General features: G+C 36.5%; 1 protein-coding gene across 1 annotated transcript; it reads left to right on the top strand.

Moving 5' to 3' along the window:
* The first annotated feature begins 27,619 nt into the window (after positions 1-27,619).
* On the top strand, positions 27,620-65,317 carry APOB (apolipoprotein B). The gene is made up of 29 exons (XM_013194833.3): positions 27,620-27,771; positions 29,401-29,439; positions 32,140-32,255; positions 33,083-33,228; positions 34,330-34,483; positions 34,669-34,824; positions 35,834-35,958; positions 36,146-36,231; positions 36,971-37,190; positions 38,159-38,386; positions 38,497-38,614; positions 38,713-38,859; positions 39,953-40,161; positions 40,522-40,759; positions 41,317-41,493; positions 41,797-41,988; positions 42,593-42,760; positions 43,929-44,140; positions 44,394-44,576; positions 44,801-44,922; positions 45,569-45,779; positions 47,062-47,237; positions 47,371-47,558; positions 47,837-47,982; positions 50,430-50,806; positions 51,757-59,337; positions 60,159-60,273; positions 61,178-61,361; positions 62,420-65,317. The coding sequence occupies exons 1-29, from the start codon at positions 27,714-27,716 to the stop codon at positions 64,238-64,240; spliced, it is 13,893 nt and encodes a 4,630-aa protein (XP_013050287.3). The 5' UTR covers positions 27,620-27,713; the 3' UTR covers positions 64,241-65,317.
* The last annotated feature ends 6,772 nt before the right edge of the window (positions 65,318-72,089 follow it).

Raw genomic sequence — 72,089 nt, 5'->3', positions numbered from 1 at the left:
GGGCAGAAACATAATAGAAGTTAGGCCATATCATAGTCCTATACCTCAGTACATTCTTAAGCCATGAAACCACTGTGGTTGTCATAAGAAGTTAAAGGAAAACTATTATTTGGAAGAAGGAGGACTTCGTTACCACTTACCTATAGAGTATAGTGGTCCTGGGATCAATTAGCTAGCATCACAGTGACAGCTCTGAAAACTGAAAATGGACACAATAATTATGAGATTTTGAATAAATCACTACTGTTTCCTGGTAACACTCAGACTATTATCTGGGAGTGGAACAAAAGTCAGTTGTTTGCTTTACAGTCTTAGTCAGAAGCATGAGTATTAAAATAGCTGTCGATGAGTTCACTTGTTCACTTACTGTCTCACTTTCCTGACTAAATGTATAATTCCTCCTCTGTATTTTTCCTTTTCATAGTCTAATCAACCAGTGGAGAATGAAGTAATAGGAATACTTATGGTCTCTAGTTAATGGTAGAACAATGAATCTGTCCTAGATATGATGTTCCAGATTCATTTTCATTGAAGAGGCTACAACTCTATCTCCTTGTATTTCCTGTATACTTTATGGACTTGGAGAAGCTAAGATAGGACAGGCTCTGTAGATGAAGTACACTATAGTTGGTTCTTAGCCAAAAACAACTTCTGACAAGCACTCTTGTGAATTTTTTCAACTGCAAAACCTGTGCAGTATTTGTACAGGGAGTAAGTAGTCTTATCAATAGTGCTGACTCTACCAGTGTTTATCAGTATTGTGCATGTAGGTTAAAACTAGTGTCAGTAAGTGAATGAACTCAAGCCTGAAACCAGCGTCTGCCCGTACCTCCTGTTTATCCCAGTCCTTATCAGAGAAGTTATAAAGAAGCTGTTTTTTCTGAGCCCATTTGGATTATAAAGAAGCAGCAAGAAATACCATGCTTTTATTACTAGGATCCTAGATACCTGGACTTTGTACATAACAAATCTCTGTTGGCTGCAACCTTTGCACAGCATAATAAATGCATTTGCTGCGTGGCAATGAGCTCATAGAATTAGTAGCAGAAAAACAAAGAAATGTTTTGAAGTTAGTCATGTAAAACTACTCTTAAACACAGAAGGAACTGCTGCTTTATAGCAAGTGTATGCTCCAATTGATTTGAATAACAAAATTATCTTAATAGAGGAAAAAAATCTTTGTCTTTCAGTACTGTTAATTAATCGTAGTTTTATAGGACTGTTTCAATTTCAAACTCGAACACGAAAGTTGTATATAAGCAAAAAAAAGTACCTTTTAACTAGAAAAACAACTTAATACATGGCAACTGTAATGTCAGATGTACTTTGAAACACTTTTTGGAAAACCAAGATCAATCAGATAAAATAATTCAAATTTTATTATTTGTTTTTACCTAAACTTTTTTTTTTCCCCTGAGAAAAACAGAGAAAATATGCACAAGATTTTCATAAATTTCCCCTTGGAAATTGTTGGTCAAATAAACATTTCCTGTAACTATGGTATTAGCAGTCAGAATTTTTAAGGGAACGGGCCTGGAAGAGAATTTCTTAAATCATCCAGGCAGCTAAGTACAAGTGGCATACATGTAATCACATAAACGAGTGACATAAATGGAAGACATTGGGTGCATTTTTGCATCACAAGAAAATTAAATGCTTTTGGAAAGCTGTCTCTAGGCTTTAATCTATTTTCATAGAATCATAGAATAAGAGAACAGCTTGGGTTGGAAGAGACCTTAAAGATCATCCTGTACCAACTCGCCCTGCCATGGGCAGGGATGCCACTCACTGGATCAGATTTCCCAGGGCCTCATCCAACCTGGCCTTGAACACCTCCAGGGATGGGGCATCCAAAGCTTCTCTGGGCAACCTGTGCCAGTGCCTCACCACCCTCTGTGTGAAGAATTTCCTCCTAATATCTACTCTAAATCACCTCTCTTCTAGTTTAAAACCATTCCTCCTCATCCTGTCAATATCTGATTAAGCAAAGAGTTGCTCTCCATCTGTTATATAAGTCATTTTTAAGTACTGAAAAGCTGCAATGAGGTCACCCCGGAGTCTTCTCTTCTTTAAGCTGAACGTCCCCAGCTCTCTCAGCCTTTCTTTGCAGGAGAGGTGCTCCAGCCCTCTGATCGTGGCCCTCCCCTGGACCCTTTCTAACAGACCCACATCCTTGTTGTGCTGGGGGCCCCAGACCTGGACGCAGTGCTCCAAGTGGGGCCTCACAAGGGCAGAGCAGAGGGGGACAGTCACCTCCCTCCACCTGCTGGCCACCCCTCTGCTGATGCAGCCCAGGATGCAGTTGGCCTACTGGGCTGCAAGCACCTACTACTGGCTCATGTCAAGCTTTCATCCACCAGAACCCCCAAGTCCTTCTCCCCGGGAATGCTCTCAATGAGTTCTTCACCTAGTCTGTACTCAAGTCTGGGATTGCCCTGACCCAGGTGTAGCACCTTGTACTGCGTCTTGTTGGACCTCATTAAGTTTCCGTGGGCCCTCTTCTCAAGCTTGTCCAGGTCCCTTTGGACGGCATCCCTTCCTTCTGTTGTGTCAACTGCACCACTCAGCTTGGTGTCATCTGCAAACTTGCTGAGGGTGCACTCGATCCCATTGTCTATGGGGTCTATGCTTCACTTTCCCATTTCTCTCCCCCATTCCAGAGAAGGAGGGGGGAGGGTGAGCGAACGGCTGTGTGGTGTTTAGCTGCCAGCCGGGTTAAACCACAACAGTTGTTAATAAAGATATAAAACAGCACCGGTCCCAGGACAGGCCCCTGAGGGACACCGCTCATCACCAGCTTCCACCTGGACATAGAGCCATTGACCACCACTCTCTAGGTGTGACCTTCAAGGCAACTCCTTATCCATCGAATGGTCTGCCCATCAAATCCATATCTCTCCAATTTAGAGATCTGGATATTAGGTGGGTCTTACAGAAGTCCAGGTAGATGACATTGGTTGGTCTTCCGTTGTCAGCTGATGCAGTCACTCCATCATAGAGTGCCACCAGATTGGTCAGGCATGACTTTTCATCTGTTTTGTAATAGAAAAAAATGCAAGATATTAGCAAATTACTCTTTTTTTTTTTTTTTATTATTACAAAAGCAGTCCAGGTGTGGATTTCAGAAATATTAATTGCCAGAATTCAAACTAGCCCAGTTATTTTTAATATATGTATTATATAGAGAGGTAGTGCAAAATACTGCGCATAGAAGTGGGCTGGACTAAAACAAAGCCTGAATTTCATCCATTTGCTCTCAAAGGGCAAGGTTAAAAAAAAAAAAAAAAAAAAAGACCTTCAGGCATATGAAACAGTGCAGTTGGGATTTTAGGTAACTAAGTTCAACAGAGTGTTTCATATAAATCTTATTTGGGCACCTGAGATTTTGTGGGTGCTTATTTTAGTGAAAACTTACTGTGGTGCTGAAAACGTTACATGTTCCCTGAAGCATCACCACCTTGGCTTTCCAGTGCCTGTCTCTCCTGTAAGACCATTTATGATTTACAAACAAGGCATGTCTATTTCAGCTCCTTTGGGAGGTCAATTCAATCAGTGCTCTCTCAGCACCTCTAATATACATGGACAGCATTTATTTCATCACACAGTACAGCAGTCACAGATAGTTTCATCTGAAAGTACATCTGGAGTAAGCATCAGACTTTTGTATAGCAGTCTAGAGAGTTAAACCAATTGTCCAGGAAATGGAAGTCAGAGTTTCCAGACTACTTTGTCCAGGCATGTTTCATGTGATTTGCTTAGCTTTCAGGTGACTGCTCTAACCATTAGCTGATAGATAAAAACGCAATAGGAACCAGTCACCACCCCTTGTACTAGATAATTTCCTACAGTCACCACCCCTTGTACTAGATAATTTCCTAAATTAATTTGAAGAACCTCCTATTTTTACTTCTATTCAGCTATTCTGTGGGCATAGCCCTGTATTTCATGCTCAGTTAAAATTCCTACCTAGATAAGAAGTCCTGAGCAAGCAAAGAATACCAGGCTAAGATCTGTTCCTTACAATGGTAACTAACAGGCTAACATTGTCTTTTAACAATAGTAATAGTGATAACATACTGATTCCTTCAATTAAAATCAGCTTTAAATGCATTTCAGAGAAATTAATCTTATGTGTTCTTTAATGGAAGACACATTGTAAATCTTGTGCTTTCCAAAATGTACAAAATAAAAGCAAAGAAAGAAATGGAGAAAAGCAGCAACCAAATCACTCAACAGAGTCAGGGAAGTAGAGAAGCAGCTAAACTTTCCTAGCAACAGCTGACAGTGTTGCAGGGGTAAGAAGAGATACAAGACACACCTTTAAGTTATTATTCTAGGTATCTTTATTATGAGGAAGAGACACAGGAATAAGAATACGGTAGAGATGCAGGTAGTTACTCATACTACCCAGCCTCAGGTGCCTTATCTAGCTATTTTGTCTCCATTTGCAGATGCTCAGCAGAGAAAGATAAGAACCTCAAAAACATTGCATCTTTTCAGATGATCTGAAGATGTAACTGCATTCATTTTTTAGTCTCAATCCAACATGTGCTTCTGAAGCAAACCTCATCCTACTCTGCTTTGATTCATATTTTCAAACTGTCTCAAAGTACACAAACTGGATTAATTTCAAATGAAATTAAAGCAGGGATGCACCTTAAGCTATTCAGTCCTAGTGTATATTCATTCTGTGGGAGCAAATTGAAGTTAATCCAAAGTCCACAAAAATGTGCGTGCTCTGGCTATTAGGTCCTCAACATAAATAGTTTTGTTCTGTGTGTCCACTCCTTTTAATCTGCAGTACTTGCTAATGAAAGAATATCTTGACTCACCCCCACCTTTCTACTGACTATAGGTGAAGCTAGAAATATTTGTCAGGTCTGAGAATAGGTGGCTGAATAATCCCAGTCTCATTATTTTTTCTTATTTACTCATTAGCCACCAAAGAAGTCTTCAGCTGCTTATTGTCAATGTGTGACAAAGTTTAGTTCACAAAAGTACTATATTTTAAAGTCAGACATATTTCTGCAATCAAAGTACCCTGTATCTTAGAAACAGAAAGCTAAAATAATCTCAAGTTACACAGAGTTTTGGACTATACTGGTGGTCAGAAAAGGTTAAAACATTGCAGCTTTGAGAAGCAGTAGATGTGAAGTGCAGACGGATCATAAGGGTTGTAACCAAATGTTGGTCCATTTTGGAATGACTAGTTGGGAACCCCAAATATTATACTTATTCAAATTAAATAGAAAGTAAATATTGGTGTTCAACCTTCAACTCAGATATACGCTCAATGTATTCTGGCTTAATTTATTTTGAAATAATTTAAGTCATTTCTTGTCAGATAAGCTGATCTAGCTGTCAACATACATATGCTTAACCCTAAGGAAATGTGGACTTAACCTGATGTTAGGTTTCATTTGCTACAAGCTAGGAGTGAGCACATGGAGAACTACTCTGGCAGTTATCTGTTGACTAAACTTGTCTGTTTGACTAAACCTTTAGTCTGTTCCTAGTGGATAAGCATTCAACCATGAGAAAAAAAAATAAAGCCACTTACCTTGCATGTTATTACTTCTTTTCTTTGGGGTAACGGGGATTGATATGTTTTATAATTCACTATAGAGTAGCGGGAATGGTTTGTGGCTTAAATTATACTGAGCTGCAAAACCCAAGATTTTGAACCATGAAAACTAGTTCTGCAATTTAACAACTTCTGTACACCTCCTTTTAGATTAATATTGTGACACGTGCTTGCATTCAGAGAAACAAAGGGTTAATGGTGAGGATAGCAAAATAATCATTGTAGAAACAGTGGTCACCAAATAAATGTTTAACTAAAATAAATTTGCCCTAGATTTCTTTGGCAGAATAACCAGGACACTGAAAAGTACACAGTAGTCTTCCCAGCACTTTTTAGTCCCTTTTTTTTTGAGAAATTGAAGGTTTAAAGAGCTCAATTTTCTAAATATTTCACTTTCTATTAGAATTTGATCATGAGAAATTCTTCTTAGATCTATGGAGGGCTTTCTAGTAAAATTTTTCTGCTTTTGTGAAAGGCTTTTAGAAACTCACAAAATGATGATCTCAGTCTGAAAGATCCAACTTCGGAGGTTTTTTTTTTGTCTTTTTTTATTTTTATGCTGCATCTTATCTATGAATCTTTGTGGCTTCCACATACTATTGGAGGGAGCAGAAATGCAAACACACCACTGGGAGGGTTCATGGCAACATGGTACATGACAGCTTTTAGCAAAAGAGTTCTGGCAGAACTGTGAACCCAATAGACCCTGACTGTAACTTTGGGCCAAAATCTTTATATTTCAGTAGCCTTTACATGCTGTCACGTATTCTGTGAGTAATTTGAGACTCTTAGTCCTAGCATGTTCTGTGCCAGAGCCAGTCCAACTTGGAGATCTATGAGTGTGTTGGCAATATAAAGCCAGACCCACCTTCTTTTTTTTTTTTTAGCTTAACCTCTTCCCCTAGATTATTTTTTTTTTTATTAAATGTATGAGTAATGAAGGCTTACAGGACTGAAAGATTTTTGAAGAACTTCTATGTCTCTTTGTGAACAAAAACTCAAAAGGGTGAAATCCTGATGCTCTTGTAGTTGATGGCAATTCTCCCATTGACTTCAATGGGGATAGGATTTCTTCCAAAGTGCACAGAGTTTTCTCAAGTCAAAATGTAAGCACACGGGCTTATTAACAAATGCACAATAATACAGCAAGCCAAAGGCAGTATAAATACTTAAACAGAGTGTGATTCTGTTTAAATGCCAGTAGCGGACTTACTTTTGGAATCTGTAAAGGATCCAGATGCCACAGCTATGATTTCTCACTTTCAGACATCTGGGTTCACCGATTGTTATTCAAAAGGAAATAATTAATAAAGAAAAAGTGGCAGAGTGGTGCTATATATGTTATGGCACAGGACTCTATAGTGATTATGAGCTATTTTTTAATGTTTTAAGTAAGCGAGAGATGAATTCTTTTTATATAATCCTTACTCCACCTTTTTCCAAGAGAAAGTGAAAAATAACAACTGGAGTTAACAGAACGCAGATGAAAGTATCAGGAATTTTTGAAACTGTAATTTCAAAACATGAGGAAAGATGAAGATTTTAATGAATTTGCTTTCCATTTTATAGGTGTCTCTACAAGTCAGTTGGAATTTGCATATATGTTTGTTAGATACGTGTCACATTACTGACTGTTTCCTTCATCGAAATAAGTAATATGTGTTTTGTAGGTTTGAGTTCGTATTTACACATATTTTCTGTAGGCACTGTAACTGGCTGAGTGCAGCAGTCTGTTCGTCTGTACTGCAAAGGAACACCTCCACTAATTAACTTGATGGAAATGACAAAATTCTCTTATATAATAATTGAGTTTGCACGTTACTTTTAAGTGTCTTTTACCAAAGAGGAGTCTGGAAATCATTCTTCATGCCTGTAAGGGAAACAGAAAAGAGTATTTATGTCTTAAAAGAGACAGATATGGAAAAGAGAGAAAGGTCTTTTATGTAAGTTGTTTCTTTCTGTGTTTTTTTTTGTTGTTGTTGTTTTTGTGTTTGTTTGTTTTAATCCTATCTTTGCAGGACTGGTGACCCTAACCAGGGGTTGCAGCAACAACCTTATAACAGAGGTCTGATAAGCCTTTGAAGTAATCACCTTTTGTCTAATCATTTCCAATGACGTGTCTTTTACTGAAATTATTTGCAAGTTGAGAAGGGAAGTACTCGGTAAAAACATTTATTTGAATTCATGAATACATGAGTTTTAGTTTAAGGAAACTGTTTTTTGCAGTTAGTACAATCCTAAGAAGACATATCATACATGTAAGACTACCTCTACAGAAGAGTGCAAATTGAAATTCACGTCTACTCATGACACTAAGCTTGGAGCAGTGCTCATTTCTATAGTGAATGTATAAAATACATGCAAGTGCTGACATCCTCTTTGTTATAACTTATGTTAAGAGCTGGAAACTTTACACATGAACAGAATAGTTGTTTACAGTGAGTTCCTTATTGTTGTTACAAGCAATGCAATTTCCTTCACATTGCTTTCCTTAAGGCACGGATAAAGGATCCTATTTCAGACTATAAAAGACAAGATATCTGTGGTTTGTTCAGGCTCCCAAGTAGTAAATGCTTTATTATTAGTTTAGAAAGAACTGTGAATTATGATATAAACACAGAAAGCATATACAAAAACAACTTAGATATCTACAGAACTGTAGTTTGATCTCATCTTCCATAGCTTTTCTCATAAAGAGGAGGAATAATAAAAGTTTAGAACATTCAAGAACACCCAGAGGGTGAAATTGAGCTGGGTTTTTGTAAACATAATCACATAATCGTTATGCATCATTTTTAAGTAACTCATCAAAGTTAGACTACTATAGATGCACAAAGGTAGGTGAAATGATTTGTAGGTAATTAAGGCATTTAAAGTCTTGTTTAATTTTAGCAAGATCTAAGTCTCCTAAAGGATATACTGTAAACATTCTTAGACACCAAAATGAGAAAATAAGCACCTTCTGATATTTTCTAAAATCTCTTTATTCTTTGGGATTCGGGAGAGCTCATCTAATATATATTTAGTGTTCAGCATTAAAATCTGAATGAGCTGTCTAAGCTACCTTTACATTCAGTGGAAAGAACTGGGCATGTTTAGCACAACTCACTTCCACTGGTTTGGATTTAACTTTAGGAGATGATTTGTGCCTGGAGGTACCTTTTTCTCCCATTAGCTGTGGGACAAACCTAGGTTCTAACTAAAATACAGGTATTTGTGTTAGATGTGTTTGGTCAGGTGAATCTGCGAGGCCAATTTAAGATTATAGATATTCAAAGTTAGGTGAAATTAATTCCACTTTGAATCCATAAGAGTAGGTGAATAAATATCATTAAAATGTTGCCTGAGGAGGTAAATCAAGAGAAGAAATTCTTCATTTACACATTTCGTTTGTACCTGTTCTATTTTGCATGTTCATCATGGGGAAGGGAGACATTTGAAAATGAGAGTCTTTGTTTTTGTCATATGAAGTTCTGAAAATTCAACATTTTCTCAGGCCATGAAGTGCATAATGGGACTCTTCTGTCAGTAACTAGCTGCCAGTGGATGAACTCTGAATGTATTTGGAGCTCCCGGGAGATGTATTTTTATGCTAACCAGAAGACTGCAAGGACATATGGCACTGAGGAAACTTAAAACATATACATTAAAATTGAGAGAATAATTTAAAAAAAAAAAAATAATTTTTAAAAATGGAATTTTGATAAAAAGTAGCTTTTAAGACTTATCCCAATAGAAGAGGCTTGGTAAGAAAATCTTCCATAGGATTTACTGAATTTAATAAATAAGACTTCTTTGTTTCCATGTCAGGTTATTTCACTGTATGTCTAGTGCAGTCCTTCTTCTCCTTTTAAAAAATAGTCTATAATCTTGACTGACTTCATTTTTTTTTCCTATCCTGTTTTTTAAAAATGCTGAATATCCTTTTCCTCAAACTACTGTTTGCTTATTTCTCAGCTCTGAAAGCAAGTCATCTGCTGTCTTCAGCTGGGCTACCATCAAAGAATCACCATGGAAGCAGTGGCCACATTTGTTGGCTTTGATTTGTTCACGTCCTCAAGTTATGCTTTTGTCAAATTACAGCCCTGTAGTTCAGAAAGACAGCGGTGTCCAGAGACTTCAATAATGCTTGCTTCAATAATCATTTGCACAGTGACAGAAATGTGTAGAGAAAGAACCGTAAGAAGACATTTAGTTATCCAGTGTTTCTAGGACACAAAACATCCTTGTCTGCTTCCATGGAACATGTTGCTCCTGCCATAAAATGCAGCAGGTGATTAAGACCATGGTACTTGTAATGGAGCCTGTTGTGATAACCCTTGAAGTTCTTTCCATCAGGTCTCTTTTCTTATCTAAGAAAATAGATTCTGTCAATCACCGCATCCCAGCAAACTCCCTCATATCAAAGTATCACTTATTTAGTTCCTTCTTTTTTAAAGCCTTCGTTATCTGTTAGGTTAACAGGTTTATGCTAAGTTTCTTTACTTTGATCTTTCTTCTTTTTTATCCCATGCACTTTGCTCCTTGACCCCTTCCTCAGTTGCCCTGAGCTCAGCTTGGCATGTATCTTTATAGAAAGGACTGCAGTGCAATCCTGAATTTGGTAACAGGCAGGCATTCTGCTCTCAAGCAGAAACAGAGCAGGGCAGAGCTTTGTGAAGCCTCACTGCTCAAGAATTCACCCAGCTTTTCAGGTGGGTTTTGCTGCTTTCTGTCAGCTTTGTTGTTTTCACAACTGCAGACATGAAAAGTTAGCCAGTTTCACTTTGTATTTATTGTAGTATATTCGGTCTATGTGTATAACTTTGAATGTGAATTGTCTGTCTCATAACAAAGCTAAAATTGCCTTTCCATTTATTTATCATTAAAAAACAAAATTGGTACTGCAATTGTAACAAGGCACTACAAAATTATTATTTTAGGAGCTTTACTGATGAAGAAATAATTGATGCTGTACATTTTCTTAATGTGTACAGAAATATGCATATTCGAAGACAAAGCATTTATGATGGCCCTGCGTACTTTCTTGGAGATATTCCAGTGAAGCAGCTACTATTCTGTCCCCGAAGCAATTGTTCTGAGCCTGTGCTCTGTCCAGGGTTTCACACGAATTCCCAGTCAAACACAGGTCATACTGAAGTCTGCAGTGTAATGATATGTCAATAATTATTACCTTTAAGCAATTTCAGATACTTGTGGAAGTGTCAGCATTGTGGCCAAGAACTCTGAGAATTAATTTACACTGCAGTTTTACAAATACAATAGTGAACACAAAGCACCTCTTTAATGCCTTTCAAAATCCACCACAAAAAAGAATGAAAGGTAGCACTGCGTTTGTAATTCCACAATAATTTGTCAATCTAACGAGGCCAAATGCTTTAAAAAAATTAAGCTCTCAAGTTTGTATTTAGTCTTTGAAACAAGAAGCTTGAGTTTATAGCAGCTAACTTTTTAATCAACTTTTTAACAATGGAGGCTACTAGATTCTGAAAAAATTACGCGGTGTTCATTTTAATTGGTTAAGTATGCAGTCATATTTAACATAGTTAGCAGCTTCATTTTAATTATTACCATATTTCTAAAGCTTGGCTCAGATCTTTTCCATCATTAACTTTTATTACTCTATCTGTATCAAACAACAATAAATATGTAACCAAGAACAGCCCTCTTTTAACTATGTTCATGACATCATGAGTTTTTCACTGTTGAATTTGTGACTGTAGTAATGAAACACAGTGTACATGGTGTACCCCCCACCATCACATGGAAATCATTCCTCGACTGGCATAAGTAGGTAACTGTAAGCCAATGAAAAGAAATCTTTAAATTATTTGTAAGAATTGTCATGGCTAATGACAGCATAAGTGCATTTTAATAGATTAACCCCACAGATAACGGTTGCTACGTTCTACTAATGAAGTGTCAATATTAATTTACAGCATTAACTGCTTTACGAAGTGCTTTATATGACCATCACATTGCCTGAATTACAACAGAAAGTAAATTAAAGTTTAGAGAATGTTTGATGAGTTCTGCTGTCAGTCAGCAGTTTATTGAAATGCCTCCTATTCCTAGTATTTGTTTTCTTGCCACAGAATGGTATATATTCTAATAAACTGTGATCTATTTTTTTTTTTTCAATAAATATCCCCATTGTAGGAAAAATTAAGCATTTGGGGAGAAAAGCCAATGAAGGGTGAAATGGTACCTTTCAGGAGGGTGTGACCATCAAAAGAAGTGGTTATCCTTTCTGCTAAAGAACGTTGAGATGATCCACAGTTGGCTTTGTAAGGTTTTGAAATCTACATCTGTGGAAACGGCTGTCCTTAAAGCCTGTCCATCTTACTCTAGAGCTTACTGCATAGTTTAGAGGAAATTATTTTAAACTTCGTTCCTCTATATCGATTAATACTATGTGTTTTTTAATAAAATCAGTGTTTTATGTAGACAGATTTCTTGGAAGCAGGCTAAGTAGCTTGGGTTTATCAGATAAGTTAGAAGAATAACTGTCACAGTAAGCTAGATGCCTCATTGAAAGCCAATGTCTCCTACCAGTTCCAGTTATTATGGAAAAATAGGTCTGATTTAATGTTTTTTGCATTATGTGGATTTTTTGCATATGAATTTTTATCTGAAGTGCAATGAGGCAAATTTCTTTAGTCAAGCCAAAATTTGACCTATTATAGATTATAAGGGACTATTTGACCTAATGAGATTATAAGGGAAAGAATCGCTCAGGGGAGGAGAGCATGAGTCAGCAATGTGCCCTTGCCACTAAGAAAGCTAACAGTATTCTTGGCTGCAGTAGGCAAAGCATTACCAGCAGGTTAAGAAAAGTGATCTTTCCCCTCTGCTCAGCATTGGTGAGACCACACCTGGAGTCCTGTGTCCAGTTCTGGGCTCCCCAGTACAAAAGAGACATGGACAGGGTCCAACACAGGGCTGTGAAGATGATGAAGGGACTGAAACATCTCTCCTATGAGGAAAGGCTGAGAGAGCTGGGACCTTTTAGCCTAGAGAAGAGAAGGGGGATCTCAGGTATATCAATACCTGAAAGAAGATGGAGCCATCTTTTCAGTGGTGCCCTGTGCCAGGACAAGAGGCAGTGGGCACAAACTGGAGCACAGGAGGTTCCCTCTGAACACCAAGCAGCACTTATTGTGCATGCACATTCACATACAGTGGTGGACTTTTGAACATTATTAATTGCAGAGATGATGGAATCTATATGCAGAGGCATAACACCCCTTAGGCACCTAATTTCCATTGTTAAACTGTCCTCGGTGCCTTTGAAAATCTTGCTTTTTGTCTTCCATTCTCTGACATAATCACATTTAGTAAGAAAACAAAATGTAGTGCTGGACCTGAGTATTCCAGTATCATAAATGTTTAATCTATGGTTTTCTGCATAGTTGTCAGCCTTTGACAATAGACACAATTCTTATTTAGATACAACATTCCTGAAATTTTAGGGTATGTTTTCAGAGGGATTTTTTGTCTTTGTGCTTTTTAGAAACCTGTCAGTGTTTGAGGAAAAATACTCTCTGATGTTGCAATGAGGGGCTTCACCTTTCAGGGTAATGTTTAACTTTAGGTGCAAATGTCCACAAACAGAAAGGTCTTTCTGTAAGAACACTGCAGATTTAAGCTACTGATCTCATCAAAGAAGTAACCACTGTATATTTCATCATTCTTTTAATTCATTTCTGCACAGCTGCCCACATTTCTGGAGCATAAAGCTGGAAAGAACTATCTAAATCCTTAGGATCACAGTCCTGTGTGCTATCACAAGCAACTGTGTTTTGTTATGCTAGTCATAAATGTATTAAGCTAGGCTCTAAATCTGTTTGGTTTTGTCCCCTAGGATATCACCATTCCTCTGCAAAGGCTTATATTCTGATGCATAATTTCCAGTCTTCAGCCTAGATGTACCTTTGACAGCTTTATTTTGGGCCCGTGACAACATCATCCTTAAGCTTATATGGCTTTTCTCTCTTCCAGTGGATTTACAGGGATCATTCATAGTCCTTTCAAATTTCCCTAGGATAGAAGTGTCAGGCTGCTTTGTACCCTCCTAAAAAAAAAAAAAAAAGTTTTGTTTCTGTATTGATTCAGAAAGTTCTCCTTGCCTGTCTAGTTTGAATTCATGTTTGCTGAATATGGGCAACAAATTCTTATAGTATTCTACATGAAATTCCAGCAGTACTAGGGAAAATAATTAGCAATTACTGTTATATTCTAGCAGGTAATAAGTAATATATCCCTATCAAGATGCAAATGCTTTCACTGATAGAGCCTAAGATTATAGCTGCTCTCCACTTATGCCACAGCTCACCATTCATGGTTATCCTGCACACGAATATATGTAAATCCTTCCCTTTCTCCTTTTTTTCCTGGTATACAAGTTTCTAGCTTAAAGCAGTAGTTCAACCTTTCTGTTCTTAAATGTTCTTACCTTTCATTTTGTTTAGTCCCTTCCTGTGTGATCTTCTAATCTCTTTGTTGACTATAGGCTATATCCACAGAAAGACATACTGAGATTTACTCCGATTTTTAACTGTGCTCTTTTTTCTCAGTAGCTCACTAACTTTGATGGCACAGTCACTGCTGAAGTACCTCCCTTCATCACTAGAAAGTTCAATCAACATCTTCAGTTCTGGTCCTGCATGTGTCCCAAGATATGTTACTGAGAATTGAGGTTGATGTCAATTTAGTTTTCAGACTGAGTTTAACAGTGTCTTTCTATCAGCTCCTTTCTTCCCATCTTTCCTTTGCTTGCTTTCTTTTACAGCAGTTGTACTTTCTGTCTGGAGTTTTAAGTTCTCCCTTAACACTTCCAAGATCTAACTTCTTTGTTGATCTTTTTCTTATTCATCTGTAATACTCTGCTTATTTTAATAGTACTTTATGACAAGGTTATTAATTCAGTTAGGTTTGCAGTTCTCCCTTACAAGTTTTTTTCCCGTTGTTTAATATGGAAATTCCAAACTGGCATTGCAGTAAAGAGATTACATTCTTCCTGCAAATACTTAACATCATGCTTTTCATTTGATTTTTCAGTGTTCCCTAGGAACAATTCTCTTTTCATAAATGCTTGTCAGTGGCTGAACATTCCTCATTTTCTTAGAAATACTAATCAACAGTCTACTTATTTTCCTTCCCTTGTCAATTTTATATCCTTCTCCCTTGGAAAAAAAAATCTCTGAAATTCCACTGGAAGAATCACTGGAAATAATACCACTGGGCTTGTTCAGCCTGGAGAAGAGGAGGCTCAGGGGTGACCTTATCGCTCTCTACAGTTACCTTAAAGGAGGCTGTAAAGAGGTGGGGGTTGGTCTGTTCTCCTACGTGCCTGGTGACAGGACGAGGGGGAATGGGCGAAAGTTGCGACAGGGGAGTTTTAGGTTGGATGTTAGGAAGTACTTCTTTACCGAAAGGGTTATTAAGCATTGGAACGGGCTGCCCAGGGAGGTGGTGGAGTCACCATCCCTGGAGGTCTTTAAAAGACGTTTAGATGTAGAGCTTAGCGATATGGTTTAGTGGAGTACTTAGTGTTAGGTCGGAGGTTGGACTCGATGATCTTGAGGTCTCTTCCAACCTAGAAATCTGTGATACTGTGATACACTTCCTTGAATGTTTCCCCCAAACTGACAATCTAGACCTGTTCCAGTACGAAACCAACAGAATCATTGTTTTACAGCATAGCTTACAGTGAATAGTTCTTCAGGCTTCCTCAGATTCATTCATTCACATCTCATATCCTTACTTTTGGCAAACATTACATCCTTCCGTTCTCTGGATACACTTTGATGACAAAATATAATGGCTTTGATGGCATATTAAATATTTCTTAGTAAGATGTTTCCCAGGTTTTTAGACCTGACCTCTCCTGAATTTGATAAGAATCCCAGGGTTTTTACTTCCTGCTTGTCTTCTGTCCTCAGGTCATGGCATTCCATTTAATCTTGCAGTTCTTCGTATATTATCTTCATGTCTCCTTGGACTCTACTCTCTGAGGCTACACCTACACTAGTAATCTAAAGAGAACCATGGTTAATTGGGACTTACTTTTTCTCACAGATAATAATCAGAGTCCATGACCCACTTTTATCCCAACCTAAGAAGCACTGTCCCAAATAATGCCTGGGCACCATTTGAAACTTACCTGAAGTCAGGATATTGCATGTGAGCACCTTGTTTGGTGATACGAGAGAATTTAACTTGATGGACATGGACTGTACCATGCCACTTGGCCTCAGAGTCAGAAAGTAATCCTTGGTCCATGTCATTTTTTAATATAAACAAATCTGGTTGTCCTCATCACCCTTTTCCCCTGGTGCTAGTTTCCTTTCTGTTCTTCTTTTCCAGGCATTTTCTGTCTTCATCTCATTCTTCACTACAGCAAATCTGTTTGTCAGATAAGTCTTTCTGTACTAACGGGTCTCTTTTGTTTTCTCTTCGTGATAATTACTGTCTACATTTTGGTGCATCTTGTGTGTAAATACTTGAGCAGCCCAATCACTTAGCCAACTTCTTGATTCCATTCTTCCATTTTTTTCCCTTATATTCTATTTTTTAATATTTATTCTTTCATTCAGGGCCCCATTCAAAGACAAAATGCATTCTAGTTGTCTGGACTTAACACTTTCCTTACCATTATTGTCTTCTCTTTCTGGACGCTAATTTTAAGCAGGAAAACTGCCATCCCAAATAACTTGTTTGTGGTCTATTTCACTGCTGACCATTTGGTCACTGATAATGGTCACTGCTGACCATTTGATCTAACTCTACTTCTGTGCTATGGGTGAATTAAATGTACATCAGTAGTGATTAAAGGCAGAAAGGTTCCAGCACAGGCTTAGCTAAGAGCTGAGATGGAAATGTTAAACCCATATGTAATTTCATTTCAGAGTAATTTTTTACCAAAATTTAAAGTCATGGGAAATTTTCACTTTCCCAACATAAATCTCAGATAACTGAAATTCAACATTAGGTTTGATATTAATCCCATGAAACTGCATAATAAAAATTCTTACATCTGACCTTCTAAGCACAACTGCCATTTCAAAGAATTGGAGAAGTTTTACATTCTCAGCTATAACCATTTCAAACTCTACCATCCATCAACAAGGAGCATGATTCCACATTCTATATTCTTTTTCACTCTACGTTCTACATTCTGACTTGGGTGCATCAGAAATTATTTCACTTAAGATACTGGGAGTATCAGTACAAGTTTAGTGAGAGTAAATTTTACTTTGAGAACATAATTTAATCATTTAAGTTTATTTTCTAACACCACTATAATCATGCCTTATCAACTAGTATTCAGACAAGAAGATAGATTTTTATAGAATATAAAGTAGGCACACAGAAACAGCTGTACTCTCCCAAGCAATGTAAAATGATTCACAGTGAAATGCTAGAAGCTATTTTCTGTGATGTAGGGGTCTGCAGATAATCTAAATGTCTGAGTTCCCATTACAGTCAGTGGAGATCTATGTGTTTAATCAGATGTTTAGTCACAGGCATTTAGTATATAGTTTTGAGATTTCTTTTGTTACTGAGGTAGTGGTATCTATGATACATGATCTATAAAAGGTTCTTGCCCTCTTGGAGAGGGAGGTGAAGACCAAACATAACACTCCAAGATATCAGATGAGTTAAGATGTCCAATTCATAAATTAAATCCTTTCTGTATCCTCATACTGTTTTATCTTCAAGTTTAAGTCTCTCTTGTCTGAAATTAGATCAGCAGACACAAGAAGTATTCTTGTTTGTATTTGTAGAACATGACTGTGATATGGTCCCAGTTCAGCTAGAAGAGAACGTCCAGGATATTTGCTAAACTAAGAGATACATAAATGAAGAGACTCAAACAGAAGTCCCCAAAGCTACCCGTGGATTTGTATTTATTTATTTTTTTAGTGAGATTAAATAGACTTGGGCATCTGGTATCATTTCTTATTCAATGGATTGTCTTTTCTGACCTTCAGTTGCTAACTGAAGCGTGAAAATCTCTTGTAAGATCTATGTCATATCTCTAACCTCCATGCAGATATTCTTGATATCCTAAACAGTTGAAAATAGAATTGGACGGCTGTATTTCAACAACTGATTCCACATACGTGTACTTACATGTCTTCTTGTACTACAGGAAAAGGAGACTCACAGTGTTTTTTCTCTTTCTTTATATTTGTAATTATTTTCTGTGCCTTTATCTTATCTCTTCTTATCTCCTCTTCAAAGCAAACAATGGCAGTCTCTTCAGTCTCTATCAGATTGGAATATTTTCCATGGCTCTGACCATTCTATCTGATCCTTCTCGGTTTCCACTATATGCTCTTTGAACTTTACCACAGGAACTGAATAATAGCTCTGTTTGCTTCTATTATTTTTGTTCCTGTTGAGAAGATACCATTGTTTGTATTATTATGATACATTTGGACACTGTTCTCCATTCTCTTCCTTCAATACATTGCTGCTTTGCTTTATTGCTCTCCTCTACACATTGACTACAATTCTGAAATGCTCACAACTATGTGCATATTCCTGTCTGCCCCCAAATTCTTACCATTACAATGAAGCACATCTCATTTAAACTTAACATCTGAACATTGTAGGCCTGAAGTCTACACTGCAACTCAAAATGGTTCTAGAATAGGTAACTGCGTATCTGGAGGATATAATGCCATTGTATAAGCATTGCATCATGAACTTAGGAAATGGAAAGCATGTTATTGCAGGAAGCTACACAATAAAGCACTCTGAGGTTATGCATGTTTTAATGCAACAGAAGAGGCCGTTTTAAGGAGCTGAAGTGTGTGTGATGAGAATCTGCTTGGTTGTTATTGCAGAGGAATTCTGGATAGGATAGAGGATTACGAGGGCTTAGTGAACAGGAAGATAAAGAGAATTTCAGCAATATAGCACCAAAGCAAGGCTTAGCAAAATGCTAACTAGGAGGAAGAAGAAATTAAGGTAACACTGGGATAGTGTGAAACAGATAAAAATAATAATAACAGATAAACAGATAAAAATAAAGACAAGAAGAGGTAAACACTGGAAAATTTCTTTAATTTAAGCACCATTGTAGTAACGAAAAATCAAAACAGATGCCACGTAGAGCAGGAAAGATGATGAAAGGTCAAGGAACAGAAAGGCAAATGGTGGGGCAGTCAGCAGAGAAGTGGCTGCTGAGACCATCAAACAAGAACAGCCAAAGAGGCAGCTTCAAAATGGAGCCAAATCCTCAGACAGAGTAACATAACTCCATCATTGTCAACCAATTAATTCCTACACTTAGTAGGTATTACTTACTAAGTGCAAACACTTAGTGTTGTATTTCTCTAAGAAACCTGTCCATTCTCATTAAATTATGTAGTAATTGGTATGTTGAGATGATGATTTTCTTAATACCAAAAAATATAATTCCAAAATTCATTCTTGCCAACTAAATAAATATTTAGATTTTTTGTTTAACTTGATTAAACTTGTTTTCAAGGAGCTTAAAAAGTTAACTTCTGGAAGTTTTCCTTCTGTTACTAAATAACATCTGAACTAAACAACATCAGAACAACAGGATGTTCTCTTTTCTGAGATCCAGCTTCTATTGAAAGATGAACTTTAACAGATTTTTGCAGTTTATATCTTATCTTAGTGTTAAATGAGGGTTGGTTTCATTTGAGTGATCAGCATAATGAATAATGACATTGTTGGTAGAGAATCAGATAACATTGTACACAAACATAAAACAAAATGCTGCATCTTCACTGAACCCTTAATGTAAATGAGTTTTAACTTACGTGACAATCAATTGCAACCACTTATTATCCGGAAAGAGGCATTTTTTTCAAAGATGTGGTGGACTGATTTTCAGACCATCAGCCCCCACAACAGAAGCTGGATAGAGAACATATTCTATGCCCAGTGTAAGAATCTGACCACATTATTTGATGCTTAAAAATGGAATTAAGATATGGTATCACCGTAGCCCCTGGGACATCATCAAATGTGTAAGCAAAGACAACAAGGAGTAACATGCTTATTTCCATTATCATGCTTTCTTGCTATATGGTGGAGATAATGAAAAAACAACATGATTTTACTAAATAAAATGTAATAATATTGGAAATAGATTTTAACCAAGAATTTTATTTATCAACAGTAGAATTGTGCGGTTTAATCAGCAAAATACTCAGGTGTACAGGTAATACTAAACCACCGCAATAATCTGCTGCACACATGCAAAGCCTCTTCAACCTTAAAAGGCATTTTTTTTCTGAAATCTGTGTGACCCTTGGCCTGTCCTAGAATTTAAAATCACAACTACTACAATGATGTTTCTAATTTTGAAAAAAAATTTACCCTATGAAGGAAACAGAGCCCACTGCTCATTAAGGCTATATTTATAAAGGTGATCAGAAAGTGAAAAGCCTTTGATGTCAGTACCAATAACCTGAGTGGCATGTCCCCTTCCTTTTTAACTTTTCAGAGCCTCAAGCCTAGCAGGTGCTGTTCATCATTCAGTAATGAAATTTATAACTTGGTCCGCATATAGATTAAAGTTCAGTCCTGACCTGACAGCCATATCTGCTATCACTTTCATGGCTTCATATATTTCATTATCATTTCTAGTCATGTCATACAAAAGGTACTGACTTTTTTTTTCTTCCTTGCAGCATCAGCACTTTCATAAAATGGAAAAAAAAAAAAACAACTCCTCCTCAGATGAGACATAGGTAAACCTGATTATCTCTTTAACTATCACATGCAAGCTTAATTCATGGAACCTCCCTTGTGGCCTTCAAGCAGCTAGTACCTCAAGGGGTGCATCTTCTGGAGTGTTGGTTATCTAATGTTAGAAGAAAGCTAGTAGTGAGTGCTTCTTATGCTATATAAGGCAAGTTAGTCAGTCCCTTTGTGCTTCTATTCCCTACAGATTATGTGAAGACAGATTTTTTTTCTCTTCCTGAGCAGAGCTGTGCCTTGAAAATGCTCTGGAATGATCTCATAGAAATGCATGTGATATTTTGTAGAAATTTGTGTTGTACAGTATCAATCAGTTAAAATTCTTCAACTGATGGATCAGCTCTGACACTGAGTGAAGGCAACCTGTCAGACTCCTTGACTTTGAGTGATTATTGAACAGCTCAAAGAGCAAAAAGAAAAAACAAATTGTTCAGAGTGGTGGAAAAATGAACTCCCAAAACAACTGGAAAAGATTTAAACATTGTTCCTTGGTGTATTTGTGAGCAGCAGAAGCCAGCAAAAAGAAAAACAAAAAAGAAAAACAGCAAAAAGAAAAACAAAAAGAAAAAAAAGAAAAAAATTGAGACAGTAGTTCTGTAACTGATAACTCTCATATCCAAAGCTTTATTTAATTGAAATGCAGAAGGCTGTGTTAAACCATAGTGTGCACATTTGAGGAACATACTATTCTGTAGAAAATTACCATATGTGACAGCTAAATATTTGAAAAGACAGAATAAAAATAAAATTAAATCTTAAAAAAAAAAAAAAAGGAAAGAAGTTGTTTCTATGTTAATGGACTCAGCGTGTAAATCTGGAAAACAAATTGAGTCTCTGAGAAGTGGCCAGATGTGGAGATGAGGAAAAGCTTCACAGAAAACACAGTGGTGGAGAGAATCATTTTGGGGAAAGCAGTTAGAATTTTGTAAGCAGAGGTGGCATCCTGTGTATGTGAATGTCTGTGGAGACAGCATGTGCTCTAACAGTATGAATATGTTGGAGGGTTGAAACAATGAGAGAGCTGAAGCAAAAAAGTTTACAGAACTTTGAGCTGGAGTTCTCAAAAAAACATGATTCACTGAACCACTCATGTCACGATGCTCTGGTACGACATGATATCTCAGAGGGGCTGGCCATAATGGAACATTAGAACCTGGACAAAAATGGTGAAGAAAAACTGCCACTGGTTCAAGAGCAGTTACTGGAACAACATTATAATTTTGCTGCAGGAAATCCCTGAATTGTCATTAAGAAAGTAAATGTGTCTTAACTTTTTTGCAGATGCACTGAACAAGTTGTACCAGTAACACTTTTGTTTGTACTAAAAGAGACAGTAGATGAGCAAGCTTCCAGTGGTGAGCTTAGAAGGAAATATTTGAATGGAAAGTATAGATAGTGGAAACTGGAAAAAAAAAAAAAAAGGGAGGGGGGAATGGAAAAACTGCTATTTTAGAAATACATTAAGCACTTCAACATGTCACCTTGTAGGAGAGAGAGAATAAAGTCAAGGTTTGCAAGATTCTTTTTAAGAATCTCTTGGCAGAATTCAAAACTGAATTTAGAGAGCCCAACCTACCACAATTCAAAAATACATTTCTTTGCCTAGGGACAACACAAAATGAAAGAACTGGGGAGGCTTAATACTTTGAAAGGAAAGTATGAATAAAAGCTTCAACAGAATTGCTACATTTTCTTGTTAGTGTAGAAAAAAGGCAGACCATTTGCCCAGGAATATACTCAAAAGAACTCAATAAATATGTAAAAAGGAAACATTTTCCACTACCTACAAGGAGAGAAATTCTGGAGGAGATGGCTTATGCCAAATATTTTTCTACTCTTGATGCCTCAGCAGGCTTCTGGCAGCTGTTCTTAGACAAACAGAGTGTATGTTTATGCACCTCCAACACCTCCTTTGGGAGACACAGTTTCCTCCAATTGCCATTGGGTTGTGGTTAGCACCATAGGTGTTTCGCCAGAAAATACAACCATTTTTCTCTGATGAGGGACATGCTAAGACCTAAACAGATGACACTGATCTGGGAAACACAGTAGAAGAGTAAGACCAATGTTTCCAAGGAGCTCCCAAAGAACCTGAAGTGCTGGCCTTGACCTCAACAAATAATAAAGAAATGTGAGCACCGTCTAGTATGTACATTTCTCAGAAAATTAAAAAAAAAAGTAAAAAAAAAAAAAAAGAAAAATGGGAAAAAACGCAAGAAAAGAAATGAGAAGGGAGAGGAAGGGAAAGGAAGATGCACAAGGATTCTTTGCAATATAGGAAACTTAGTATCTTGTGTGATTTCTTCCATCAACTGTTTGTATTGCTGCTTTGCTAAAGTCATTAAGTGAAAGGAGATGCAAAACTTAATAAAAAATCTGCATGAGTTAAGTGAAGAGGCCTTTGTCCTTTGAGTAAGCATAAGTTGAAATTGATGGTGGGTGTATCTAGACAACTCGGATGGTGGCTGTTAGACCACCTCTGTCAAAGGATTTGACTAATATCCAGTGACCGAAAAAGGAAATGTAAAAGAAAAGTATCATCAAGAAGAGTAAAAGGCCATGGTATTAATATATAATTAAAGAAAAATTGATGGATTTTGTATATGTATCAGTATTAGCAAAGCTATTGTTGGCATTACCAAAACAGAACTGAGAAAAACAGTTCCTCTCTGGAAAGGACATATATAAGAAGGAGGCAGTTCACTTTCAGGTGAGTGATTTAAGGTTACAGACTTCTTCTATACAGCTGTGGACAAAAGTATAAAGACAAATTTTGATAAATTGTTCTTTCTAGAAACAAATCCAGACTGTGAATGTCAGGAGAACTCTTTAAGACTAAGGCCTTACAAAAAACACAGTGTTAACACAGTATGGCTAAGAACCAAATTCCAAGCCAAAATTCTTTATCAGTTTTAAGAGGTTCAGTTAAGAGTATTAGCTCTGTCTTCTCTTTATTGGTACTCATATGACCATCCCTAAATACAATAGGAGGAATGTTACAACAATGCTCACACTTACTCTGAAAAGAAAGGATCAGTGAGTGTTCGTGCTGTGGAGGCTATCAGGACTTGCCATCTGTACCATAAATACAGGCCTCCACAGCCAGTGTTATGGAATAGGACATACTAAAAATGCTTTCTCCTGCTGACTCCCAGTTATATGCTGGCAGTAGATTATTGTGCTGAGCTTCCTTAGATATTTTTTCTAGATTCCACATGCGACTGTGACCATCAAGTCCATTTTCATTATAAGTGATATACTGATGTGTATGATGCGCCATAGCTTATGTGCTATGTGTGTTCAGGCAGTTTGAAAGTAGGCAATAAATGTACTTAGTCCTGAGCTACAAGTCCCTGCTCAGCAATATCCTGCTCAGCAATAAAGCTGGGGGAGTTGGCCAGGGGAGATGCCGCTGCTTGGGGATGGGATGGGCATCAGTCAGCGGGTCATAAGCAATTGCATTGTGCATCACTTGTTTTATGTATTTTTGTATCATTATTATTTTCCCTTCCTTTTCTGTCCTATTAAATTGCCTTTATCCCAACACAGGAGTTTTACCTTTTTTTCCAATTCTCTCCCTCATCCCACTGGAGGTGTGGAGAGAGCGAACAGCTGCGTGGTGCTGAGCTGCCTGCCCTGTAAAACCGCAACATTGTATTATGCTTTCATTTAATCCACATGTGCAGTGCATACATAGCTGAAGCTAGAACTTCTCACTCTCAGATATACGTCCTAACAACCGCATAGGAGTTGTTTCATTATTCACTTGCCTTATTTCTGGGCCTGGAAACTTAATATATTGGTAGCACAGTAGTCCCAGGTTGATCAGGAAGGCTGCTCCCCTCTCTGACCACGGCACAGCAACTTCTGTAGTTCCAAAGTAAGTGCGGCTGTTCCAGTCTTTTAAAGCAAAGGAATGGACTCAAACACATTTGTGTATACATTTGTTCATGTATAGGTGAGGAGGAATTAGAATTAGCCTGCTAATACCACAGCTGGATTGAAGTCCATGAAGGACAGAACATCAAATGATCCTGCCTTCAGCATGTGTTTGGACTCTATGGTACCATAAGGCCCTCTAAGGTACTGTAAGGCCCTGAGCATCCTGATCTAGTAAGATCTGTTTTGAATGTAGCAATGCATTAGATGACTTTTAGGGGGATACCCTACAAACTAAATTTATTCTCTGATTCCATTATTATGAAGTCTTCCACATCATGTCAGAGATCATCCATATCCATTATAACCATGCACATATTATGTCTGAATGAAATTATTTCAGCATATAATAAGCATTATCATACTTCCTACAATTCATATGGCCATTGATTAAGTATATATAGTGATTTGATTTTTTTTTCTTATTTCATAAGCATTAATAAATGCTGTACATTTTCCTAAACAAACCATAGAACTTCATTAAATTAATGGTTAATTAGCATACGTTGATGACTTTTTTACCTCATTTAAGGAATTTTTAGGAATTTTTAAGGAATACTAGGCTCTCCTAAGGCAAAAAACCTGAAATGTGCAAAAACAGTTCCTTTCTAAATATAATTTGTTATTTTTTAATAATTTTTAATATTAGTATTTAATCTTTTTGAAAGGAGAGGTGAACAGAGTTACTGGTCTCTGGTATTACATTGTGCTTCAGCAATGCCTGGAGTTTACCATGGTGAGCCCCAATGCTGAAACTCCCTCTTTCTATGTAACACAGCCAAAAAAAAAAATCCTTAAGAGAAAAGAACCAGTGAACACAGCACTCACTGCAGACAGCTTGGTCCAAAGACGGATGGAGAAATACAATTGAGGTAATTGGTTTTTAGATCAGGACCAAATCTGTATAGATTAGAGGTATACAACATAAACCAAAGTTTGGAGCTACTCCCAGTGTAGAACACTGGGGAGTAAAGTTCAATTTTCTGTCATCCTTTCAAATCCGCACTGATACCCTCTGCCTCTCTTTGTCAAATGGAATGCAAAAGATGCAAAGGCGTCAGAGCTGCAATACCATCACCAGACTTCAGAACGTTTCCATCTCCAAAGCCTTTGTTTCGTTTGCAAGAGTGAAATTCAGTGGAGAGAGTGTGACTTGGCTAAAAGTAATTGAGAAACATGCAAAATAAAATGAGATAATACCATTTGAAACAGTTTGATCCAGAAGATAAATTGTTCTGAGGTCAAAGCTCACTGGTTCACAGAAATGGTTAAATAAGAACTTTATGTTGTCTAGCTCTGTGTGTATATTGAATCTTCCAATCGTGATTCCTTGGTGACGGAACAGATAAAAGTAGTGTGTGACATTTTGTGGTACCAGCAATGAGAAACACCTGCTGTCCCTTGACTAGGTAATACAGCAATATAAACTTGTCCCGGAGGAATGGTGTACCCACGTTACCTACATGCTTATCATGCTTATGGGCTGAGTCATGACTTCTGTAATCTATTTACGTCCATGCAATGTCATGTTAATTCGATCAGCCTGCCTCTGCTTGGGCCCAGAGAAACACCTGAAGGCAGCGAGGAGACAAAGGCAAAATATAGAAGTAGCTAACAAATCTCTGAATCCTGAACACTGGCCAATCCAAAGCTCTGTTAATCTGCAGTGCTAAAGTGAACAAATAAACAGATTTTAAATAATAGTGAAAATTTCTTGATATTTGAATGCAGAAAGGGATCACATGCTAGGAACAAAAATACGATATTATTTTACAGTCTCTTTGGTAGAATCATGTTACAAAGTAAAATCACTTGTATTACAAACATACTGAGGCAGCTGTGGACACAAAAGTAAACAAAAAGCTATGTTGCTTTTTGGAAGTAAAAATAATAATCTGTTGGTTGTTGTATTGTATCTGATTGGTGTGAACCAAGGACAGAAATAGAAATGGAAAAGCCTGAGAAATGCTTTCTTTTCATGATGTTTCCAATACTGATGAGTTCAGCAAAGAAGATTTCTGCAAGAAATCTCTCAGAAATGGCATGTTCCAATTAATACGATCAGACAGAATCCTAATTATAAGATATCTCCTTTATTGAAAAGTATGCCCCATGCTTACTGTTTGGTTGAACTGATGCTAGGAGATACGTGGTTGTAGTGTATGCTGGAATGGTAAGGTAACTTAACCGTGAAGTCCAAGAGCGAAAAGATACAGAGAAATAAGAGACTTTAAAGATAACTGCTATGATGCATAGTAACATTTCAAGGGAAAAGGAATTACCAGTTAGCTAAGCCAAAATTTAATTTTTGATTCAACAAGCTAGGAGGAAATATTTTGATTTGGGAAAGTCAAAACATTTCATTTTGATCAGATATATGAAAATTAAATTTACTGAACAAAATGTTCTCAACTATTTCCATATTTAGTTTTTTTTTTTTTTTTTTTAATGAAATTAGAATCACAGAATGGTTTGGGTTGGAAGGTACCTTAAAGATCAACTAATTGCAACCCCCTCACCTATATTAGTTTCAATAGATATGAGTAGAGAGAGCATTCAAACTACTGGGATTTCTCATGGCATAAAACCAGTCTTCTTACCAATGTACATATTCATAAACAGCTTTTTATTTGTTTGTATTTGAATTTAGTTTATATTTGTAGGCTTTTCTTCTTCATTCAGATGTATTTGTTGTCTGATTTTCATAGTTCTGCTACAATTAGCAAATGAAATGGAATTTAAATTAAGGAGACAAAGAAATTGTACAGAGCTCACTTTCAACATGAATATGACCTGATTTGCCAGAATATTACAAGTAAATTTAATTTTTATTTTTTATTTTTAGAAAGGCATATGACAAATTCTAGCAGAACAAAGTAAAAATCCTTAACCTTTCATTCTTCTGCCTGTAAAAGGAAGATGTCTAAATTGCACAATACTCTCATCTTCTCAAATACTCATACCTTCAAGCCTTTCAACATCTATGGTGAAAGCATGCTGCAGTGATCATTTCTTCCAGCTATAATTTATGCATTGTAAGCTTTCCTATGTAAATGCGGGAAATATATTTGAATACATTGGGAGATGCTGTAGCTGCGGGCTTTTGTTTTCAAAACTCTGTTAAAGAAAAAAAAAAAAACAGTGGAAGAGTAACATATATCTAGTATATGCTCAGTCTTCTGCCTTTGGGGACTCCCAGCAACCAAAGCAGTGCAGTGTTTGGAGCGCAGTGAGGATCTAGATCTCTCACCTTTGGACCTTTGGCAATTTGCTCCGAGCTTTCTAAACCGTTTGCCTCAGCTGCTTGCTACAGACTATATAAGTGAAGGTCCAAGTCAGAAGGCTCACTCTCCCTCTGAGGCAGTAGGGAAGAGGTGAAGAGGGGAGGGAAAGAAAAGCAGAGGAAAAGAGAGAGCAGCAAGAGGGTTCGGGGCTCGCCATGGGCCCTGTGCAGCTCTTGCTGCTCTTGCTGCTGCTCAGCAGTGGTGTTCTCACACGTAAGTACCGCCTTTTATGGCAGCGCTTTTCGCTGCTTTATTTATGAACTCGTTAAAACAACGATAATGCAAAAATCAGCAAGACAGTGGTTTATAGAATTAGAGAGGGTAAGTGTGATTAAAGAGGCCATCTCTTCCGTTTGGAGGACTGGGCAACTATAGGAGGATCCCAACATAGGAAAAAACACAAATGTTTTCTGGTGCCTTTTGATCAGATTTAATGTATTTTACAACTTATAAGGAATTCAAGTAGTTTATTTGGGCCTGATTGTTTTTCTGTAATGCGGTCCTTGTTCACATCCATGGAACTACTGCAGCTTACAGTTCAGGCTTATCCCAGGTTTTGCTGAACCATGTTTGGGGTGCGTGAAAAAAAAAATGGAAGCAATAAAGCAAAATGTATTTGGCAGGTAGCACTTAGGTTTGAAACACAATTTTGTGTTAAGGAGACACAGCCATCAGTAGTAGTAATAAAAGCAGTAGACCAGCAGAGGTTTCTTTCTAAAATCAGAAAAGACACTCTGGATCAATATGGTGCAGTGTATTGTGAGCTCTCTCTTTGCTTCCCAAGAAGTGGCTTTTCAAAATATGACACTGTAGTGTTATGACTGCAGGAACCTCAAGGAGGGAAATGAGTCTGGGGCCAATTATGCAGTTCTGAACCACTGTCAGGATTTATACGCAGATCCAATTCAGCATAAATACACCTTTGCAGGACTACCATTCTGTTCCTGACTGATGTTACAAAATTTTGAACAATGCACTTTTTTCTAATGCTTAATATTAGTGTTATTACTGTTGCTACTATATTACAATAGAGTGGTCAGCCTTGGAATTCCCATTATGGAATCCTGGAAAGTCTGCAGGAAATATTCTGAAAAGTGTTGGCATTTATGTGTGATGTCCAAGGAATGACATAGCACCACATGAGTGCAGCAAACTTACTAGGATGTATTTTATTGTATATACAATAGTCAAATGGGATGTGTCTAAGACATAATGGAGCAAACAATTCTTAAATTAAATAGGTTTTCAATTCATGTTCTTTTTCTCCAAAGTGTGAACTCTGAATATTCACACTGGTTGCCAGAGAAAGCATATTGATTGTTTAAACAAAATAATCAACAAGTATATTTACCTTGACCGATATAATTCAATCCTATTTATTGCCCTACATTGTCTACCAAAAAAAAGATTCTTGGAAAAAAAAGGTTTAATAGCAGAGAATTGTAGTATTACTTATCAAAGTTGTCGTTTTTCAAATGTACAAAATGTGAAATAAAGCCATTCATTCATTATGCAGTATTTCTGTGTTCCAAACAGACAAAACATTTAAAGCAAGCAAACTATGTTACAAGGTGTATTTCATCTGTCTACCTCTGAATTTTATGCCTATTGTTTAAACTTCTTCATGTAATACAGAACCATTAAAAATACTTGCCAACCTAGAAGCTGATCCATCTCCTTGTAAAACAAAGTAATTTAATTCAGTGAAAACATCAAAAGTTGGTATTAATTAGACAGGTCTTACAGTGAAAATGTAGTATTTCCTTTTATATATACATAGTCCTTGCTTTATGACTATAAACCGCCTGTGCAACTTTTAATTCTTGTTTTTATTCTTTACAGAAGAAGAAACACCTGAAAATGGAAATCCCGGATGTTCAAGTAACTGATTTCTTGCATCTGCTTTTGTTGTCTCATGTTGCTATATTAACTAAATACAATATTCAAAGCTTTTTCCTATTCCACACATTTCTGCCTCAGAAATAAGTGTAACAAAAGTGATGGCAATATTCTGAAGTCTTAACTGTCATTTATTTCAAGTATTTAATTATCCATAAGGCTTAACCATAAGAATATCAAAAGTTTTAGTAAAATCAGAAGAGATGAGATAGTGTTTCTAAACTTTTTAAAAAGCTCCCTTTAAGAAGCTTTTTTTTTCATTGTTTTGTTAATTTCTTAATTCTCAGGTGTAAATTCCTTAATCTGGAAATCCCTGTTTATCAGATGTGAAGCTTTACTAGTGACGTTATGCACATTACACTTTACCATGAGCTGAATCTCACTTCTGATGTACTCTTCACAGTGGCTGCTAAACCCACAGAATTGCACTTGGATCTCTAACTAAATAACTGCAGAATAAATCATCAACTCTGTCAGCAAGGACAGCAATTCCTTAAAACAAGTCAAGACTCAGGAAATGCTGACTTTATGCCCTATCTCTATAATGAACTCTGACTGGCCCTGACTGCTTGGTTAGACACATAATGTTCCACCACAGGGTCAAAGTACCAAATAAGTTGTTTTGTCTGTTGTCCCTTTTGGTCTTCAGGCTTTTTTTTTCAGTTGTTGGATACTTTAGCACCACCGCCAGGCAACTGAGGCTATTTCAGCTGCCTGAAAGAAATTCAAATTCTTTTCTGGGCTTCACTGCCAATTTCTTGTGTATTTTTGATATAATAAATTCATTGGTATTTGCATTTCTAATCTTATCATTTCCGTATTCCTTTTCCATCTATTCCTGTGCAAAAGCAGAAAATGAAGCAATAATTAGCCTTTTGGCTTTAGCCTAGCAGATATTGGTATTGCAAACATTTCTGAGAATGTACAGCTAAGCAGTGATAAAGTCCAGGACAGTAAAAAGTAACGGGGATAGTGGTGATTTTTTTTACTGCAGTTAAATTTAAGGTTAATTAGATGACTTAAGTAATTTGTCAAATGTTTGTCAGTAATGCTGATGACTATATGGTAGCAAGTATTAATTATATTATAATCGAGCAATTATATTATAAGTCGAGCAATTTCCTAAAAGTAATCTCAGTTAAAACACTATTAAAATAGTTAAAGCTTATAAAAATTATAGTCCAGTGAGGAAATACAATATCCGTAGTAATGTTCCATTCTCCTCCCTAAGTATGCAATTCTGTGGTATATATGACAAGATGCCATTTCATTTGCCCTGTGACATGATAAATATTTTATAAAAGAGGAAGAGTACACCTACATTGATGGCAGGTGTAGGCAAGCAAAATCATACAGATATGATGGTGGGCATTTGGGTTTATAGCAAGATGACTGTACCTTTTTCTTCTGCAAAAGTAGATCAGATATGTTCAGACAGTCACAAATAACTACATAGTAGATATTTAGGAAAATGAGTTTCACTCAGCATCACTATAATGTCACAGTCGCAGTGAGCTGCTCAGTCCGAACAGAGGGAACAGTAATTTCAGGTTCAGATACAGCTAAACTGCTTTAATACAGTCACTGAAAATACCTGATCATATGTTTAGTTTAAAATGATGCCTGTAAATATAATGGGAGTGCATTGTACCTGAGGATATTATTTGGCCTACATTATACATTCCAGACACAAAAAGAATATCTTATAGCTCTGTATTTGACACTGAGCCAAAATATTCTTTCTTTATGTCTCTGTTATGATGTTCATTTTTGCTTGTAGGATTTAAAATTACAGACAAATTGCCTCTGAAAACAACAGCAACGCATTAAATACTGGTGATATTCATCCCTTTGAGGAAGACCATTATGTTTTATGGCTTCCTTTGATATAAAATAGAAACACCTCCACTAATCCTTCCTCCTGCCTCACCCTCGCTCAAAAACTGAGTGGTTTTGTCTTGCAGTGGATGGTCTTTATATAGCAAATTTTATATAGCAAAAAGTTAACACCATTAAAAAGTCTACTGTAGTGAAAATCATTGATCTACTAAGCAAATTCATTACAGTATATCACATTTCAGGAAGATATTCTGTAAATTCAGATGAAATGGTAAAATGGTAATGGAGAAAGCTAGTTTTAACATTCTATCCCTTTCTGTGTTTATTTGCTTTCAGTCTTTCCCATGTGATTTAGGTAGAGTTTCTTGCATCTTTGAATTATTAGGCAAAAGTCTTAGGTGATTTTATTCATTTTATTAAGAATTTTAAAACTGCCATTTGATTAGTGTATTTTTAAAGTAATGGGGTCATTCTTAAAATGGTTCCACATCTTAACTTTTCTGCTGGTTCTGTCATTAACTCAATTAGGTGTGATTCTAAGGCCAGGTGGGGTCATATTGTCAGTTCTCATTCTATACAGCATTGGACCCAGAAACTTATGCTTCCTCCAAAAATTTTTGTCTGAGCTATAGCTACTTTAGAAAATATCCAGCTGACATGAAGGCATTACTTCTCTGTCTAAAAACTCCCCTATAGCAAGTATAAAAGAGAGTAGTGGGGCACTTATGCTTCCTTTATGAGGGGCATTCATTTTAGTTACACGACATTAAGTATGTATTGTAAGGATCTCAATATGCACAATCCTACTAAGTGATAAAAGCTCTCTTGTTTTCCTAATTGCAGAAGATGCAACCAGATTTAAACACCTCAGGAAATATGTTTACTTATATGAAGCAGAAACATCAAATGGAATCACGGGAACAGCAGATTCTCGAAGCGGTTCAAAGATCACCTGCAAGGTAAGGAAAAGAGAGTAAATACAACTCGTTGGGACTGTATACTGAGTAACATAGGAGCTGGCAACTGAGAAACATCCTTCAGTGTTTTTCCAAACAGGATTATTCTTTTGAAAGTACATGTTGAGAGCCCTGAAGACTAACCCTCCCTATCCTAGACAGAAGGCACTTCATACCTTCATACCACTATGTTAGTGTTCTGTCTTGATCTGGCTGTACTTTTAGGGGAGAGAGGAAGAAGACCTGGTAGTTGAACTTTGCTTCGCTACCAGGCTGAATGTATATCAAACAATTCTACAGGTTTAACTAAGACAGCTCACTGATGCCATGAAGACCACTTGGTCACCTGTTGGTGGTAATAGTCAGGCCAGGATCAGTGCAGTAGGGGTAAAAGGCTCCACAGGGCATTAAACTAATGTCCATCCTAATCCTGCACCAGTTTCCAAAAAATATTTGTTTTTAAATGTTTTTTCAGAAGTTGAGTAGTTGAGGAAAGTATTCTTTATTTAGCTCACACAATTTGACAGTCTAAACATCAATCATAATGACTCAAGTTTTCATACAATTTTTCTAGTACTATAAATTTTCAGAACCTAGGTTGCTTGTTTACTGTGTGTATACTCCATGCCATTAGCCAAGCCAATACCTGCTTTGAAGTCTTCTACCTCAAGCTACCTTAAGCTGTTTAGATCAGTTTGGAATCTTTCCCAAGAGCTGCTATCAGCACAATTCTGACGATTTACCAAGCCAAGGAAGACTATGTTCTCAAAACTGGATCTGGAAACATGGTAATGAAAAAACAGATAAACACAACCTGTTTGTGTTTTCAGGTTGAACTGGAGGTACCACAGCTGTGCCACTTCATCCTGAGGACAATGCATTGCTCCCTAAGGGAGACATTTGGTGTTGACGCTGAGGGAAGATCCATGCTGAAAAAGTCGAAGAACTCTGAAGACTTTGCAAATGCCATGTCCAAGTAAGCAATATCAATTATCAGTACAATACATCAATATCAATACATCAACACCCGTAACCTTAACACTGAACAGCTGGTAATGTTACAGCCCTGACTATGCTTTTCCAGGCTTAGAACACACTGATAATAAGATGGCAGGTTTATACGTTATTTCCACAGCAATACTCTCTCTATTTAGGGCTAACTTGATACAGTTCTTGGTTGTGACTAGGGAAGTGTTTTTTTGGTTTTTTTTTTTTTTGTTTTTTTTCTGTCCAGAATTTTCACTTAGAATGTCTTTGTAATTTGTTTCATTTACATAATGAAACTGTTGGTTAGTCTCCCAATAGATTACTGCAAGTGGAAGGTTCCTTCTTAGAAGGAAATTCTCAAATGGCTGTCTGCAGCCATTTTGAGATCATTTTCCATTGCTGATATGGTACAAAGACTGTGCAACAGAAAGGCATTTGAGACTGAAGTCCAGTTTTCCTATCATGATCTTTAATGACCTATGGGACTTATCTTTTCCTTACTTATCTGCTTTCGTAGCTTACTGCTATTATTTCCTCCACCCAGCTAGACCTCAGTGCTCTTTAGTGTGTTGTATTCGTGCCCCTTTAGGCATGCTTCAGTGCCTCACTATCCACTTCCTCTTGTTTCCCAAGCCATTTTAAGCCATAGATTTTAAAACAACTTGAGGAAGTGTTAAAATATTTTTTTTTCAGAAAACAATCACAGTTTTATTTAAAAAACGCAACTAGCAGAGAATCTTTCCCATCCTTTTGTAGCCTATTGCAGTAGTTAATAATTACCTCATTCTAAAAATTTGCTTATCTCCTCTCTGAATTTGTGCAATTCCAACTTCCAGCCATTGCTCCTGATATTTACTTGTCCTTAGATGACGTAGTCTGGTGATATCAGAATGTCCTTGGTTAGAATTTTGCTGGGAATAACCTACTTTAATAGTAAGACTTTGTAATAGTAGTAACAATGAATAGTAAATAATCATAGACCAAAATAAACGTGATGCTTTAGGTGTAGCCCATCATTTTATTGACAGCATGTTCTTCACCATGTGGTTTTGACATGTTTTCATACTAATGTTGGGGTTTTTTTGGACAGACATGAGCTAAAATTCAGCATTCAGGATGGAACAAAAGTCAAGCTGTATCCAGAGAAGGATGAACCTTTGAATGTCCTGAATCTCAAGAGAGGGATCATCTCAGCTCTGCTCGTGCCAACAGAAACAGTGGAAAATGTAAAAACAATTTCTATGGTAAGTGTTTTGAAAACCATTCACGTTATTTCCTTAACAAATGGAAGAAATCTCACCTAGTAGAATTACTCCTAAATATAATTTTCAGAAGACATGGAAATTCAAATGAGAGAGGGTGCATTTCTGCTAGATCAGAAAATGTCTGACAGCATGAATAAAGGTACCAATTTCTTTCTTCTCTCCAGGATACTGTATATGGAAAGTGCGACACTGAGGTTGAATTCAAATCCAGGAAAGGAAATGTTGCAGAAGATATATCAATTAACAGGAACCTGAAAGCCTGTGACAATTTCAGCCCAATCAGAGATTATGTCAGTCCCATTGCCGTTGTGAAGGGACTAGTAAGTATACCACTAAAAATCTGTAATATAATATTCTTTGCTGCATCACTTAAAATGATAAACAACTACTAATTTTGTATTTATCTTATAAAAGCTTCAATAGGTTTTCTGTACCCTTGTGTAAGAACAGACTGTGATTTTGCTGGCTGTCAATAGAGAACAGATGCAGACAAAAATAATATAATTACCGTCTTCCATGTTCTTCTCATGATTTTTTAGAGGAGACCATCTCATAGTTTGTCTTCTATAGAGGAGTTGATACTATTGATTACACAATAACTTATCAGATCATGCACAAATTGTTTGTTTACTGGGTCAAAATTTTCAACATTTCCATTTCACGTAAAACATACAGTCCACCAACACCCTGATATTTTTGTGATGTGCAGGACAGCGCTCTCTGCCCTAAAGTAAAAGTTTTGACATACTGTTCAGGCTATTAGGAATCCACAATGATCAAATGCAGTTGCTTCCATGAATATTTGCAGACTTCTTCCTGATAACATGGCATCTGTGCCTTTGAGTGTTTTCCCTAAAAAAAAAGGAAAAACACAGGACTTCATATAGTTCTGAAAAAATACATTTATTGATTTCTGCCACTTCTACAGCTTGTTGTAGAAATCTTTAAAATGTGTATAATAAGAGTGAAATTACAAAGAACATCAACTCTTATGCGGGGCCTGAACTACTTTAAAAATTACAAACTAGTTCATATGAATGAGTCCTTTATCGTAAGCAACAGGGGATCGATCATGAAGTAACTACTAAGCCAAACATCACAGTGAGGCCAGAGGAAAAATTTCACTGGGATTTTTGCCTGTGAAGAGACTTAAGAATAAAGATTACTACTAGCACAATTTCCTCTTTGTGTGAGAATGATTACAGTTATGCACCATCATTTTCAATATACTGTAACTGTTAACATTACAGAAGAAGTGTGGCAGCCTGTAAAACTATGTTTGTTCCTACATTATTCAATAAAATGTCTGCCATATTGTTTATTTTACAGAACATCCCATTATCTACCCTTTTGAGTAGTACTCAATTCTGTCATTACAATATTGATGCAAAGAAAAGGCATATAAGAGATGTTGTCTGCAGTGAAAAACACCTGTTTCTGCCTTCCTCATACAAGTAGGTTGCTCACTACTAAATATAACACTTCTAAAATTGATATTTATTTGGAATGATTATGTATTAAATTCTGCCATGACTTCTTCCCCAAATATGCATTTTGTTCTCAAGGAGGCAAAAAGCATAGCAAGATCCCTCAAAGGTATTTAGACTCATCTAAAGCTCTGAATATGTCTTTGTTTGCTAGAAATCGTTATGGTATGATGACAGAGGTCAACCAGACACTGAAGCTTGAAGATACTCCAAAGATCAATAACAGAAATTTTGATGGAGGTACAACTGCGATCCTCAATAAATGTCAAATACGGGAACTTTTTTTTTGTAACAGTGAATTCATTAAAGATGTGTTTGAGGGCAGCAAAAAATTAAAACAAATTTCAATGAATCTTCATTGATTCAGACATAAAAAAGATTTGGGGAGAAGTGGGGGAAAATTGAAAAATTTAAAAACACTTTGAAATTCTAAATGATCTTTGTCTTTTTATTTTAATTTTGAAATTAATATTTATAGTTAAAAAAGTTATAAATAGTCTGGAAAATAATTTAATCTTTTTGGAAATTAGTTTAATAATACTTTCTTAGTTAACCATAATTCCTTTTGCAGCTTTTAACTTCAGCTGCCAAATCTAAACAGTTCATGATTTCTATAATTAGGTTCTGAAAAACCCTTCTTTAAAATGCAATTCTTATTCCTAGTCAGAGCATATTTCTCCTAAGATACGTTCATTAAAAATTAGAAAAGCAAACTCTGCTAATACGAAAGGTGTCAAGGAAATGTTTTCAAGAAATTTTAAGAAATTTTATGCAAATAAGTATCATGATTTTACTTTGGAGAGAATTGTATTTAAACTCCATTCCATTATTTTTACAAACGCTTCAGCTGTTAAATTTCATCAGTTGTGGTATAAAACAATCTACAGTGTTGATATTAATTATATTGCGTATAGCAAAAGGTAAAAATGAACACAGGTCCTTGATAAAGATATAAAGAATGCCATTTTTTCATTGCTAGATGAACTGGAGGAGAAAGGACTTGCCCTGGAAGTTGCAGATGACAAATTTTCCCGTCAGGGTGATGCTGTTTTGAAAATTCTTCAAGAACTGCAGAAACTTGCAGCCTCCCAGCAAAACCAGCAAAGAGCAAGACTCTTTTACAAATTTGTTTCTGGACTTAGAAGTTTACACAACACCACTCTTGGCTCTCTTGTACCAAAGATGATGGAAACTTCAAGGTATGTTCCAACAGTTCATTATACAAATACAACATCTATCAAATACATAGCAAAATAATTTCAAAGTTGATTTGCTTCACACTCCTTTAAATTGTAGTTTAATGGATGTAAAGATTGTCTTTCATAAAGATAAGTATCATACTAATTATCTAGAGAGAGAAATGAGAGTAAGTAAGAACTTTGAATTTAATATTTTTCCATCAGAAATTCTTGGATGGTAATGAGAACTTGAACATTAAATACATGAAAACAATATAAGAATTTAAATAGGTCTGAAAGTTCTAGGTTTCTGTGAAGTACTAATATTGCTTGATCATTATATGCTCAAATCTTCCAATCTTACTGGAAAAGCTGAACTATAAATTATAGTTGAAGCACAGCACAGAGTTTTTCTCCCAACCACCATCCCAAATGTGTACGCCTGATGCAATCCAGTGAATATGTTATTACAGCCAAATATCTTTTATCTAATTTTTCTCAAGGACAATGTAATACCAGTTTCCAAGAACACAGTATTGAAAGTGAGATTTTTTGAGACATGAGGGCACAAATCTTTGGTCTGTCCTCCACTCCCCACCCAGACTATTCCTGTCCTGGCTGGACTTACACATACTTCATGTCTTCAGTCTGTAGAAGGATCAGAGCCTCAGTCTAGTTCAATATATTTTAATACAGAAAGGTATCGGAAAGTCTGAGGTTGTGGAGAAAAAAAAGATATGTCTGTGTAATGACAGTATTGTTAATACTTAATTCTTGTTCATATCTAGTCATTACATTGTAGCTTATAGAACTAAGAAACTTGTTTCTGATAAGCAATTGCATAACTTGCTTCCAGTCACACATTAGCATACATGATTTATATTAACACACCTTAATAAACACCTCAAATGTTTCTTTCAGACATGAAGCATGCAGGGATAACAGCAAACAAGGAATTAATTAACCAAGGCCATCCCTTTTCTTTTCAGTTCCTTCACAGTTCAGGCCCTGACTCAGTGTGGGACTCCAGAGTGCTACAGCGCCATTCTTCAAATACTGAGAACTGGAAACATGAATCCACTTGTGGTAGATTTGGTTACATACACACTGGCACTATTGCCTTCTCCAACTCCAGAAAGAATACAGGAAATTCTTAACATGGCCCAGTATCAGCCAAGTAGAGCTTCTTTTTATGGCTTGAGTCATTCTGTTACTAAGTAAGTAATGGTAGCATGTAATTTTACAAAATAACCTCAAGAAAATATTACAAAAATAAATAGGCATTTCCTATTTTCTCCTTTTGTTTCTAATATCTCTATTGCTTTAGGTTCTATAATGAGAAGATGATTGTGACAGAGGAAATAATGAATGTTGCAGACTTCATGATGTCACTGCTTGGCACTGATTGTTCTGGGGATGCTGAACTCACATACCTCACACTTAGGGTATTTTTATTTTTTCCTTATTGTAGCACATGTATTATTTTACTTCTATTGGTGGAGAAAAAAAGTTTATCATTTTTCTATGTTTTTATCGCTGACAGGCTATTGGAAACATGGGTGCAGTAATGGAGAAAGCTAAACCCAACCTGAAATCTTCTCTTAAGACATGTATTAGAAATGAAGCTGCATCACTTTCAGTTCAGAAAGCAGCCATCCAGGCATTCAGGAAAATGACTATTACTGAAGAGGTAAACTGGGTCACAAGAACCAGCATAAACTGCTTTCAGTTCACCCTTACTGTTCACATAAATAATTGAATAAACTAGGACATTCCTATTAATTCATATTTTTGCTATCTCCCTCTTAGCTGTCTGCAGCTTTTTTGGAACTCCTTTAGTTAGTTTAGCTTTTGTTCACACATCTGAGAAGTTCTGCAGACTTCAGATTTGGTGGGTGTTGCTCCTTTGAGATGAAGCTGCTTTATATAGACAGTTTCAATTCAAATGACAAGTTTGGATCTGTTCCTGTCAGAGTGGCTTAAATGGAGGTCTTATTTGAAGCTAGGTTTAACTAAGGAATTAATCCAGATTTAAATGGATTTAACTAAGAAAAATCATGTTTCTATTCTATACTGTCACTTTGTTGTCATTGTTATTAGCAGTACTAGTGAGATTTATGTTTATATCACAGTGATATGAAAGCACCTCCTACAGAATGGGTGGCATTATACAGTGCACTTCAGCTAAGTATAGTGAAAAACAGTTTCAACATCAACAACTTCCTACTCTAAAAGATGAGATCTTGTTTCCAGACAAGGTTTAAGGAGTCTGAGACCTGGAAGCCCCTGGAGCTTACATCCTCAGATTTAGTACCATTTAAAACATTTGACTTTTTATTATTGTTATTCATCATTTTCAAACTATGTTTTTTATTTTCCTGCAGCAGAATATCTTGATGACCTTCTTTTCTTAAACTGAATGATACTCTTTTTTCCCAAATTTGAAGGTTTTTCCACAGACCAGAACACTTCAGATTCCCAACAACAAAAAATCATTATTCTAAAAAAAAAAAAGAAAATTAACCTGCCAGATACAGGATAAGATAATCTGTTTTAACCAAAACAGTAATTTCTATTTAAAAAATCTATGAAAAGAAGCTTTATCAGAATAATACCTATGAAACACATTTGGTCAGTTTTAGAAACAAGGTGCTCTGTGTTTACACAGTCTTAAAAAAATACATCCTAGAAATTCTTTCACCCTATATGTTCCCAAAGGAGCTTGACACTATGTCTACTAGCCAGCTCATCAGTGCAAAACATATCCTTCTCTGTTTACATAGGACCGGTCAGCACTTTTGAAAGTGTTCCAAGGGGATGCACTTGCAGACAAACGTCTAGCAGCCTATCTCATACTGATGAAAAATCCTTCCCCAAGTGATCTTACAAAGATTTTGAGAGTCCTAACAAAGGAGAAGAATGAGCAAGTGAAAAGCTTTGTAGCCTCACACATTGCCAACATCCTAGACTCTGAAGAAGTAGGCATTGAAGAGTAAGTAAAATTTTGTTATATACTGCTCTCCTAAGAAGAACAAAGTTTTTCCATAATTGCAGTGGTTGTTATATTAGAAATGCAGTTTTTGCATTTTTGTTTGTTTGTTTGTTTGTTTTGGTTTTGTTTGTTTGAAGAAGAACATCAGCTGGGTAAATCTATGTTTTTGTTAGAGCATTGCCAACTTGCACTCTTGCCCGTAGTCTTATTTTTATTATTAGTATGTACAGAGAGCTAGCCATTTACAGTCACCTTAGTTGTATGAATGTCTACAAGGGAGACAAGAAATCTCACACCTAAAGCTAAATGTATTTCTGGAATTCATACTAATCATTTTTGCATTGCTATCCTCTTTCCTAGTCTTAAAAGCCAGCTTGAAGAAGCTCTGAAAGGAAATGAGGTTCCAACAGCCAAAGATTTCAGAAAATTCTCACAAAATTATCAGGTTTCCAAAAGAATTTCGGTACCTGGAGTCGATCCCATCTCTGCCAAAGTAGAAGGAAATGTGATATTTGATCCAAACAGTTATGTTCCTAAAGAGACTATGCTAAAAACCACCCTGGATATATATGGATTTGGCCCAAGCGATATCTTTGAGGTACAACAATTATCGAAAGCTTTTGCTAGTATTCAGCTGTTTTCTTTCTCACTTCTGTTTGCTTATAACAACTTTCCGTGAATAATGTATTGTTTTTACAAGCTTTGGGAGAAATCTAAAGATCACTATGCTTACAAGGAGACTTTCATTTGATCTCAATGGGCTTTAGAGCAAGCCATCCATTATGTGATGTCACTTGCCACTGACTGGATGGACGACCCTGTTGGAGTTATTGAAGGCCTCAGCTAGGGTAAAATGAAGCCATCTGTAACAAATTGACTTCATGCTAATGAGTCATTACTGGCACACTGAAGTACTCATAGTAGATTCTAAGTGAGATACAGCCTATGTGTAGGTTTTATGTTGGACCTCGACAAAGAAAGAAAATGAATCGTAAGACCTAGTATTCTCTTCTGTTGCATATCTTCCCTTCAGAATCAGAGACTTGTAGGATACACTTTAAATGCATTTTTTGTTCCCTAGAAAGTCTGTTTGTTGTAAAGCTCCAAAGAAGTGGGGAAGCTGTCTCAGTTATGGTATTGTTCTGTTCATTTCAGCTTGGCTTGGATGGAAAGGGTTTTGAACCAACACTGGAAGCTTTGTTTGGAGAGAAAGGATTTTTCCCAGACACTGCAAGCAAGGCCCTGTACTGGGTTGACGGCAGAGTGCCAGAGCAGGTTTCCAAAGCTCTCTTTGACTACTTTGGTTACTCCCAGGATGGCAAGCAGGATCAGGTACAGCTTGAAAACATTATCTGTGCAGTACGGCATTCCCATATTTACTCAGTAACTGCAGCATTTACATGCTTATTGTGTATGAGCTTTCTCCTTTTCTGGTACGCTAGAATGGAAATCCTTAATGCTATTTAGCAATGCTCTTTTGTAATTGCATGTGGGAGAGGCCTTTGACTGGAAGCAGACAAAATGGCAAGAACTGCACGTGCAGATTACCCGACATTAACTGAGTAATTGTTCTAGATGCGTGATCTTACAGATTTCTCATAGATCTGTTTTACTACTTTCTGACTGAATTTTCAGGAGGTCATGAAAGGAATAATGCTTAACCTTGAAAAACTGTTAAAAGAATTAAGCAACAAGGAAGCTCCTGAAGGAAGAGCATATCTGAGAATCCTGGGAGAAGAACTTGGGTACTTGAAACTCAATGATTTCAAATTGCTGGGAAGCATGCTTTTAAGGAGCATTAAAACTCTTCAGAGTATTCCCGAAATGGTATGTTTCTGGTGTACTAATATGTGTTATTCATTTGTGGGTTTTTTTCTACAATTTTTTTAAAGTTTAGATTGTGTTGATCTATAGCCATTCTATGTAAAGAATGGATGTTTGATGCCAGTGCTGGTCACATAAAAATAAAATTATTTAAAATGAAATACCAAAATGTAGTCTGAAGGACTCTGAGGAACCTATAAAGACCCCTTAATAACCAAGTGGAGTCCTCCTGGAAGATGGGTGAATGGAAGGGCAGAAAAAAAGGCAGGTTCAGATCTTATTGTATGACTGAGATATCTACTGGAACAATGCCCAAAATCTCAGTGCTTGCCAGTATGTTATATTACTAATCTTTTTATTATGAAAAATGTACATTAATATTAAACAATAGTCTATCATCTTAAAAAGAAAAGGAGATGTAGTACAGTTTAGGAGTATTTAGTAAAATGCTGCTTTCAATTAAGCCAAAAAGTGTTTTGCCATTGATTTTAGAGAAGCCAGAATGTTACGTCATCTAAACCAACTCACTTTCATATGTGTATGTCAAGACAGGAGATAAAATGTAGAATCCAGCATAGATCTGTTAATTTCCTTGTTTGATTCGCAGATTGCACAGGCCATCTCAAAAGGTGTTGACAGAGACTTATTTGTCCACTACATGTTCATGGACAATGAGTTTGAGCTCCCAACTGGAGCAGGTTTGCAACTGAAGTTTGCCTTGTCCGGAATAGCGACACCCGGTGCCAAAGTAGCTGTGAGGCTTCATCAAAAAAGTGTAAGTCTCAAGAGCTCTTTGTTCTGTCTTCTCCTATTAATCTACAATCTTATTTAGGGATTAGACTGTAACACCAAAAGAATGTTAAAGACTACCAAATATTCTTGAAGTCAAAAACAAAAACAAAACAAAACAAAACCTAATTTATTAGAGGTTAATATGTGGTAATTTACATTACCAGTTAATATGTGGATATTTACATTGAAGTAAGAAGTAACACATATGATAAATTAAATATGAGATATAATGAAATGTATGAATGAAATGTATTTTAATCACCCTTTTACAATAATCCTTTTAATCTCTGTGTAGTTCTCTATGTATGCTTTCAAAATGAGAGTAGTGCAAAAGCTACAGCATGTGAATTAGTTTTTCAGACCAGTTAATAAAAATTTTTGATGTAACCAAATCAAAGTGAAAAATTTGCTTTCCAATTAAATATTGAAAAAATGAGCTAAAGGAAACATTTTTTATATGAAATTAAACATATTTTAACATTTTAAAAGTTTTAAACTTTTTTCCAGTTTTAGTAACTATTTTACTCTATTTTAGTCAATATTTTATATAAAGTTCTCAATAGTTGCAGTTCACATAAACTTTTAATTTCTTAACATACACAGTATTTAAGTAAACATTTTAAAAAATGCCCTTAAAGTTATTATTGGCTGCTATTTAGTATCTTGTGGAGTGTTTTCCAGAATATTGCATTCTGTCCCTTCTTTCTGTAATAGCTAAACAAAAGCTTGAAAATTAGCTGTCTTCTGTTTAGAGAATTTCAAATCTTGGATCCATTTTTTTTTCCAAATACCTTACTCATTGCTTTTGAAAATTGCTATATTTTTTCCACAATGGTTTTTGTTTTCAGAGCCATTATTTAAAAATACATGCAAGTAGCTTAACATACTTTCCTTCTGCAGCATGAGTACTTGTACAGTAAATTAGATAAGGTTTCTTGGTGATATTATCTTGCTGTATTTGCTACATGACAGTTACCACTTATGTGCTCCCTCAGCTGATGTGACTTGGGAATCAATTATTTTGAATAGCAAAATCAATTATACAAAACCTACCTTTAGTTTATCAGTAATGAGGGTATTATGTTTGTTTTCTAAAAAGTATAGGAAGTGTATTGTAAAAATAAATACATCTTTTTGGTTTTATTAAATAGATGCAAGCAGAACTCGTTGCTAAACCTTCAGTAGCAGTTGAGTTTGTAACCCACCTGGGAATAAACATGCCTGAATTTGCTAGAAGTGGCGTGGAGATGAATTCCAATATATTCCATGAGTCTGGAATTGAAGCACATGTTAGTGTGAAAGCTGGACAGCTGAAATTCAGCATTCCTGCTCCAAAGACCCCAACAAAGCTCCTCAGTGTCAGGTAATGGGAACTCAATGAGAACTTTCAGTGCTGTGTTCTTGCCTTCCCTTCTCTTCTTTTATTTTTTTCTTCTCTCACATTAAATTATTGCAATAGCAATGCCTGTTAACTACCGATGTTATTTCATTAAGCCCCTTCCTCAGTAAGTTATTTTTATTCAGAAAGTAACTTTGTAACCTTACTAATCAGACAACATATTGTGTAATATCTGAACACCTGTCCTGGGAATAAATGGCTCACTTTCCTCTTCCAGCAACACATTACATTTGGTGTCTCCAACCAAAACTGAAGAGATTCCACCTCTGATTGAGAACCGAGAGTTCTGGACGTCATGCAAGCCTCTCATTGCTGGTCTAAATTTCTGCACCAAATTATTGTACTCTAATGCCAGTGCCACAGATGCAGCTCCATATTATCCCTTGACTGGAGAAACCAGGTAAGTTAGAAAAGCTTTGACTATGTCTATTTTGTGTTAAATAACCTTCCTTCTCAGAGCTTAGTATCTACAGTACACTCTCATATAAATCTTACCTTTAAAAATCTTCAAATTACAGACATGAGCTGCTCAGAATGAGAGCTATTGAGAATTGTATGTTTTCTACTGTTTGTGGTCATGGCAAAATCAGTTATTTATAAGACATTTGTTTACTCCTTCTTTAGATATGAAGTTGAAATAGTGTCCACAGGAGAAGTGAAGGAATACTCTGCAAGTGCAAACTATGACCTACAGAGAGAGGGAAATGGCTTGATAGATACTTTGAAATTTGGTGTCCAAGCAGAAGGTAAGAGTCTGAAAAATCAGTATGGTTTAGCTTAGTTTTGAGCTATATGTCATTGAATTGGAAAAAGATTGTTATGAATAAATCACAATAGAGGTATTTACAGTATAAAATAGAACACTGTTTTCACAACCAAACAGGCCAACACTTTCACTTTCATTTCATTTCATTTCATTTCATTTCATTTCATTTCATTTCATTTCATTTCAATGTTTTCAATCCTGGTGAAAAATCTTCGTGATGACAGGCAGATTTTGCATCCCAAAAAATGCTTTAATGTATTTTAAATGAAAATGTGGTGTTGGGGAATGAAAGAAAGGAAAAGGAGAAATTAATGGGCTTTATATAAGAGAAAAATACCATTTCTGATAAAATATGAATGTAATGCATACAAATTAAGAAAAACTGCATAAAAAGCAAGTTTTTAAAGGGAGACAGCAACTTTAAGTAACAAAGTTGTGACTGGATTAATCCATAATGGATTTAGAAAATGAGGAGAAAAAGATGACCCAGTTTCTAACTGAAATTCATCAAAGGTTGCCTTAGATCCCCAGGACAATATAATTTCTAGTTGATTGGTTTTTGATTCCTTTTTAGAGAAATCCACAAGACTCCATAGTTGTGAATAACCAGAGTACATATTTTCCAGGTGTAAAGCAGCATGAAGCCACGCTGACCTTCAAGTACAATAGAGACAGGAAGATTTTGACCAGCGATGTCCACATTCCAGATGTTGATATTGACTTTGGTACAAACTTCAGAATCAGTGATGAATCCACTTCGGGGAAGAAAGCATATACCTTTGTCTTGGACTTTAATAACAAGAAGATTCCTGAAGTTACTCTTACTGGCCAAATAAGGTAACTCAGAAAACCATTTAGACTTCTTCAGATACCTTTGGATAAGATAGCTGAAGTTTTTACTGAACGTTGAAAATTTTGGAAAACAATATCTCATTTTTGGAGAAACTGCACATTCGTGTATGGAGACATATAAACTCATTCTTCAAACCCCCTTTAAAAGCCCTTGAAATATTATTTTATTTGTTACCCATCGCATATACATAAAATAACTATACCTAATACACCAACTGATCCTTCCTACCGCATGTATAATTTCTGTTGGAAGATTCTTGAGGTAATTCTGCCATGTTTGCAAACATGATTACAAGAATGACATTGTACTAGTGTTATTGCAGGTGTGATAGTCAAAGGATATAAACAAGGCAAGGTTTGTTCAGAGAGGTATTATCATTTACTAGATATATTCAGCTCTAAAAAAAAAAAAATGTTATTACATCTCCCCATGAAGGAATCTAACAGCACTCAATAAGCAACAAAACCAAAAATAACTGAGAGCTTCCTGTAAAAATTCCCACGCTTCATGATGAGAATATTTCCGGGAACATCTACAGGGGACCTAACAAAAATGTTCAGCCTGCCAGGGTTTCTAAAATTGTCTGCCTCACAAGACCATGGTGAAATGAGCTGATCACATTCTTTAATAAACCTCAATCTTCCATGGAATTCTGTGATCTTGATGGTGCCCCAGGGAGTCTTTGTCTTTGCTGTTCATGCAGAATTGCCTCTGATATCAGTGGGAGCTTTGGACAGATGTCAGGGACCTCAATTCCCTTTCATTTGCACTAACATAATATTAGAAGTTTGCTCAAGTCAACAAAGTTACAGAGATAAAATAAATGTGAGTAAAGGAAAATGAAGCCCAGTGGCATAATATATTTTGTCAAGTGTTTTACTTCTACTTGATTCATGGTCACACTCAGTATCCTTAATAGAGAATTCAGCTTGAGTTCAGAATTTGGTTCAGGTAGAACATTAACAGACAGGTAGATATTTTCATCCATTTCAGTATTATGGATTTATATTATATATAATATGGAATTATTCTTGTATATATCCAAACAGCTGCATTATAACAATTTAATTTAAATTTCACAAAGTAACCGACAGGAGCTGAAAACATTAATTGACTCATAAAGAATTATACAAGTTTTATTCATTCTATCTTTTGTAACATCTATTATGCTTTTACTTTAGATTTAAATGCTGAAATTGCTCCTGAGACATAGTGAAAACGTAGAATGAAATGTTTTACATTTATATTTACATTTTGCTTTCACAGATATGCTGGAATGGAAGAAGCGATGATAGGAGGCACCATTTCTATTCCTCGCCTGCAAACTGAACTTAGATCTGAAGCATTGGTTAATTATTCACCCACCAAAGGATATCTTCAGATGAGCTCAGCTGCAACAACTCATGGGAACAGAATTTCAGAAAGAGTTCTTTTCAGATATGGTAGGAGCAAAAACATAAGCCATGTGTACAACCTATACTTTTAAACAACTTATTACCTTAGTTTACATTATACCCCTAAATTGAACAAAAATATACTAATTTTACTCTTTTCTTTTAAAATAATCATTTTCAGATTCTGAAAAAGTTGAGCTAGAGTGGAATTCAGGTGCCAGTGCTGCTGTGAAAAGAATGTCTTCTGGCTTCCCAGTGGACTTTTCAGACTACCCAAAGACTTTAGAGAAGTATACCAATGAACTGCTGGATCAGAAGGTTGCTCATACGGATATGACAATGCGACATATTGTATCACAATTTATTGTGGTATGTTTCAACCTACAGTAGATATTAATTACAACATGACTGCATAGTCCTAACTAATTTTTGCCTCCCCCAAGGAAGACAAAATGGGTACTACTTGTAAAAGCACTCGTCAGATTGAGTATGATTTATATTTTCAACATTGATCAAGCCAACCACTTTATCAGATGGCTAGTGCTATACTAATTGTTACGCTGGCTTTCAGATAACTTACATAACTTAAAGGGTTGGAAAGTCCTAAAACTTTGTTTTACTTTGGAAAACTTTTCTCCTCGTTGCAGGCAACCAACACCTGGCTGCAAAAGGCATCAAAAGATGTCCCCTATGCCCAGACTCTACACGCCAAACTAAGTGGACTGCAGGAACTGAGCATTCAGAAAATTAACCTGCCTGTTATCACCATTCCTGAAGAACTTTTCCTGAAAAGGTAGATAGAGAAATAAGGATAATCACACAGAAAACTGAAAACAGATATTTATTCCTATGTTTGTGTTATTTTATTTTATTTTAATTTAATTTTATTTTATTTTATTAAACATTGTGGAATTGTTGTAAAAATCATAACATCAGAATAATAACAAAGAATTTTAGGACCAGAGAGACTAAATTATATAGAGGAAATGATGCATGTAATTAAGTACAAATTTGAATCCACACTAATCATTCCTGCAGCATATGAATGAATACATCCTGAAGTCCTGTGTTGTATAGTAATGAGAACTGAGCAAAAATACAGTGTTCAACAACCTTTACTCTAGAGTCACAGAACTAATGAAGACAGATTTCTCATAGATTTGTGTTCTGCATCCCTACAGACACCTCTTTGGCCATAACCCTAACATCTGTACTTTTTCCTGTGCAGTCCTACTGGACAGTTCTTCCTATTCCCCTAAACACTCTGGTTGACCTTCACTGGTATAGTAGATGTATAAGTACCCTGACTCCATCTGTCACTTGCTCAGAGGCAGCACATGCCATGGTTGTAAACATATGGGCTGGATACTTGCACTAGTTTGAGCCCATCTCCTCCAGCTACTCTGGATTTCTCAGAGTTTGTATAAATGTAATTACTCTTGAGGCTTTTATCCTTCTGTCAAATTTGATAGAAATCATCCAATATATTAAAAAGTTCTGAAAGGTAAGGCCTGACCAACAAAAAGAGGGACCAGCAGCAAATAAATAGTATATTCCTTCTGTCTCTAGGAAATTAAAAAATAAATCAGCTGAAGTGGATCTAGTCATTAAAATGTTCATGTGCCTGCCAGAATTTTATCTCATTGCAGTTTCTAGCATATATAGTTCTTGCCTACTAGTGTTCATACCATATTGCTTCTCTGCTCATGCATAAGGATTCAAGGAGCAGTGGTGCTTGGTAATATCTTCAGTGGTACACCCACAGCTACTACTCTGATAAATCTTGTTTGTATAGTTTGCTCATGAGTTAAGGAAATATTGATTGATAAAATGAATGCAAAGAACTAAAGAAGCTAGTGTAAGACTGGATTATATAAACAGATGGGGAGAAGTGTTGCATTTTATCTCTTAGTGCTGTTTTTCCGTATATCGTCTTTCATGGAGGTAGTATAAAATGTTACATCTCTATTTCTTTCATTGCATTCCTAAGCTAAGTATAAGCAAGGAAAATGTTTTTTCCCCTACATTCTTACCAATAGTGCACATTGGAATAACAGGAATTTCTACTTCTCTGTCATGTTGCTTTTTTAACCATTTCATGTAAGGAACAAATTTTTTAAATGTTTGCTTAATTTTCATCTTAGGAAATAGCTCTAAGTGTAAAAAAGAACATTTTGTAATATAAAAGACCAGTTAGACAAACAAGAAAAGTATCTTTGCCAGCTTATTGTTCATGAACAAATGAGCAAAGTTTCCTCCTGTTTTGCCTTTTCGTAACTACACATATTCCCCACAAACTTTTCAGCTAACAATCCATTTTTCCAGTCCTAAATCCTGGTGGAATGCTTATATTTTTATATATTTTTGTTCAGAATAAAATAAATAAAAAAAAATCCTGAATATTTGGATTAAGCTTTTGAAATGCTTATGATCAGAGAGAAAAATTCTTGCTAATTTAGGTTCTTACAACATCTAATGCTTGTGAGACTTTTCATACCTATCTGTAAGCATATATCATTTAAAAAAAAAAAAAAAAGAATATAATCACTTTTTTCTGGTACTCAGCATGACACCTTGCTGAAGTGCAGCACGACTTTTGGAGGAATTATCTTTTCCTGTATACCAACAATTTTCTTTCAAATTCCTTCATTTTCATGCCAATACATCTTTTCATGAATGTGCATAAGGCAGATTTAGATTTGAATTCTTAGATTAGAAAATCAAATGCAAGATTCATAACAATTGCATGTGTGGCCCCTTGAATGACACTCTCTACGTGTGAGCTAAGGTTATTTAAACTCTGAACAAAGACTCAGGAATGTCTGAATTCTAATCCAAGGCCTTATGGAAATATTGTGTTTCTGGACTACAGGTTTCACAGCCTGGTCTAGTGGAAGCTGTCCCTACCTATGGCAAGGAGGCTGGAATTAGATATTCTTTAAAGGCCTTTCCAACTCAAACCATTCTATGATTCTATGACTATTTGATCTCTCAGTCTTCCTGATTATGAAATAAGGGGAAAAAACACTGACAGAATTCAGATATCAAAAATGCTTTCAGGAGATTCTGATAGATGAGCGCTTCAAAAATATTGAGATAATCTTTACATTTCTCTCTAAACCTAAAGTAAGGACATTGATATAACCATATAAGCCCAGTATCCTGGGAATAGTAGGAATCATTTCTGTGTATATGTCATGGACTTGCACAGCTTTTAACAGAATCACTTTTATTTTCTAGTGAAGGCCGGATCAAATACATCTTCAATAAGAACAGTTTTCTGATTAATATTCCGTTACCATTTGGTGGAAGATCATCCTATGACATAAGGGTGCCACAAACTGTTAAAACACCTCCTCTGGTAATGGAGTCAATAGGAATAAATGTACCATCTCAGGAATACAGAATCCCAGCATTTACTGTTCCAGAATCCTATCCTCTTCTTGTGCCTCTACTGGGTACTTTAGAGGTCTCTACTAATGTGTACAGCAACTATTACAACTGGACAGGAGCATACACTTTGGCTAATAGCAGCACAGAGAAAGCATCCAGCATAAGAACTACTTACACCACGAATGCTGATTCAGTTTTTGAGCTACTTTCCTACAATGTGAAAGGTAAGAATGTGTGCTAATATTGTAATGCTGGCAAAACTATTTAAATGACTTTATTTTATACGTATCAGGTACAGCCCATTTATTTTTACATTGCTTATTTAAAGAAAGAGGTTGTGTAATCTCAAATCACTTTCTCTTTGTTTTTAAAGAGACAATGTGAATCCATTTATTTAGGCACTAAAGGTGAAGTCAGATAACTTGCTAAAGACTTAAGGTATATATTTTCAAATATATTCCATACCAAAGGCACAGTTCTTCAGAACTGAAGGCATGATCGTATAAACATTTCTGTATTTCACCAGTCAAGTGTTTTCAAAATCAGGCATGTGTGTAGGTATGCCTCCAGTTTGTTTTTCTCTCTCCCTCTGTCTATATAGGTACACAAATATATATATTTTTATTACTTATATGTGTCCATATACTGCCGTAACTATATGGCAGTTAGCCCAGATTCAGACTAGGCAGGTGTTAAAATTGGTGTTTTTTTAAGATAGTTCTTAAACTGGAAAAGGTCAGGCTAACTTTAGTCTCTTATCAACTTCCCACCTCATATGAGGTATGATAAAAATGACATTTTTAGAAAAGGGAATGTTAGCTATGTTGTAGTTTCAGCTATTCTTGGGAGTCCATCTTGTTAATTAAATTTTAAATCATGACATAACTTTGCATCATCTCATAATTATATTTCATACAGCAATATAAATATTTGATTTATTCACTGAAAATTTAGCTCCAAATATAAAAATATTATTTTATATTTTTTTTAGAAATATTCAGGATCAATCAAAATATTTTTTCATTTAAAGCAAAATAGTATAGCAACAGTAACTGCAGTTCAAGTAGTAACATAAAAGCTTAGTGACATCAGACAAAATCTTAAAGACAAAACGGTATAGATTACATCATTTTGTCATTTTTTGTCATCTTTTGTCTTCTTTTTCCTATTTCAGGTTCTGGCGAAGCATCTTATAATAGAAATGGATTCACCTGTGCATATGAAAATCACCTGAAGCACAGACTCTTAACTTCAGTTTTTAAATTGTCTAGGACAAAGAGTTATGAACCTAGTCTAGTTTCAAACTGCACTGTATCACTTATGGCATCGAGTACTCTGGGTCCTCAGCTTTCATTTTCCGGTGATATTGTTTCTGAAAAAACAAATAACATGAACATCAATAATGTCAAGGTGGAAGGGCAACTGGAAGTGGCTTCTGTCTTTGCAAGAAGCATTTATACTATGTCAAGCTCATACAATGAAAAGAGACAGGTTTTGGAAGGAAAATCAAATCTGAAGTTGGATTCTCCTTACCTGCAAGCTACGAATCAGCTATCTGGTAGATACAGTGATGATGTATTTTCCATTACTTCTGTTTCTGATGTACAAAGTGGACTATTAAAGAACACAGCTTCACTGAAGTATGAAAATAGCCAGCTGAAAATGACATCTGAAACAAATGGGAGGTATCGACAACTTGCAGCTGTCAATAAGCTTGAATTAATTTTGTCAAAGAAGATGGCAGCACTTCGCTCTGAGTACCAAGCCACTTACAAGCAAGCCCAGTATTATGCCTTGTTTGCAGGTTCTCTCAATTCCCAGGATCTTGTTTTCAACACTGATATCTCTCTGACCGATCAAAGGAATCGAGCAGCACATAAGTCATCACTCAATGTTAATCAGTATGGTCTAGCTAGCAGTGCAACTACAAATGTGCAATTTAGTCCATTGACAATGCAGAGTGAAATGAATGCCAAACTTGATACTGCTGGAGGCTCTATGTCACTATCCTCTTCTGGGCGCTATGGTAAAAACAATGCAAAATTCAATCTTGGTGGAAGAGTCAGCTTAACAGAAGTAACGCTGGGAAGTGAATATCAGAGTACAGTTCTGGGTATGGACAATAAACATGTTTTAAACTTCAGAGTTAATAGAGAAGGACTCAAGTTCTCAAATAATTTGCAAGGGTCATTCAAAGAGATTAAGCTGGAGTACTCAAATGACTTGACTATTCCTGGTTTATCCCTAACATTTTCTTCAAAGTTAGACAACAGCTTCAGCTTTGACAAGTTCCACAAGCATGGTTTTGATCTGCAGCTGCAACCCAAATCACTCACAGCTAAGCTGAGCAACAATATTAAGTACACCAAAACTGAAGTTTCCAACAAAGCAGAACTGCTCCTCGAGCTTCTGAAGCTGAACTTGGGTGGCAATATGAGAGCAGCCTATGGAGCAGATGAAATAAGGCATACCTACACTATTACATATGCTGATCTAACTGCAAACTTTAAAACGGATACGGTTGCAAATGTTCAAGGTGCAGCAGTGAGTCACAGAGTTAATCTCAATATAGCAGGACTGGCTACCTCAGTTACTATGAACACAAACTGTGATTCCAAATCTCTCCGGTTCAGCAACGCTCTGCGTTCCACTATGGCCCCATTTACTGTCACTGCTGATGTCCATACCAATGGTAATGGAAAGCTGATTGCCATGGGTGAACACACAGGAGACCTTTACAGCAAATTCCTGTTTAAAGCAGAGCCTCTTGCTTTCACTTTCTCCCATGATTACAGAGGATCTACCAGTCACAGCTTCAAGTCTAGAGGAAGATACACTACTCAGCTTGATAACAAAGTTCATATGCTGTTTACTCCATCAGAACAGTCCAGCGCTTGGAAATTGAAAAGTCAGCTGAACAATAACGTGTATTCACAAGACCTCAATGCTTACAATGACGCAGAAAAGACCGGTGTGGAACTTAGTGGAAGAGCTTTAGCAGATCTCTCTGTGATGGATACATCAATCACACTACCATTCACTTCTGAAGAAGTTAACATCATTGATGTATTAGGCCTCAGGGGCAGTGTGTCAGAGCCTCAAGAATTCAGCATCTCTGGCTCTGTGAAGTACGATAAAAATAAAGATATGCATGTTATTAACCTACCACTCTTGGAACACTTACCAGTCTACTTTGAGCAAATCAGAGGTGCCATGCTAACCACACTGCAGGCTGTACAAAGTTACCTGAAAAACATTGACATAGATCAATATATGAGACAATACAAGGCAACTTTGGATAAACTCCCACAGCACCTTAATGATTACGTGGAGAAATTAGATCTGAAAGGCAGAGTTAGCACCATGAAAACTAATCTGATTGCTTTCACAAAGGACTACAGAATAACATCTGATGATCTCCAAATTATATTAGAAAAAGCCCTGGAAAATCTTCAAGAAATACTGCTCCAGCTTCAGGTCTATCTGATACAAATTGAGCAATACATCAAAGACAATTTTGAACAGTTTGACATTAAAGCACTTATTGCACAGCTTCTTGACCAAATAGTTGAAAAAATAACAGCTCTAGATAACAAATATAACATAAGAATGACTGTAGTTGACTCTCTTCAGAGATTACAATTTTTTTTTCAAGAATATTATCCCAGCAAAATTGGAAGCAGCACAATGGCTTGGATTAAAAATGTAGATGATGAGTACAGGATCACTGCTAGAATACAGGAGAGCCTAGAACAACTCAAAATTCAGATTCAGAATATTGATGTCAGACGCATGGCAGAAAAATTGAAACAGCAGATTAAAATGTTTGATGTTAAACAAGTTTTAGAAAAATTGAAGCGTTCATTGCCAACTAAAAAAATGAAAGAAGTTCTTGAACAAATCAAAGACTTTATTCTAAATTGGATGGAGGATTATGAAGTGTCCGAGAAGATCAGTGCTTTCCGAGGTCATATACATAAACTGATTGTAAAATATGAAATTGATAAGCAGGTGTATTTTTTAATGGACAGAATGACAGAACTGCTTAACCAGTACAGAATAAAAGAAACTGTCCAGAAGCTGACTGTCTACCTGAAAAAAATTGATGTGAAGACATACTTTGATAAAATTCTTGCTTTTATTGATGATGCTGTCAAGAAAGTACAAACCTTTGATTATGCAATGATGATAAAGGAAGTCAACAAGTTCCTTGACATGGTTATAAAAAAACTCAAGTCTTTTGACTATAACCAGTTTGTTGATGAAACAAATGAGAAAATCCAAGAAGTAACACAGAAAATAAATGAGGAACTCAGAAATCTAGAACTTCCACAGAAAGCAGAAGCATTGAAACAGTATATGAAAGATTTTAGTGCTGTGATTTCAAAATACATAGAACAATTAAAGGACACCAAGCTTGCTGCCATAATTAACTGGCTCAAGGAGCTCATAAACTCAACAACATTTGCTAATCTGAAAGCCAAAGTAAATGAGCATCTGGAAGACCTGCGAGAGAGGATTTCTGACATGGATATCTCCAAAGAATTTGAATGGTATCTTCAGAAGATAAGCCAATTCTACAGTTCTGCTGTCATATACATTTCTGAACAGTGGAACATAGCTTTTAAAAAAATTGTTATTTTGGCTGAGGAGTATGATCTAAAAAATTGGGCTGAAAATTTAAACCAGTTTGTTGAAACAGGATTTAAAGTCCCTGAAATAAGAATTGTTATAGTCACTATACCTGCCTTTGAGTTCAGTCTCCGAAGTCTTCGGGAAGCAACATTTCGAACACCAGACTTCGTTGTTCCACTGACTGATCTGCATATCCCCTCCTATGAGATAAATATTAAGAGACTAAAGGACATGAAAATCCCAATGAAATTTACTACTCCAGAGTTTACTGTTCTAAATAGCTTTAAAGTTCCATCTTATACAATTGACCTAAATGAGATTAAATTGCAGATTGTGAGAACAATAGACGAACTCATGTCTGGTGATTTTCAGCTGCCAGCAATTGATTTGTATTTTAAAGATCTGAAGATGAGAGATATGCCTTTTTCTGGCATTTCTTTCCCAGAATTACAAATGCCTCAGTTTGAAATACCAGAATTATTGGTTCCAAAGCTAAATCTAAATGAGCTCCAGATTCCTGACTTGAAGATACCAGAGTTCCAACTTCCACGTATCCCACATACAGTGACTGTCCCTACATTTGGCAAATTGTCTGGTGCTTTCAGAGTTACCTCTCCATTCTTTACACTGTCTACGCAAGCTGAAGTTCATAATACTACAACATCTGTAAACAGTCCAGAATTTGTGACCTCCCTTTCAGCTCAAACAACATCCAAATTAGATTTCCTAGTTTTTAGTGTTATTGCAGATTCACGTCTCTTGGCCCCTGAGATGAAACAGCTGAACCTTAAAAATTCCATGAAGGTCAACAACAGGTTCCTTAAAGTTGATCACAGCAATGAAGTGGTATTTTTAGGGACTTCTGTAGAAGGTGAAGCTGAAACCAGAGCAAACTTTTATACAACAAAAAATTCCATAGAGCTTCAGAATAAATTAATGGTCAAACTGCAAAGAAAAATTTGGATACGAAGTGGAACAGCGTATTCCCACAGACTGAATATTCCACAAGCTGCCTTCTCCAGCCAGGCTGATTTCGTCAATAATATGACAACAGAGGTAGAAGCAGGACATATATCATTTACCTCCAATGCTAAAGGAAACTGGAAATGGGCTTCTCCTAATTTCTCCGATGAAGGCACTCATGATTCACATGCCACTTTCAGGGTTGAGGGTCCCATTATTATATTCTTTGGTGACTACAGAATAAATGATAAGTACCTGAAAGTCAGCCAAGCTGTGAGATATGAATGTGGTTTCCTAAATTATGCAACACTTCAGATTCAGTCTGAAATTGAGTCACAGCGCGTGGGGCGTAGCGTTCTGAATGTAAAAGGCACAGTACAGCTTGGAGGAATGAAAGTAGAATTAACAGGCTCTCACAATGCTCGTCTCAATGGACGGATTACTGGGACTGTAAATAATGAGGTTTTCTTCTTGGCACAGCCTTTTGAAATTCGAGTATTAACAAACAATGATGGAAACGTGAAAATCAGCTTCCCAATGAAATTGACTGGCAAAATTGACTTCCTGAATAACTATGGTCTTTCACTCAGTTCTTCTGTTCAGCAGGTCAGCTGGCAAGCTACTGGCAGGTTCAATCAGTACAGGTATTCCCATAATATGTCTGCTGGCAACAATGATGACAGAATTGAAGCTCATGTTGAAATGAGTGGAGATGCCAACCTAGACTTCCTAAATATTCCTCTAACCATTCCTCAGCTTAATGTTCCCTATACTGGAATCCAGACTCCTCAGCTAAAAGATTTTTCACTGTGGGAACGGGTAGGCCTGAAGGACTTACTGAAGACTACAAGACAATCATTTGATTTAAATTTGAATGCTCAGTATGAGAAAAACAAAGACATGCATGTAATCCCGCTTCCTTTAGCAACAGTGCATGAAGCACTTAATAAATACATCACTTTCTTCAACAAATATTTTGAGAGAGGAAGAAACACAGCTTTAGATTTTCTCACAAAGTCATATAACGAAGCCAAAACAAAATTTGACAAATACAAAATACAGACATCACTGAACAAACTGCCACGGACCTTCAGGATTCCAGGATACACCATTCCAATTGTGAATGTTGAGGTTTCTCCTTTTACTGCTGAGATGCCAGCCTTTGGTTACATGCTCCCAAAAGAAATAAGTACAACAGGATTCACAGTCCCATTTATTGGCTTTTCAGTACCATCTTACACACTAGTATTACCTTCTCTGGAACTTCCAGTCCTTCATGTTCCACAGGATCTACGCACTCTAAAGCTTCCTAGATTCAGAATCAATAGCCCATCAAATCACATCTTAATTCCTGCCATGGGAAATATTACTTATGACTTCTCATTTAAATCCAGTGTGATCACTTTGACTGCAAATGCTGGGCTGTTTAATCAGTCAGATATTGCTGGGCAACTTAGTATCTCATCTTCATCTGTCTTTGATGCACTACAATTTAAGCTGGATGGTTCAACCAGCTTGACAAGAAAAAGGGGGTTGAAACTGGCCACAGCACTCTCTCTGAGTAATAACAAATTTCTAGGAGGAGGTCATGACAGCACTATTAGTCTCACAAGGAGGAACATGGAAGCATCATTGACAACAAATGCACAAATTAACACACCAGTATTAAAAGTGAATTTCAGCCAAGAGCTTTCTGGAAATACTAAGTCTAAACCCACTCTTTCCTCTGGGCTAAAAGTAATGTATGATTTTAATACTCCTAAATATGGCACCAGTGCTAAGGGAGGAGTTGCTCACAAATTTGCTTTAGAGAGTCTTACATCTTACCTATCAGTAGAATCATCAACAAAGGGGAATATTGATGGAGTAATTTACACTGGAAATTCATTTTCTGGAACTCTGGTCCACGAGGCAAACACTTACCTGAATGCTAATGGAGCCAGGTCATCTCTCAAGCTTGAGGCCAACTCCCAAGCAGATGGACTCTGGAACAGTGAAATGAAAGAACTACTTGCAATTGAAGCATCTACTCGACGTGTTTATGCAGTCTGGGAGCACAATGGCAAAAACTATGCACGATATACACCTCTTTTCACAACAACGGGGTCTCAGAAATGCAAAGCAACCTTTGAGCTGGCTCCTTGGAGCATGTCAGCAGATCTTCAGATTCAAGCCACTCAGCCAAATTCCTTCCTGGACATAGCCTCAATTAATCAGGTTGTCCTAATGAAAATCAATACTGTGAACCAGAAAGTTGGCTGGAAGGGTGAAAGCCAAATTCAGTCATTATCTTTGGGACATGATATGCAATTATCAAATGAAAAATCAAAGGCAAAGTTTGATATTTCTGGATCTTTGGGAGGATACATGGACTTCCTCAAAAAAATGAAGTGTCCCATTGCTGAGAAGAGCTTATGGGATATCTTGAAGTTGGACGTCACTACCAGTGCTGACAGAAAGCAATACTTAAATGCTTCAGCATCCCTCGTGTACACAAAGAGTGATGATGGTACCTTCTTCCCCATACCTGTGAATAAGCTAACCGATGGCTTCACATTCAATATTCCTGAGTTACATCTAAAGGTTCCAAGTCCTGTCTTCAGCACTCCAGAGTTCAGAGTTCCTTTCACCACTCTGCAGGTTCCAGCCTACACCATTGACTTGCGCAACATAAAAATTCCACAGACTCTAAACACGATGCCGTTTGACGTCAATTTACCCACACTGCCAAGACTAAGATTCCCCAAAGTGGATGTAGGAGCCAATTATATTACATTAGAAGAATACAAGATACCATATTTTGAGCTGACAGTACCTGAATACCAAATAACTGTGTCTCAATTCACTCTTCCAAAGAGTATTTCTCTTGGCAGTTTCCATGTAAATCTGGATGAAGTAGCTAATAAGATTGCAGATTTTGATTTTCCTACAATTACAATTCCTGAACAGAAAATTGAGATCCCCCCTCTCAAGGTGTCCTTGCCTGCTGGAATTTACATTCCATCATTTGGTGCCTTGACCGGATCTTTCAAAGCTGTTTCCCCTTTGTACAATGTCACCTGGAGAACAGACTTATCAAATAAAAAGGACTCCTTTGAACTGTCTGTCGACTCTACCTGCAGCTCAACATTACAGTTCCTGGAATATGACTTGAATGGTAAGACATTATAATTCTATGTGCCACAGTTCTGGGGTAAACACTCCATACTGTTTTTCTGTTTAGCAATTACATTAGATTATACATCTCCTTTTGTCTTCATCAGCATTTTTTCATAAATTATTATCAGTCTCAGTCAGACACCTTGAAGGCTAATTACAAGTCATATGTATAACTAATGGCACACTCTGAAAAGAAATGGAAGAGATCTCTTTTTTATATAGAGGTTTCTTACTTTAAATTGCAGACATCATAATGTTTCCCCATTGCTTAAGATAATACCCTTAAATGAGAGAAAGCAGGCTCACTTTTTATGTAATCCAGTTCAGATAAATAAATGCCTACCTTTTTTCTTATAGAACCATAGAATTAACCATTAATTTTCATAAATAACCATTAATTTTCATAATTAATCATTATGAATTAAACATATTTGGTTTTCAAAATATTTCAACTCAGAAAGCTCAGGCATCCATATAGTTTTTAATTCTAGACTTTAGAATAATAGTAAAAGCATACATAAGAACAAAATTATAAAACTCTCAAGAGATTAGAATCTAGAATCCCCATTTCTGGTCTGCATGAATGCAAAATGTTATACCCCTGTTATTATAAACATAGAGGAACATTTAATTTTTAAAATATTCTGGTTGAACAAGCATTTTTGTATCTTTTTATTTGGGGCATTATGGTCATTTAGTTTCTTGAGGTATAATTTTGCATACAATGGAAACAGTCCACAACTGGCCTAGTTGTGGACTAGCTCAACATTTTGTATTTTGTATTGTTCTGGTAAAACACACTTGAAATCTGTTTCACAGCTGTTTCAAACTACAAATATGAAGGAGACATGTTTGTTATGAAGACCACTGGCAGCCTTTCTCACCGTGACTTGAGTGCAAACTACAAGCAAGATGTCACTCTTCGGGGATTTGGGTAAAGATTTGTTCTGACAATCTAATTTATAATAGACAAAAGTGCCAAAGATGTACTTGTTGCTTTGAACACAAATGCCCCATTCTGACAATCTAATTCATAATAGACAAAAGTGCCAATGATGTACTTGTTGCTTTGAACACAAAATGCCCCAGAGTGCTTTGCTGTAATTAGTAAGAACCTATGTAACTAATCTGTCATTATTGGTGGTAATTTTTTCTATCTTGAGATAGCTGAAACGCTATTCTCTGTCAGTATTTCCAACATAGCTTTTCTGAGCAGCCCTACTTCACATAATTGCTAAGATATAAACCCAGCATTTCATATTCAGAGCGGTTCTAGATCTGACCATCAACAAAGCTTTTTCACTGGAACCCTCTGTCAGCACAAGTCATTAAAGAGTAATTTTTATTCACAAGTACTTGTACTAGGGATTACAGAGTTGGCCTTCTAACTGCCTGTTTTGATCTCCAAGTGTTGTGCTGATATATCCAAGGGACAGAAGTCTGAGAAGGCAAGTACAAATGCAGATACAAAATACTGCCTGAACTTATGTCGATGGAAAAAATTGAAGTCAGCTTATAGAAGTCTTTAGAAAGCTTACAACAGGGCAGCTACAGGTTTTGAATTGTTGTCGTTATTCAATGAAAATTCTCGACTGAGCTCAATATGGTATCTAAAAAAAGGAAAATTGGAGTAACATGAAGTTTTGAATATATTAGGCTAAATCCTAAGAAATTTGGATAATAAAGCCCTACTTTCTTTTGATGACAAAGGTATTGTTCACATGGACATATATGTAATATCATAGGTAGTGTTATATTTAGGCATACTGCATTGTGTACTTCCTTAGGGCCTGTGCTGTCTTCTTGTGTTCATTATAGCTGTGTATTCTTTGTTGTAGAGTTGTGGCCAACACTGCATCACTAGACGTCATCAGCCCAACATTTACTGATATTCATGTACGTTATCAAACGACTGACAGCACAATATCCTCTTCAGTATCTACACCTTCTGCTGGGACCTTAGGCTATCTCATTGAAGTAGAAACTGACATTCTGAAGAAGAAATTTTACTACCGAACTCGGGTAAGCTTGATATGACCAATAACAAGCAAAAAGGTTGGCGGTGGTCAGAAAAAAAGCTCCCGTTTAAAGTTTGTGTATGTTGATATTAAGACATAAGTTAAACACCCTTTGTCCAAAGAAAAAGTGTATTATCAGTAATTATGTTTTTTATTTCCTACATTGGCCTTGCCAGTTCTAAAAGTAGCATCTATGTGAAGAGACTGTTTCAGCTTTTTTCCCTCTGCCATGATCAAGAAAATACACCTGCTGAAAGTGAAGAAAGTACAGAAACAGTTTTTGATAACCAAACCATCAGGCTACTTACAATTATTACAAAAGTTGCCCTTATAGGAACCAAGCCCCTGGAAGTGGTCAGACGTAATGTGTCTTCTTTTCGGATCCATTAATACATTATGAGAAGTAAAAGCGTTTTTAGATTTGCTAACAAAAGATGCTATTATTGGCATACCACAATTACAAAATATTTTACCTTCCACGATGATAAACTAATTTAAGAATCACCATCAACTCATAATTCATTATTTATTACTGAAAACTGGAAAATGTGTTTATGTAAATAGATTTGAGGATCTTTAATTACTCTAAGTAGCTTTCACTCATTGTTTCATTGATTTAAATGATTGCAAAATTAAATCCTCTAATGTTTTCATATTAAGGAAAGGCTGTTTAAATTCACTTTAAATAATTTCAAGAATGAGCGGAAGGGTCATCTCCTAAGTAATTGACAGGTTTTATGAGGCCTCATAGCATTTAATAGAAAGGAAAGAAAAATCTTATTTGCAGTCTGATTTTAAAAACAAACAAAAAGACTAAATTATGTTGTGGTACTCCTGTGCAAAGAGGCACAGCGTACCTTGATACAATATAATTTGTTCCAAAATAACCTTTCAAGATGGGAGCAAACATACAGTAGACAAAAATTTGTAGTGTATATATCTTTATATATATTAAATGTAAAGTTATGCAAAATGAAAACATTGAAATACACTTATTATAAATAATGTGGGATTTGTTTTATTTACAAGCTATCTTTTGGTTATCCCATCTTATATTTTCAGTCTGCTCCTCAGAAGGACATTGACATATTAAGCAGTGAGATATCCTTCAAGAATCCTCACCTGATTCAAATGAAATTCAACTGGAAAGAGGATGCTGCCAAAGACTTGCTGTTGGGTCTAAAAGACAAAGTACCTAAAATGACAAATGCAGTCTATAGATATGTTAATCGGTACCATAAGGAGCATATGGGACTGGATATTAGTGCTGCCACCTTGAAGATGAAGAATATGATACAGAATAATGCTGACAAAGCATATGCATTTGCTGCAAAACAAATAGACCAAATAGATGCTCAGCTTCGCACAGCTGCCAATGAGGCCTCTGGCAAATATCAGGAGATGAAGGTGAAGGCTAAACAGCTGTATCAAAAAGCAGCAGATCAAGCTGGACAGATTGAATATCAAAAACTAAAAGCAAAGATTTTGGATGCTACAATTGACATAATTGAAGAGTATCACAAGAAAATAAAACACCTAATTGATTCAGTCATTGAGTTCCTGAAGACTACAAAATTCCAGGTTCCTGGGCTTTCTGAAAAGTACACTGGTGAAGAATTATACCTTATGACTACAGAGAAGGCAGCAAAAACTGCTGATATATGCCTTTCAAAACTTCAGGAATACTTTGATGCCTTGATTGCAGCTATTAATGAGCTGGAAGTCAGAGTTCCTGCTTCTGAAACAATTCTTAGAGGTCGTAATGTACTTGATCAAATTAAAGAAATGCTGAAACATTTGCAGGAAAAAATCAGGCAGACGTTTGCTACTCTCCAGGAAGCTGACTTTGCAGGAAAGCTTAACCAACTTAAACAAATAGTGCAACAAACATTTCAGAAGGCAGAAGATATAGTTAGAAGCTTGCAGTCCAAAAATTTTGAGGACATCAAAGTCCAAACACAACAGCTGTACAAAGATGCAATGGCTTCAGTCTATGCACAGAAACTTAGATCCTTGGCAGAAGATGTTAAAAAATACATTTCTCAGGTGAAAATTTTTAGCCAGAAGACATTCCAGGAGCTTTCAGAAAAGCTGCACCAGCTGCTTCTCTATATAAGGGCATTGCGGGAAGAATATTTTGATCCAACTACACTTGGATGGTCAGTGAAATACTATGAAGTAGAAGACAAGGTATTAGGATGGCTGAAGAATCTAATAGACACACTAGTGAATTGGCACACCAGGTATGTTGGAGATCTTGCTGATTCATTTACACGCCTGACAGACCAAGTAAGAGAACTGGTGGAAAAATACAGCCAGGAATACTATGACCTTATAGCTGATGTTGAAGGGAAAGGAAAACAGAAGGTCATGGAGCTCTCATCTGCTGCTCAGGAAAAGATCCGATACTGGTCTGCAGCTGCTAAAAGGAAAATCAACGAATACAACAAGCAAGTCAAGGCAAAACTCCAGGAGATCTATGAGCAGCTTAGTGATTCTCAAGAAAAGCTAATCAGTGAGGCCAAAAAGTTAATTGATCTAACTATAGAGAAGTACTCTGCATTACTGCAGTATATCTCTGAGCTTCTTCGTTGGCTTGAGCAAGTAACAGCTGACAGCATAAAACCATATATAGCTGTTCGTCAAGGAGAGCTTAGAATAGATGTGCCATTTGATTGGGAGTCCATTAACCAAATGCCCCAGAAAAGCAGAGAGGCACTCAGAAAAAAGGTGGAATTAACACGCACACTAATTCAGCAAGGCATTGAACAAGGCTCCAGGAAATGGGAAGAAATGCAAACATTCATTGATGAACAACTTGCCACTGAGCAGCTGAGTATTCAGCAGATTTTGGAAAACATACAGAAGCGCATGAAGACCTGAATGGACATGCAGAAGAGAAGTGAAAAGTTTATACCACAATGTATTTAAAAATAACAGCAATCAGCATACTGGAACTTCAGGTAGATACTGTTTGAATCTGAATTTGTAACTGAAAACTGAATAATCTACAGTAGGTTATTTTAATAAGCTTAATAAGCCAATAAATGAGTTCTTTATTACATTTTTGTGTCATTCATTACAGCTAGTTTTACTTGGACTATAGGGCTTAATCCAACAATTTTCAAGGTCAACGGGAAGTCTTTGCATTGATTTCACTGTATGTTGGATCAAGCCAGTAATGTGCAATACATATTGTAAATAGTTGCAAAAGCTACAGAATACACAGAATAAACAGGTTTAAAATAAAGGTCACATTTATAAGCCAGGTGAAGAACAACTTGAAAACACATTTATTTCCCAACTTAGAAATACATTCATAGATGAGTTTGGGAGAAAAAGAAGAGGAAAGGAGCGCAAGAGAGCATACAGAAAATAAGAAAAAAAGTAATGAATTCCAGAAAAAATATCAAAAAGCAGAAAAGATTATCATTGAATAGAAATCTGGGTCCTGGACAATTGCAGATAACAACAACGTTCTATTGAGAAAAAGAAATCTACACATATATCAGTTTTCAGAAAGCTTCACAAAGAAATTTAGACTTTTTTTTCCTACTGGCTAATTTATGATTCAGAAATACATGGGTTTCTTACCTGTTTCCCCATGATACTTCTGTTTTGACATCAAGCTGTCTAACTTTTGCTTATCATGAGTTTAGGTGACTGTCAAAGTTCCACTGACATCGATGAATATGACAGGAATCGAAGTGTTTTCCCCTCAGTCCCCTAGGCAGGAGCCTAGATCTCATTTAAATGCATTCCAAGTTTAAAGATGAATTTAATAAAGTTGAAGAATTCCCTCACAAAATAGGACTACTTTGAGGTGGAATATGTGTGGAACTGTAATGGTTTCTTTTCAGCTATTGGAATACTGTATAGATAGTCCTTGAAAAAGGCCTACTTAGGCTGAAATAATGTTATCTCTTTGAGAATAAACTCTTTAACAAACAAGACTAGAAATTCTGTGTACATGTTTGTTTTAATACAATCAATCCAGTCTGGAATATGATTTTTGCTGGTTCATTAATGGGAAATCAGAAATTATCTCATTGATTTATTTGCAGTCATGACGTTTTAGAGCCTGGTTTCAACCCACAGTACAACGGGTTACATATGGGAAGCAATGGAGCACTAGTTTACAAATACCTGAGTAAGTTTTGTGGCAGGAGATACATATTTACAGCACAGAGCAGCGTCATGCAAAGCTGCTAGCTCAGGTCCTGGAAACAGGAGTTCCTAATGCCCACACTGAGTTTATGCAGTAATAACACTCCCTGCTCTGCAGCACGTCCATGCTGATCTAGCAAGATCTCAGAGCAGGTTGGGCTATATAGCTTTGACATACTATTACCAGATATTATCACCTGAGTAAGTCCCTGCTCATGGCAGGAGGGGTTGGAATTAGATGATCTTTAAGGTCCCTTCCAACACAAACCATAATATGATTCTTAGTTTGCAACTAATGATTGTTCTCACATATGCTAAATTAACCCCCAAATCAGAATGAATCTAGCACAGTTGTATATACACAACTATCTAGCTTTCATCAGAGAGTGAGCATCTCTTAGAAAATAAGGTAATTCAGTTTTCGCTTTGGCTTTCAGCCATCACAAGTTTTTTGTGTTTTTTTTTTTTTTTTAAAAAAAAAAAAAGTTCTGATCCTAAATAAAACTAATCTGTGTATATCGCCCTGCCCAGGGGAACCAGAGATATAAAAATCTCTGTTTACGTGTTCTCTTGAGTATACTAATAAATAAAGATGTTGACTGCAGAGCTTTTTCACCTTCATTCACAAGGAAACTGAAGCCTATGGGTCATCTGATCTTCACTTGATGTCAGATTACACAACTCATTTCCCTGAATTTCACAAATGTTTAAGCACAACCAGATTTCTCAGACCCTGTCTGATTCTTGCTTCCCTCCATCATGACAAATGGCCCTGTGAAACAAAGGACAAAAGAAAAAAATATATAAAAGTTATGGGAGAGGAGAGATTTAAAGTTCTGTTTTCTTTTGTTTTCCCCTTCATGGCTATTTATTTCTGTCCATCATCCATAGTTCTTGGGAGGCTTATAAATTCTGAAGAAGGATTTACTTATAAAGAATGGGTTAACTGAATAATAAATATGCCAAACAGCATAAATACAGGCTCTCTTTGGCAAGAGTGAAGATTCCCAAGAGCAAACACAATAGTTTGCACACTAAACTGTGGTTAGGGGTTAGAGGAGACTTCCAAGTCTCATAGCAGCATTGCCGCCAATTGGATTAGAGCTCTCAGGCCTGTAATCGATGTGACAGCCATCTTGCAGTCATTCCACAGTTGGTTTGGGGAGGGCCTGGAAGCAGAACATTGATCTCAAAAAAGTAGATCTTGCTGGAACTTAGCTGCTGTAAAATCCCCACACCAGAGATGTCATCTTAAGCACCCCTCTGAAACCGCTGCCACGTTTTGACGGTGGGTGGGGCGGGAGGGTGTTTGCCTGGCATGCACAGGTATGACCCACGAGCATGTACAACTATATGTAACTTTAATTTCTATTCCTGTTTGGTTTTCCTAATTTTTTCTTTTAGGTTCTAGCAAATTATACTTTTTTTTTTTTCCATATAATTACATGAAATGTAGACAAAACCACAAATATTCAAATAATGGTGCAATTGACTCCGCTTATGAAACTTTAGCAATATAATCATTTGAAATATTATTAGTTCCATTTTGGGCTCTTTTTCAACCTCGTTTATTTAATAAGAAATAATATATTTCATTAATTTGAATTGTGTGGGAGATAACAGGGAATGAGCAACTATCTAGGGCTCACTGACATGGTTTCTTTTTTTCCTATAGTCTTCCTCATCTGAATTCTCATAAATGCCAGAGGGGATTTTCTTTATAATTTACAGCAAGTATCAGACATAGAGCAGAACTGGTTGTAAAAGTTTAATTAAGTGAAACATTTTAACAAGAAATTCAGAGAACAATATGCCCTGCTCTAACTAAGTGATTGTAGAAATAACATTGACAAGAAACGTGTGTGTTCCTAAATGAAAAACTTTCGCAGACGTAGGACAGCAAAAATGTTCCAGAATTTAGGTTATGCAACTAACTGGAGCTGGTCTTTTATTAAGTGATTTAAAAATACATGTATACATTTGCTGTGTATACACAAATTCTACACACATACCCACATCTAAGCTTACCGTATAGTGCATTATCCATCTCCATCTCTATTTTATGCTATTGATAATTGCAGAGTAATTGTCATTATGGCCTACTGATACCTTACAAAGTTTAAATTGAGTTATTCAGTAAGTGACACCAAATTTTGCACTCCTCTTCTGCTGGCAGATTTATTACTCAGATGGGAAAGCAGAATTTATTAAAGGCCATACGGACGTACAGAACTGCTTGTATTCTGTTGCTACTCAGCCAAATCCTGGCCCAGATGAAATCAATGGCAAAATGTCTATTGGCCTCAGCAGCCGTAGGCTTTGGCTAGTTATGAGTATAATTTGAGAAGCACTTTATGATCCTGTAGGACAAAAAACTATATTGTTATCTATAAAAATCTACACAAAAATATATATATATATTTGCAAAACCATGCAGAGAGGAAAATTAAGCACTAACAAATTTCAGACAGGCCAGAATGAAGGTTGCCTGTGCAATGCTAACCAGAGTCTCTCTGTATACCTAATGATAGCCAGTTTTGCCTAATACCACAAAGTGAGCTGGGGCCAAAACTCCTGGGTTCTGGTCCCATGCTTTAAACATGGAAATATGCTTATTTCTCTCACCACCCTCTCTCTCATTTCATTATCCATCCAAGTCATTGAAGGAAACTGGGGCCTTGCAGAACAAAAGCAAATTTTGGAGGTTTACAAGACCTGACCAAGCAAACAAGCAACCCACCCTGAGCTTAAGGCTGTCCTTGCTTTGAGTGGGAAGTTGCACTACAGACATCACAAGGTCCCTTCCAGCCTGAGTTATCTCATCACTCTCTGTGACTAAAGTGGTGTGGCATTATGTTATGGTACTTAACACCATACTTACTCTTTGGTAAATAATTTATGAGAAATAGCCTCCCTCATAATTCCAATGCATCATTATACAAAAATATAGAAGTTGTGCCATATCCCTGTGTGTAAATGCATCATCGTTCTGTCTCCAACTATGAGGCACAGGACCCAGTATCCAGCTCAGATGCAACCAATAATCTGAATAGTTTCTATTGCTAGCCTACCACTGTTTTGCCAGCCTCTAGCAAAATATGCATAGATAGCAGCATATTTCTGATAAAACCTTTATGTCTAGCAGGCATCAATCCAGTTGGAAGACTGACAGAAGTTTTGAATGCTGTTGAACTTGTATGATTAAGGCATATTTCAATAACAGGAATTTAAATAGAATGGTCAAGGTGATCATGTCATGTCCATCCATCCGCTATCTCTGCTTTGTGCAACCTGATACCCTATCATGGCTGAGTTAAGGGGAAGTAGGTGTCAGGGCATTTTTGCTAGGATGTTCGAACTTCTGTCTTTAGATTGACAGTAAGATATCATAACAGGTCTTCAACTATGTTTCTATTTGAATTGTCTTCTCTCCAGAAAATAGGTTTATTCTTAACCACACACCACCACCCAAACACCCTGGGAATCTGCACAGTTTCCAGGGTATTACCTGCCAACTATTTCGTATTATTCTTTAGTATAATGCATCATTTCCTTTGACCTTCAGTGCCTGTGATACTGACTTGTATCAACCTGGACCACCTACTGCAGAGATCCTCCTTAATTTCTCTTTTATACTTCTGGGTTCCAGGCACAGCAGAATATTTGAGCGAGGGGATTTTAAACCTGCTTTCACCTACAGTGTTGAAAACCTTTTCTTTTGCGTTCTCTTGCAGAAGAAGCAAGACCTCACTGTTCTTTTACTGTGTGAGTCACTCTGCAGTTTGGATGGGCCAAGGCCTGCCCTACCCTCCTTAAAGTACTTCTCTGCAAGCTTGCTATATACTGGGTATGTAAGTGTATCCATAACCAGTCAGTCATTCCTATAATGCTGGCTATATACCTACAGGAGTATAAGTTTGCAAAATCAGGTGGGTAGTATAGGTAACATAAGACAAATTCTTCGTGGCCAACGCTATCGTTCCCTACAGCTGTATCCCGTAATCTTTGCCAGTACCGTATTCATTTTACAAGCATCCTGAATTCTGTCTTCAGTGTGATTCGTGACAGTTTAGACAGAAGTATCCCTGCCTTACCAAACCATGAAGGCTTTCCCAGCAAGCAGGAATACACCACAAAAGCATACTTTGACTGTGATTTTGGTAGCTGTTAGGAGAATAAACAGCACTGATAGATCTTCTCAGAATGGTTGGAGATAGCTCATCTGCTAGCCTGGGCATCGGCAGACGGAGAGGATCAAACACAGAGCAGCAGTTCCACCACCAACATCTGGACATAACAAAGGCTGTATGAGATACTTACACCAAACTTTTTTTGCCAGGTGTTTGCTGAAAGCAGAGGTTATACTCTACTCTGTTTTATACAGAGGCTATATTCTGCTCTGTTTTGTGTACAGCTTTGGCTAAGGATGCAAAGCAAGTAGTTAGCCTTCATAACTTATTTTTCTTTTCCCTACATTTTTCTCCTGATAGCACTACCTTTGCCACAGTTAGATGTATCCCAAAATTGTAGCCAAACAGAGGAAAACAGTGAGCATACATACTGATTATTTTGCAGTAGTACCTTTTTCAGTATTTGCTATGATATTAAGACATTTTTTCTGAAAAGCTTGATTTTGTTTTTATTCAGGACCACCTTCTGTAAAAAGTGATATATGGGTGCCCTTCTGTTCAAGTGTACCATTGCCCTGAAAGCACTGATAACTGTAGCTCTTTGTGCAGGCTTGAAAGCTTTTTCATGCTGGAACCTCCAGAAATCACTCCATCTGTTAATGTACAGCTTTGTCGTCAGTGTCCTAATCACCCTCCATGGCACTCAGAAATGACCCTGAAATGCCTTTTTTTTTTTTTTTCTTTCTAAAGCCTTTAATATTCTTAAGTTTTCAATTGGTAGCCAACCTGAAAGACAGTCAAGATCCAAAACCAGTAGCAAAAAGCTATTAGACCCCTATGCTAACTGAATCAAGCTTCTGCATTTAGCCAGAAAAATCCCCGTTTCTTGCGTGCACATGCACTCCCACACACCTCCCACTCCCATTGGGGCTGTAACACACTGCTGTAAAAAAGGAAGAAAAGTGGAGAGGTGGTAGAGAAACTCAGACTGTCTCTGAGTTTCAGTGTACGTGTTAATTGCGCTTTCCTGCTTCTAATTTAAATTATTTCTGGGTCACTACCTTTGAATACTATCAGAGAGTCATTAATTAATAAAAAGGTCACACAGTCATCTACTGCATTTGTCTTCTGTGACACTTCAAATAGGCATTTCACATTGTCAACAGGCTATTTGTCTCTCCATAATGCTCTTTCTCTGTCTTTATTACATTTGTTTCTTTAATAAGCTTTTGTTTTTCTCTATGGTAATGACTGGCTTACAACTACTTAGAAACAATACAGAAAGTTATGCAAAACCATTTATTTGAATGTTGCAGAACAGAAAGCCAGCCAAACTCAAAAGAACACACATCCCTCACACACAGCCCACATATGCAAAGCTATGAAGTCAAATGCATTACAGCAGTACAAACCCCACCTTGTCTCTCTCAGACATATCTGTCTATATGCACATACATCCATGCAAACACACGCACATGTACAATGTACATTACTGTCAAGTTAAAAGCCTAAAGTTAAGCCTAAAGTTAATTCTTAATCCTTAGGTCATCCCCTTCATTTCAGCACATTGAGCTAGCCAAGTCTTCCCAAGATGACTGTCAGCAGCTAGCTGAGGTAACTCTTCCCACTCAGCTCCCATTAGTTCAGCAGCATCACCAATGATGTTCCACAAAGTTCATCATCCAAAGCTTCAATTCTTGTTTAAACAAAGAATCAGAAAGTTGTATTTGTAAAATGTCACAGTGAAACATTTTGACTTTTTTTTTTTCTCCTTTTAGCTGAAACACCCTGATGAATTTCGTTTATAGTTTTGTGATATGATCCAGTTGGATCATATTCAGCATCTGCCAGTTCCTTCTCCAAAACATTCAAACTGAAATTTTCAGACCTTTTGAGAAATAAAATTTAGTTTTAAAAATTAACATTTTTATTTTACTAGTGGGGGATGATCTCAGCAGCAGGTGACTTCTTTGTAGCCATGCATATGTGTATGACATTTGGACCTTCAGGTCCTCCTTCTTAAGCTTTCTAGAGAATGTCCCTATCTTTCTGCTTTCTGCAAATCTTAATAAATACCCCATGACTGATTACCCTCACAACATATTACCCATTACAGAGGCAGGATCTAGTTTTAATAGCTCACGTTCTGGATTGAAGTTCAGTTCTTATGCCAGCTTTTTTTCAGTTCTTAGGCCAGATCCACTGCATGATTTGGTCATCTTACTTTCTCATATGTTAATTTCCCAGCAGTAAAATGGGAATTATACTTCTCTACATTTCAGCAGATTTGTCAGAACAGAACTAATTCATGACTTGGAGATAATCTAATAACTCTAATGGTGTTGAAGACCTTGACATAGATAGGCACATTGTAATGGCAACAAGAAATCAAGATACATGTATTGACTTCTCACTCCCATCATTATGTTTATTGT

Source organism: Anser cygnoides, chromosome 3 (genome assembly GCF_040182565.1).
Source record: "Anser cygnoides isolate HZ-2024a breed goose chromosome 3, Taihu_goose_T2T_genome, whole genome shotgun sequence".
Classification (NCBI taxonomy): Eukaryota; Metazoa; Chordata; class Aves; order Anseriformes; family Anatidae; genus Anser; species Anser cygnoides.
This window is presented reverse-complemented; position numbering and strand designations above follow the sequence as displayed.

Excerpts from the sequence above, each read along its gene's own strand:
- APOB (XM_013194833.3), top strand. The coding sequence starts at position 27,714 with ATGGGCCCTGTGCAGCTCTTGCTGCTCTTGCTGCTGCTCAGCAGTGGT. Across the intron at positions 41,989-42,592 it reads TTCAGAGTATTCCCGAAATG|ATTGCACAGGCCATCTCAAA; the intron begins GTATGTTTCTGG and ends TTTGATTCGCAG. Across the intron at positions 44,923-45,568 it reads ATTTGGTGTCCAAGCAGAAG|GTGTAAAGCAGCATGAAGCC; the intron begins GTAAGAGTCTGA and ends CATATTTTCCAG.